Consider the following 68,686-nt stretch of genomic DNA (forward strand, 5'->3'; position numbering starts at 1 on the left):
CACAGATGCCCCCTCCCCCTTCCCTTTTGCACCTCTCTGCACAAGGCTCCACTCTCATGTGGCCAAACCCACCTTTCTGAAGACCCCCCCCCTTTGGTCTGCTGAACTCTGAGCCAGATCGTCGGAGTCTGCATTTCCTTTCCCAGCCAGTGGCCAAAGGGGCCCTTCGTCCAGCCAGGACCTTGGGCTTTGGGAGCCCCCCCCTGGCACCACTGATCTTTCTGGGTCCAGGGAGGAAGGCAGCCCCGTTTAGGGAGGGTGCTAGGGCCAAGGCGGGCCCCTCGATGCCTCTGCTTCAGCTTGAGGCAGCTGCCCGCTGGTCACAAGGACAAAGGAAGGCCGGCACAAGGCAGAATCCAGCCATTTCCCAGAGCAGTCATTTCCCAACTGCAGGCAGGCCAAAGAGGCACCTCCGCTAGGAAAAAGGCCAACGGCCCAAAGATGCTTTATTTCCGCTTCAACAGTCCACTCCAAATGCGCAAGATCCTGCTTCACCTTCGCAGGGCAGGCCTCTTCCGTCGTCAGAAGAGGGGGGCCCCAGAGACCCCTCTCCAGGGGGAGGGGAGAGGGGAGGGGTCTTAAGCACCAGGCTGGCTTCAGGAGCCTCCTTTGGGGGGGGGGGAGCTGCTGTGCACTGGACACAGATCATCACTTTTGCCAAGAGAAATGTCTCCCCCTCCCCAATAGTCTCACAGAGGAGCATCCTCCCCTGCCCCCCCATCCCGCTCTCTCTCTCTCTCTCTGTGCCAGGATTCCTCAGAGGAAGCGGCTGCTTCCTGGCGGAGTGACGTCCAGCGATAACCGGACAGCCGGACGGAGAGGGGAAGCGCTTGGCCCTCTGGCCGGCCCATTGTCTTGCACCGCACCAGTGTCCAGAGGGAGGGGCGCACTCTGTCCCGGACCCCATGCCTATACCCCCCCCCCCCCCAGGGCCACTCAACCTCCCTCCTGGGGGATGGGGGTGTTGCAGTTGCCGTGGTAGAGCTTGACGGGCCCCTGGTCGCAGCGGAAGTATTGCTCGAAGACGCCCTCGTAGCCGTGGAGGCGCCACCAGGTGCAGAGCTGCCGGTTCCATGCGCAGGGCAGGCTGTGGAAGAGGGCCGGGTGCTCCATGCCGGCCAGCGTGAAGAAGTCCTGTCGCCCAGGTGGCCCCGGAAGTGGTAGCGCTGGGCCAGCGCACGCAGGGCGGGCCTCCTCCAGCAGGCCGTTGTACAGCCCCGAGTTGCGCATGGCTGACAAGTCCAGCAGCAGCACCCCCGCTGTTGAAGCCTGGAAGACCCTCCGGGGGCGGGTCCCCCACTCGCGTCCCTGGGTTCTCCTTCCGGAACTGCCAGAAGAGGTGCCTGCGCATGGGGTGGGGGGGAAGAAAAAGAGAGAGGGTATGCAATGGAGGAAGGGGAGGGGGCAACACTGCACACAGAACAGACCACATCAAAGACACTCTGCGTGGAGTGCAGGTGCTTACCTACAAAGCCCTGAACAGTTTGGGACCCGTCTACCTGCATGACCACATCTCCGTATATGAACCCACACGTTCCCTTCGATCATCTGGAGAGGTCCTGCTCTCGATCCCACCTGCGTCGCAAGCGCAATTGGGGGGACGAGGGACAGGGCCTTCTCCGTGGTGGCCCCCAACTCTGGAACTCTCTCCCCAAGGACATCAGACAAGCCCCAACATTGGCAGTCTTTAGGAAGAGCTTGAAGACATGGTGGTTGTTCCAGCGTTCCTTCCCAGAATAGGAAACTCCCAGCATCATGTCCCAATTGCACTATACTAGAGATTAAGATTGTCTGCACACCGCACCTATCTCCAAAAACCTATCCATCTCACCTGTCATGTTCAGCATTTTGAAATTTTAATCATTACATTTGGCCCGGCCTTAGTTTTAAATGTGTCATGGTGTTACTGTCTAATGTTTATTGCTACTGTTTTATGAATTTATTGTTGTATTGTTATGCTCTTGTTTTATTGACACCAGAGGGGCACTCCAAGGGCCAGAGACCGCTCAAAGGACATCTGATCAGCTACCAAACTCACAAATTTTGTATTTTGTCTGTTTGTTTGCTTCCTTCTGTTAGAAATGTAATATAACTGACTGTTTGCCCTGACCTTGGCCTCTTGTAAGCCGCACCGAGTCCTTTGGGAGATGTTAGCGGGATATAAATAAAGGATTATTATTATTATTATTATTATTATTATTATTATTATTATGGAGAAATTACACTGCTTAGCCGATATTGCACCACCTGACATCCGCCGGAAGGAGCAGCCATAGTGAAAGGACCAAGGCAGAGACATCTCCAGCTCATCCCCTGTTTGGGTATCAGCCAGCACGTCAACAACTTAAATCAAGAAATAGTTTTCTAAGATCTACAGAGACACTCGCTGGAACATCCCAGCAAGAGAGAGTCCAAAAGTGGCAGGCTCAAACCCACCGGGAAGTAGCAGCCAATAGTGAAAGGACCAAGGCAGAGACATCTCCAGCTCACCCCCTGTTTGGGTATCAGCCAGCACGTCAATGACTTAAATCAAGACATAGTTTTCTAAGATCTACAGAGACACTCGCTGGAACACCCCAGCAAGCGAGAGTCCAAAAGTGGCAGGCCCAAAACCCAGCACCTCAATCCATGGGTGATACCAGATGAGAGACTCCCCCCTCCCTGGGCACACAGAAGATGGGCGACTTGGAAGGCGCTGAACAGACTGTGCTCTGGCACCACAAGATGCCGAGCCAATCTTAAGAAATGGGGCTACAGGGTGGAATCCTCGACATGCGAGTGCGGAGAAGAACAAACCACCGACCACCTGCTGCAATGCACCCTGAGCCCTGCCACATGCACCATGGAGGACCTTCTTGCGGCAACACCAGAGGCACTCCAAGTGGCCAGATACTGGTCAAAGGACATTTAACCAAATACCAAATTTGCAAAATCTGTGTGGTCTTTCTTTCTTTCTTTTTTTTTCTTTTTCTTTTTAATCTCTGTGTTTGTTTTGCTCTGTTAGAATTGTAATACAATGGTTGCTGATGACACGATAAATAAATAAATAAATAAATTATTATTATTATTATTTAGGGGTAATGGTCTGCAAAGGAAAAGGCTGGATAATGAGCAATGCAGGCGGGGGTTCATGGCGGAGGGTTTCCAGGATTTGAAGCAGGTCAACGAGGGGCTGAAAACCAATCGCACTCGAGATGAACACCTGACTGCAGAAATGTCAGAAGAGTTTTGCAATTTGGAACAGAGGAAGACTGGGTGGTCAAATAGAGGCCCCCAATTCTGCTTGAACAAGGGAAGCAAGTCTGGACATCCCTTTCTGCAATTATTATTATTATTTTGTATCAAAAGCATGGCATAAATTAGTATAAAACCAATAAAAATGGAAGGAGTGCAGGTGGCTAAATATCTTTGGACCAAAAACGGGCAACAGCAACAGCATTGTCTGTAGCCTCCAACAATTCCTCCTCTGTCCATGAGGCAGGGCACAATGGACAAGCGCACAGATGCGGAGTGGCCTGCTTTGCTCCGCAGTCACACAAGGTGTGGAATTCTTTTAGGTTGTGCCATTTGGCCAGTTCGTCTTTTGATCTGGGACAACACTGTGTTGCTACTAAGAGGTTGCAACGTACTTTATCTAAGTTGCTGTAAGGTTCAAGGCTGTTTGTGCTACAGCTGTTTCAGTTAATTGAAGAGTTAATTGAGGGTATTATTTTCATGTGTATAAAGATAGCTACTGTGTGTTTAGTTCTTTGCCATTGTGCCTTTATGCTATTGTGCATCTATACCTGTGTGCCATTCTGCCTTGTGTAAGCCGGGGACGATGCTGCAGATGTCCTGCGACGACACAGCCATGAGAAGAGGACAAGGATTCCTGCTTATCTCAGCTGAGTAGTGATATCTCTCAGAAGATATTGTTTCATGTTACTTTTGTGGAAACAGTAATCCTGCTATTTTGTTTTGTATGCTGCCAATACTACAATATTTTCTTTTCTACTTTAAGCTGAAGTCTCGTGTGTTTTTCTTTTATGAGCCATTTCATCACACACACAGTTAACTGGGCTAGAGTCAATCTGCATGCTACTCATGCTAACGCATGACACACTGCACACAGAACAGACCACATTCAAAGACACCACGATGCTGCTCTCTGCGTGGAGCGCTCTTTAGGAGGGAATGGCCTGCAAAGGAAAAGGCTGGATAATGAGCAAGGCAGGCAGGGCTTCATGGCGGAGGGTTTTCTAAACAGCAGGATAGACAGGATTTGAAGCACATCAGATAGAGGCCAAAAACGTATTGTACTTGGGATGACCACCTGACTGCAAAAACGTCAAAAGAGTTTTTGCAATTTGGGACAGAGGAAGACTGGGTGGTCAAGTGGGCTCAAAATAGAGGCCCCCAATTCAGCTTATTATTTATTTATTTATTTATTTATTTGCTTTATTTCTATACCGCATTTTTCAGCCTAATTCGGCGACTCAATGCGGTTTACACAGTACAAATTATCATAACAATAACAAGTGGTTAAAACACATCATATGCAACAGACAAAACAACCATCAATTATCCTATCAACGCCTCAATAAAATCAGAATCCGTTCTCATAATCCTTATACCATTTCCTATGTTTGATTATACCGTCTTCCTGTGTTCAGTTGCACTGTTTAGCCGAACGCTTGTTCATAGAGCCACGTCTTGACCTTCCTCCGGAACGCCAGCAACGAAGGGGCCTGCCTGATGTCTACAGGTAGGGCATTCCATAGCCGAGGGGCCACCACCGAGAAGGCCCTGTCCCTCGTCCCCGCCAGACGCGCTTGTGACGCAGGCGGGACCGAAAACAGGGCCTCCCCGGACGATCTTAATGTCCTAGTCGGTTCATAGGTGGAGACGCGTTTGGAGAGGTAAGTGGGGCCAGAACCGTTTAGGGCTTTATAAGCTAAAGGCAGCACCTTGAATTGTGCCCGGTAGCAGATTGGCAGCCAGTGGAGTTGGCTCAACAGAGGAGTGGTGTGCTCCCTGAGTGCCGCTCCCGTTAGCAGCCTGGCTGCCGAACGCTGGACCATCTGAAGCTTCCGGGCAGTCTTCAAGGGCAACCCCACGTAGAGCGCGTTGCAGTAATCTATGCGTGATGTAACCAGAGCGTGGACTACCGTGGCCAAGTCAGACTTCCCAAGGTACGGGCGCAGCTGGCGCACAAGTTTTAATTGTGCAAATGCTCCCCTGGTCACTGCCGAAACCTGGGGTTCCAAGCTTAGCGAAGAGTCCAGGGTCACACCCAAGCTGCGAGCTTGAAAAAGGGACGCAGGTCTGGACATTGCTTTCCGTAATGCTTGGAAAGAGGTGTTTGTAAGGGGCTCTGCTTGACACCAGAGAGGGAGGGGGGGGGGGCTCCCAAGAAGGAAGCGCAAAGGCAGGCCTAGAGAATGATGCGAACATGAGCTCAATGCTGGGACATGCGCTCCTATGTGGTGGTCCTGCAAAAAAGCGTTCCTCGAGGGAACACTGGGCTCAGCCAGATATTTATTTATTTACTGCACTTGTAGACCGCCGTTCTCAGCCCTAGGGCGACTCACGGCAGTGTACAACATATAAAAACAAATTACAATATAGGCAATATCATAAACGACAATAACAACATCACTACCAATAATACCATTACACTAAATGATTCGCGACGTCTCATCATAGAATCACAATCCAATCTCGTTTTCCATATTCCGTTCCAATCATCATTGCCAATTGTTGTAGCACTTAGTCAAACGCCTTCTCAAACAACCATGTCTTTAGTCTCTTGCGGAATGTCATAAGGGAGGGCGCCTGTCTGATGTCAGCAGGGAGGGTGTTCCACAGCCGGGGGGCCACCACCGAGAAGGCCCTCTCCCTCGTCCCCGCCAGGCGTGCCTGTGAGGCAGGCGGGATCAAGAGAAGGGCCACCCCAGATGATCTCAAAGTCCTCGTGGGCTCATAGGCTGAGATGCGGTCAGAAAGGTATTTTGGGTATTATGATGCTGAGAGGCACTGCGGAGGTCACAATCCTGGGCTGTTAACTAGAAAGGCAGCATGAGGGTCACAGCAATAGGTGAACCCCACCATGAGAAAGTGCAGAAAGGCCAACGAGGAAGGGAAAGGAAAGGAAGCCATGGCAGAGCAACACCGCCAGGGATCAACGGTTCTTGCAGAGTGCTGTCTGGCCAATGGCAGAGGCGTAGGGTGTCCTGGCAGCCCTGCAGAGTTCTGAGCTTCTGAGTTCTTCTGAGTTCTTGTAAGTAACCGATGCCTGTTTATTTGTCCTTTGTTGTTATGTGAGTAATACATACACATGTTTATCCCCCTTTGAGACATACTCTAGCCACCTGTATTTTCCCTATAGATCCACTGTCCCATTGTATAAAACACCCGAGGAGGGATTACTATTGTGAAGAACTCGATGTCTCATATATCCACCTGAGGAAGACTCCAGTCGAAACCGGTCGTAGATGTGGATATTCAAAAATTTTCTAAAGCAAGGGATCCTATGCCCTGAAGAGAAGTTGGTTTTACACCAAGAAAGACTCTTTACATTACGCTTACTCTAAAGCAAGGGATCTTATGCCCTGAAGACAAGTTGTCTTTACACCAAAAGACTCTTTATGTTATGTCTGTGTAATCTTTGTAAACAACTGGTTGTTGTTCATTATATACTGGGTTATGCCTATACCATTTGGTGAATATTGTAATATACAAACTGTTAGGCAATATCGGCCATTGTCATTTATGTACCACAACTTTTAGTGGATTTGTGTTTTTTGTTTAGCCCTGCAGAGGAGCCATGATGGACCCCAGCCCAAGAGAGAAGGGAAGGGGCAAAAGGGCCCTTCAAAACGCAGGGAGGGAGGGGGCCCTGCCCTAAGGGAGCGCATTGCAAGCCAAGCAGATGAACCCCAGAAACGTGGAATTGGAAGAGACCCCAAGGGCCATCCAGTCCAACCCTTTCCTTTCTGCCAGGCGGGAAAAGCACAACCAGAGCCTCCTCAACAGATGGCCAATGGCTCTCAAAGAAATCCCCCCTCCCAATTTCACACAAGGGGGAGAGAAAAGGGTGGGCAACGCACACATGCCTTGGACCCCCCCCCCTTTGGTCACTTGCCTTGTGTGTGCGTGGGAGAGGGGTTCCGTCAGAGGGCTCTTCCTGTTTGCAGGCTGATGCAGAGGGGGAAGGTGTGTCTGTGTGCATGAGTCTGTGCAGAGCCCCCTTTCCGCACAGAAAGAAGGCAGGAGTCCACAACGTTTTGCTCCGGAGAGCCCAGGCCGGTGCTCTCACTGGGTCCCAATCTTTCCCCTGCAAGGCTCGGTGCCCCTCTCCCACGGAGTCAGCATTTCTGCCCCACACCTGGGGTGTGTGTGTGTGTGTGTGTGCCACCTACCTGTAGACAGGCTGCATCTCGTGGGCGATGCCGATGACGGCTCCTTCAGGGAAGCGGTCAAACTCTTCAAAGAGCTCCTGGATGCTGGCCCGGTACTCCACGTCCAGGTCCACCAGGATCAGCCGGGAGATCTCTGGGGGGCAAAGGAGGGGCAGAGGTGAAGAGGGAGACCCCCCGGCACGTCTGGCCAGAGGCAGGGAAGGGCCCTGGCCTTGGATGTGCTGAGTGCCATCCATAAACACTCTTGTGCTGCGTCGTTATTTCATGTTGCATGTTTGCACCACAACCTCTAATGGCTTCACTTGGGGGGGGGGGGGGCATATCCGCACCATACTACAAATACAGTCTAACCCCACTTGGACTGCCTTGGCTCAGTGCAATGCATAAGAAAACAATGCAATGTACAGGAAGACAGTTCACCTTGTCACCTGCCTGTTATCAGTTGGAAGCCCCTCCCCCCAGAGAGAGGGGGCCAGGAAGACAGTTCCACCTTGTCTCCTGTACTATGCTAATTATATTATATTATATGTTGCATATACATATAATATTTATAATATTACAATACAATATAACACTAATAACAATACAATACCATTATATATTTTATAATACTTGCAATATTGCTAATAATATTACAATATAATGATATAGAACAATATAGTATTATATAATACTGATATTGTGCTATGCTAATAATATAATATATAGTTTGTGTGTGTGTGTGTGTGTGTACATATATCTGCTCTGAGTCCTCTTCGGGGTGAGAAGGGCGGCATATAAAGGTCGTAAATAAATACATAAATAAATAAATATAATCCTGGGGGCCCAGATTGTAATCCCGATTGCCACCTAGTGGCTGTTTCAGGCATTGGCACAAATCTATGGTGCGTCGTTTACAATGGGTTCTGCAGAAGATGCTTCAGGTCTTCAGCCTTCTCTGCTAAAGAGTATTTGCAGAGCTATGTGTCCCAGGATCCCACAGCATTCAGCCACCATATCAATACCTTGGTGAGATGTGTCTTTAGAGCGCTCTGGAGCAGACCTGGCCAATGGCAGAGGCGGAGGGGGGTCCTGGCAGCCCTGCAAAGGAGCCATGCTGGATCACAGGGCCCATCATTCCCAGGGACAGGGAGCCACCCACCTGTGGGCATGACGCGGTGCATGGCGACCGAGAGGAAGAAGATGGCATCGCTGTAGTAGGTCCCTGCGCCAGCGCTGAAGAGCTCCTGCATGGGGCCGATGACCGGGAGCAACTTCTCCACCAGGGGCTCCACGTCATGGAAGACCACCTGTGGGGGGGGGGGTCAGAGGTCAAGAGAAGAAGCTTCAATGGGGAGGGCCCAAGGCTGGCAATACATGGCTGCGGTTGTCATGAATACATATATGATATATGTGAGAGCCGTTCAGCAGTGGAACTCTCTGCCCCGGAGGGAGTGTGGTGGAGGCTCCTTCTTTGGAAGCTTTTAAGCATAGGCTGGATGGCCATCTGTCAGGGGTGATTTGAATGCAATATTCCTGCTTCTGGCAGAATGGGGTTGGACTGGATAAAGGCCCATGAGGTCTCTTCCAACTCTTTGATTCTATGATTCTATATGCTTTGAATGGAATTGTATGAAAGACAAATGAATGGCAGCTAATAATAATTTTGAAGACACAGTTCTGAAGGTTGCGGTCTGGAAAACAGCTACACTCAGGAACTGTCATTAAAAGTTGCTCAACTGCTGACATTGATAAGAACCGTGACAACGATGAACTGTTGAACTTTTGGGGGGAAACAAGGTGTTTACATTAATCAGAGACAACGGCTCTTCAAGTTAAGGAAACGTTTACAGGGTTCCTTACATTAGAAGGAAGTCAACACAAGCTCCTTTCGTTTACCAACTCCAATTAAGGAGAGTCAACATCTGTCCGGGAACTGAGAGGAAGTCAGGATGCTTCAGGCTGGAAAAACATCTGTCATTCATTTACACCTTTGGAACAACATCAGCCAAAAATATTCCCATACAAGACTGAATATAATAATTCTCAAGTGTGACAGAGAGCGGAGCTGTTAACCGCCACGCTCTGCTCCTTGGGAAGGATACAATATTCCTGCTTCTTGGCAGAATGGGGTTGGACTGGATGATGGCCCAGGAGGGCTCTTCCCATTCTTGGATTCTAGGATTCTAAGGAGAGAGATGGTGTATGCATGTGGGAGTGGATCTGCAATGGAACGCAGCCTGGCTTCATCTCAGTTCCCGGACAGATGTTGACTCTCCTTAATTGGAGTTGGTAAACATAAGGAGCTTGTGTTGACTTCCTTCTTAATGTAAGCAACCTTGTAAACATTTCCTTAAGAGCCATTGCCACTGATTAATGTAAACACATTCCCCCATGCGTACGCCATCTCTCTCTTTAGAATCCTAGAATCCAAGAGTGGGAAGAGCCCTCCTGGGCCATCCTCCAGTCCAACCCCATTCTGCCAAGAAGCAGGAATATTGTATCCTTCCCAAAGAGCAGAGTGTGGCGGGATGTTTCAGGCTCCTCACCTGCTGGGGTCTGCTCCTTGGGAAGGTGAGAGGAGGTGTAGGCCTGCGGGACTGGCAGCCACAGGTGCAGGCGAATCGTCAGGAGAGAATGCTTCCACTGGGACATGGCCAGGAAGCTCGGAAAACCTACAACCACTCCGCCTGCTTTCTTCCCCGGGGGGGTGTCGTCCACCTGCTGGGAGGGCTTGGGGGAGGGGTCTGTTCCCTGGAGGGCGGTGGCCAAGCGGAGAGGGGGTTGCTCCCTTCCTCCCTCCCTCCCTCCCTCCCTCCCTTCCTTCCTCCTGGGCTGGGTGGCCCTTGGGGCTCCCTTCCCCCTCCGTCTTTGGGGGTGTGGGGTCTCACCTGGTGTGGGAAGGGGGCTCCGTGGAGGGCTTCCCGGGCGAGGCGTGCGGCGACCTCCCTGCTGGGGGCGTCGGTGAGGAGGTGGAGCACGAGGGCGGTGCCAGGGGGCGGGGCCCCCTTCCGGGCCAAGGACCGCAGCGCCGCCCCCGCCCGCCCCACCAGCCCCCCCGCGCGACCCTCCGCCCGCGCCAGAACACAGCCCACGTGCACCGAGGGAGAGGAGGGGGAGGGAGAAGGGGAGGGGCCCCGCCAGGGAGAAGAAGAGCCCCCCCCCGCGTAGTAGAGCCCCAGCGCCACCGCCAGAGACGCCGCCGCCGCCAGCACGCACGGACGGGGCAGCCCGCACGGCGCCATCCCGGAAGCAGGGCGCTGAGGAAGGGAGGCACGCCCCCCGACGACACCCAGCCAATAGGGGGCCCCGCTGCTCGCCACGCCCACAGGAGAAGGCGGGGCTTAGGGAACACCACGGAGAAGGAGGCCGCCATTGGATAAACGGGCTGAGGCAGGCCACGCCCCCAGCCTACACGCAGCCAATAAAGGGCACAGCTTCTTGCCACGCCCACAGGAGAAGGCGGGGCTTAGAGAAGACGAAGGAGAAGGAGCCCGCCATTGGAGGACGGGCGGAGGGAGGCCACGCCCCCAGCCTACACGCAGCCAATAGGGGGCCCCGCTGCTGGACGCGCCCACAGGAGAAGGCACGGCTTAGCGAAGCCCATGAAGAAGGAGGCCGCCATTGGAGGACGGGTGGAGAGGCCACGCCCCCGTCCGACACGCAGCCAATGAGGAACAGGAGGAGGGCTCCGCTGCTGGCCACGCCCACAGTAGAAGGCGTGGCTTAGAGAAGACCAAAGCGAAGGAGGCCGCCATTGGATAAACGGGCTGAGGGAGGCCACGCCCCCGGTCTACACACAGCCAATGCGGTCCAGAAGGGCCCCGCTAATGGCCACACCCACAGGAGGCGGGGCTTAGAGAAGACCAAGAAGAAGGAGGCCGCCATTGGAGAACGGGCAGAGGGAGGCCACGCCCCCAGTGTACACGCAGCCAATGCGGACCAGAAGGGCCCCGCTGCTGGCCACGCCCCCGGCAGACACACAACCAATGAGGAGCAGCAGCGAGGGAAGGCCGGGCTTAGAGAAGCGCCCGGAAGAGGAGCCTGCCTGCCTGCCTGCCTGGCTGAGGGGGCCCCCTAGCGGGGCGGCAGGGGAAGGGCGGTGACGTATCCCGCGTGACGTAGAGCAGAAAGCAACTCCAATGGGCGCTGAACTATCCACTAACATTAGAATCATAGAATCAAAGAGTGGGAAGAGACCTCCTGGGCCATCATCCAGTCCAACCCCATTCCGCCAAATCACCCCTGACAGATGGCCATCCAGCCTCTGCTTCAAAGCTTCCAAAGAAGGAGCCTCCACCACACTCCCTCCGGGGCAGAGAGTTCCACTGCTGAACGGCTCTCACAGTCAGGAAGTTCTTCCTCATGTTCAGGTGGAACCTCTTCTCTTGTAGTTTGAAGCCATTGTTCCATTGCGTCCTAGTCTCCAGGGAAGCAGAAAACAAGCTTGCTCCCTCCTCCTCCTCCCTGTGGCTTCCTCTCACATATTTATACATGGCTATAATCATATCTCCTCTCAGCCTTCTCTTCTTCAGGCTAAACATGCCCAGCTCCTTAAGCCACTCCTCATAGGGCTTGTTCTCCAGACCCTTGATCTGCTCCCTCCTCCCTGTGGCTTCCTCTCACATATTTATCCATGGCCCTCATCATATCCCCTCTCAGCCTTCTCTTCTTCAGGCTAAACATGCCCAGCTCCTTAAGCCGCTCCTCATAGGGCTTGTTCTCCAGACCCGTGATCTGCTCCCTCCTCCCTGTGGCTTCCTCTCACATATTTATCCATGGCCCTCATCATATCCCCTCTCATCCTTCTCTTCTTCAGGCTAAACATGCCCAGCTCCTTAAGCCACTCTTCATAGGGCTTGTTCTCCAGACCCTTGATCAGTTGTGTCGCCCTCCTCTGGATACATTCCAGCTTAGAGTCAATATCTCTCTTGAATTGTGGTGCCCAGAATTGGACACAATATTCCAGATGTGGTCTAACCAAAGCAGAATAGAGCATGGGGAGCATGACTTCCCTAGATCTAGACACTATGCTCCTCTTGATGCAGGCCAAAATCCCATTGGCTTTTTTTGCCGCCACATCACATTCCTGGCTCATGTTCTCCTTCCTCCCCACGAGGACTCCAAGATCTTTTTCACACGTACTGCTCTCGAGCCAGGCCTCATCGTCCCCCATTCTGTATCTTTGCATTTCATTTTTTCTGCCAAAGTGCAGAAATAATAAAAACTAAACACAACCAATAAAATATAAAACCAGAAATAAAATAATAAATATAATATATAAATTTATAATAAATACAAATATATAAATCCACAAATAAATAAATAAAATATAAATCTTGTTAAAAAAGCTGTCCGGTCTCATGGTTTAACCCAGAGGTCCTCAAACTTTCTAAACAGAGGGCCAGGTCACAGTCCTTCAAACTGTTGGAGGGCCAGATTATAATTTGAAGAAAAAAAATGAATGAATTCCTATGCACTTTGCATGCCTTCTTTGTAGTGCAAAAAACCCCACTTTAAAACAATACAATAATTAAAATGAAGAACAATTTTAACAAATACAAACTTATTAGTATTTCAATGGGAAGTGTGGGCCTCCTTTTGGCTGATGGGGTAGGATTGTTGTTGTTGTTGTTGTTGTTGTGTGCTTTCAAGGCGTTTCAGACTTAGGTTGACCCTGAGTGAGGGCCGGGTAAATGACCTTGGAGGGCCACATCCAGCCCCCGGGCCTTAGTTTGAGGACCCCTGGTTTAGTCGTTTCGATGTCCTATGTCCATTACTCTGCATTTGCAAAAAAAAAAAGGCCAGGTCTTGACTTTTCCCCGGAATGTTAAAAGGGAGGGGGCCAATCTGATATCTATAGGGAGGGCGTTCCACAGCTGAGGGGCCACCACCGAGAAGGTCCTGTCTCTCATCTCCGCCAAACGTACTTGTAACGAAGGCGGCAATGAGGGTAGGGCTACCCCAGATGATCTTAAGGTCCTAGATTATTCATAAGGGGAGATGCATTTAAATAGGTAAGTTGGGCCAGAAACTTTCTGGCACCCCTCCCCTCCCCAGGGAGACGGAGAGAGAGAGAGCACTCCTTGGCGAAACAGTTCCTGGGAAGGGAAGGGGCCTGGGAAGGCTTAGGAAAGAGACCCAGAGGGTGACGCAGTAGTGAAAGAGGCCAATGCAATGCAGGGCCACATCCAGAGGCTCTGAATGCCCGGATAGGTGGAGGGAAGTCACACTGTCATGCCTTCACAATAGTCCTATGCATGACTGAACATGAGCCAGTGGTGTGATGCAGCAGCTCAAAAGGCCAGTGCGATCCTGGGCTGCCTGCTGTGCAAGGAGTGGAATGCCCAGGTGGAGAGGAGTCACAGCCCTTCTTTCCCAGAATCCTATCCCTGCACCCCACCCTGGGCCAAGCCTCTCCAGGAAAGGGGTCTTCTTCCCTGGAGGCTTTTCAACAGAGGCTGGATGGGCCTCTCTTGGGGGTGTTTGGCTTGTGGACCAGCAGAGGAGGGCGGGTTGGAGGGCCCCCTGGAGGATTCCCCCTTCCCTGCCTCTCAGTCCATCCTGCAGGAAGTTCTTTTATTTATTTTGTTGGTTGCCCAAGTGGTGTGTTTATGACACCTCTCACTCTGAGCCGTGCATCACACTCAAAATTAATAGCATTCAAAAAGTTTGTATTCTGGCAAGTGAATTAGGTGGTTTCCTCTGAATGCATGCTCCTACCCCCCCCCCCCCGGATCCCCTCCAAGGATTCCCCCAAACACCACAGAACACAACACACAGCAACTCCCCCTCCCCCAAATTCTCTGAAGTGGGCAAAGAGAGGGCAAGAGAGGATGTCTAATGAAAGCAGCCTTTATGTATAAAAAGGGGAGGGGGATGGGGAAGGGGGCTCCATACACAGAGGGGGGGAGGGGCACAGGGAGGAAGAGGAGGGCCCCCTCACTCCGGCCCCGAGGGCCCTTCACGGCTTGTGGGGGGCCTCCGGAGGCTGGAAGCGCTTCAGCTTCTCGGGGTTATTGGAAGCCATTTGTGAAAAGTCCCGGAAGATGTCCTGGTAGGTCTCATCCCCTGCGGAGGAGGAAGAGGAAGGGCATCAGGAGAGGGGGAGGGGCCTAGGGGTCAAGGACACCCCCCACCCACCCTTCTGCAGTCTGTGCGGCCACAACAGGGTTCTGTTCGTGGGGCCTCGGAAATATGGAAGCTGCATTCCCTCAAAGCAGCTCAGGCCTACAACACCCCCCCCCCCCCCGCCTGACCCCAATCCATAAGCCAGGCCGAAAGCAAGTGGGCCAAAGGCCAGGGAGGCCAGCAGCAGCCCCCTCCGTGTCCTGGCCCCTCTTCTTCCACGACCCCCCTACATCGACGACTGGCTTCTCCCATTTGGAAGGCATGCATTGCTCAGTCTCAACACTAAGAAGGGAAGAGGGAACTCAGGCCTGTCTTTCTGGGGAAGGGCACCCCTGTCCCCTCCTCTGACCCCCCCCCCCACTCCAAAAAGGCAACTGAAAGAGAACGCGAGGCAGACTCTACCTGAGGCGAGGCCCTCGCAGGCAGGCAGCCAGGCAGGAAAGCTCAGAGTTAGAAGAAAGGCAAGGCAAGCAGAACGGAAAAGAGAAAAGCAGCAGCAGCCCCTGGCACAACCCCCCCCCCCACAGAAAGGAAAGAGCCCCCAAAGTCCCTGGAAGGGGCCCAGCTAGGCAGGGAGAAGTGGAGGCCGGGGAGGGGGGTCTCCTGAGCAGCAAAACTGAGGTATTTGAGGAGGGATGGAGGTCTGCCTCCCCCTAATGGCAACTCAAGAGTGGCATGGGGTGCAAGTCAACAGCCCTTCTTCCCCATGCCCCCTCCCCCCCCCCCCCCCAGGAAAGACCCTAACCCTAACCCTGAGCCACCACATCCCTCAGTGAGGGTCCACCCGGTGCTTTTCTTGTGCAGAGGGCATTTGTGCCATGGAGAAGCCAGGACCCTTGGCCAGGGAGAAGAAGGAAGGGGGGCTTCAGAGACCGGCCTCTGAAACTGGGAGCAGCAAAGGGACCAGTCCCCTGGAAACAGTCCCTGGGGGGACCGGGGGGGGGGGGCACTCCCTTGTCTTTGGATGCAATTTTTTGGCAGCTCAAAATGGAAGGAGAAAACCCTGACCAAAATCATGGCAACAATAACCACAATAAGAAAACTAAAGTGCCCTTGGATTCCACACTACATTCAAGGGTATCACCCTCTAGAAACATTCAAAGTACTCTCTGAGGTTCCCCCACCCTCTTTCCTTACACACAGAAAAAGGGGGGCTGCTCTGAGGAGGAAGAGGAAGAAGAGGGGGGAGGGGGGAGTGTGCCAGGCCCTCCTCCAGCAACACAAGGCCCCCAGGGGCCTCCCTAAAGGAGTGCGTCCCAAAGAGCGCCCCACCTCTGGAGACCAAAAGCTGCAAGTGTCTCCCTCAGGACAAAGAAGGTCTGCAAGAGACGCCAGCCAGAGCTTGCCATGGCCAGACCCAGAGCCCCAGGGGGGCAGAGAGAGACCCCTGGGCCCCAGAAGGTGGGCCTTCCACCCCTGCACTCCTCCAAAAGCCCCCTCGCTCCGCTGCCAGCACATTGGGCGCAGCACCCTGAAGGCCTGGGGGAGGGGGGCGCCACGGCTTTGAAGGCCCTCCCTTTTCCTGGTCAAGCCTAAGGGAGTGGGGCCCAGACTGGGAAGCCAGCGGTCAGCTCTCGCGGGCCCTCCAACCTCCAGGACCCCCGAGGCAGCAGTGTGCCAAAGGGATACGATACCTGGGAGGGGCGGACCCCTTGCTCCAGAGGAAGCCAACTTCCAGGGGTGGGGGTGTCAAAAGTAAGGGGAGGCCCACCCCTCCCGTCACCACCTGACCCCCACCCACGCCTCCTGCCCCGGCCTAAGGAGCTAAGCCTGGTCGAGCTGCAGGCTAATGAACTCCTGCATGCAAGTCCGGTACTGCATCTCGGTGTGGGTGTTGGGGGCCTGACCTGGCTGGCCGTACAGCCCTTCCGACTCCCGCATCTCTTCGTTCATCCGGGCCAGGCGTAGTCTGCGGAGAGAAGCGTCACGTCAGTGGGAGGAAGCCAGGGAGGGGGGCAAAGGCAGCCCCAAAAGAGGCCGTAATACCCCAAACCCCTTCTTGCCCTCTCCACAAGGACCCCGTGGGACCCCTCCCTTCAGGAGACACACAGCTCAATTCATGAGAGGAAGGAAGGGTGCTGTGCGCAGAGCACGGTCCCATCCCGAAGCCAAGGGGCCTGCCAAGGAAAGCCCAGGAGAGGGGGCTTTGAGGAGGGGCTGCACACACGGCCCAGAAGAGCTGGTGCTTCTCTTGACCTCGGGCGCAGGCCATGCAGGGTGTGTGAGGGTCCCGAGAGCCACCCCAATCCAAGGCTGTCACCCAGAGGACGACACTCACAGGGTGACGATGTCTGCGTTGGCGGCTTCTATGGCCACACTCAGGGGGTCTTTCCCGTCTTCGTCCGTGGCGTGTTGATTGGCGCCCCGCTTCAGGAACAAGCAGACCTGCCTGTTCAAAGGAAGGGCCACACATGGCAAGGGGCCCAGAGCAAAATTGATGCGGGGGGAGAGAGGGGGTCACCCACAAGGGATCCAACCCAGCAATGGACACGCAAGGGAAGGCCAGGCACCCGAGGAGGCCGAGGGCTGCAAGCCCCTTCAGGGAAAGCCTGCCAAGTTCCCATCACAAGCTGGTTGAGAGGGAGGGCCCAGGGGGGCTCCGGAGAACCCAAGGCCACTTGCTCACTCACCCCGTGTGCCCAAGGACCGTGGCGTGGTGCAGGGGGCCCCTGCCGTGGGCATCCCTGAGGTTGACGTTGGCCCCGTTCTGGAGCAGGAACTCACACGTGACCAAGGAGCCCTGCCAAGGGGAAGGAGGACGGTGAAGGGCTTCAGAGCAGAGCCACAGGGAGAGCACCCCCCCCCCCCCGGTCCCCCTTGGCCTACGCTGGCCACAGAAGGTCAGGCAGGTGAGCACTCACCCCGCGGACGGCCTGGATCAGAGGTGTGGCCTGGTTCTCCTCCGCGTTGACCCAGTTGACGCCTGCGCCATGGGCCAGGGCCTCTGCCATGCGGGGCAGGCTCTTCTCGTAGGCGGCCTGGTAGAGCTCCTGCCCCGCCAGGAAACGCTCCGCGTCCAGCGAGGAGGAGGAGGAGGAGGAAGAGGAGGCACCGGCCGCAGGGCTGTGGGCAGCAGGGGCGGGGGCTGCAGGGCGCTCCCCCCCTGGAAGCAAAAAGCAAGAGAGTTCCTTGCAGCCTCTTCCCCTCAGCAGATGAGCCAAAGCCCCCCCACCCCACATACACAAGGGCCAGGCTATAGTCCCCCATTCACAAATTCTTCAGAGTTGCAGGGACCGTGCAAGTCTCTTGCTCCAACCCCACCACCCACCCTGGAGCCCACACCCCTCTCACACACCTCCTAGAGCAGAGGTTCTCATCCTGTGGGTCCCTCGCCACGTGTTTTGGCCTACAACTCCCAGAAGCCCCAGCCAGTTTACCAGCTATTAGGATGTCTGGGAGTTGAAGGCCAAAACATGGGGAGGGACCCACAGGCTGAGAACCACTGCCTTAGAGCCAAGAGGTTCTCCTGTAATGCTGAGGTGGAACTTCTCGCCATTGGAATGCTCCGGTTTGCGGAAGACAACCATGCTCTGAGATCAGAGTGAAGAGAGGGGCCAGAAAGGCAGATCCACCTTGCCTCCAGTGTCAGTGGTTGGGAGCCCCCCCCCCACTCCAGCACCAACTGCTGCTCTGAGATCGGAATGAAGAGAGGGGCCATGAAGACAGATCCATCTTGTCTCCTGCACTATGTTTATGATATAATAATAATATAATAGATATACATATAATACCAATAATATTATAATGTAATACAATATAATACTAATAATGGTATTATTATTATGTTTTATATTACATGTAATATTACTAATAATATTACAGTATAATGGTATAGTACAGTGTTTCTCAACCTTCCTAATGCCGCGACCTCTTAACACAGTTCCTCATGTTGTGGTGACCCCCAACCATACCATTATTTTGCTTCTTCATAACTGTAATTTTGCTCCTGTTTTGAATGGTAATGCAATTATCTGATAAGCAGGATGTATTTTCGCTGGACAAAATTTGGCACAAATACCTGATTTGTGCCCAAATTTGAATAGTGGTGGGATTGGGAGGAGGGGAGGTTGATTGATTTTGTCACTTGGGAGTTGGAATTGTTGGGATTTATAGTTCACCTACAATCTGAACTCCATCAATGATGGAATTGAACCAAACTTGGCACACAACACTCCCAAGACCAGGAGAAAGTACTGGAAGGGTTTGTTGGGCATTGACCTTGAGTTTGGAGTTGTAGTTCACCTCCATCCAGACAGCACTGTGGACTCAAATAATGATGGATCTGGACCACACTTGGCACGAATACTCAATATGCCCAAATGTAATGTAAATATCTGATATGCAGGATGTATTTTCATTCACTGGACCAAATTTGACACCAATACCCAATATGCCCAAATTTGAATACTGGTCGGGTTGGGGATTGATTTTGTCTTTGGGAAGTTGTAGTTGCTGGGATTTACAGTTCACCTACAATCAAAGAGCATTCTGAATTCCACCAACGATGGAACTGAATCAAACTTGGCACACAGAACTCCCATGACCAATAGAAAATACCAGAAGAGTTTGATAGGCATTGACCTTGGGTTTTGTAGTTTGCCTACATCCAAACAGCACTGTGGACTCAAACAATGATGGATCTGGACCAAACTTGGCACAAGCATTCAATATGCCCAAATATGAACACAGATGGAGTTTGGGGGAAATAGACCTTGACATTTGGGAGTTGTAGTTGCTGGGATTTATAATTCACCTAAAATTACAGAGCATTCTGAACACCACTAATGATAGAATTGGGTCAGACTTTCCACACAGAACCCCCATGACCAACAGAAAATACTGTGTTTCCTGATGGTCTTTGGAAACCCCTCTTACACCCCCTGGCAACCCCCTCAGGGGTCCCGACCCCCAGGTTGAGAACCACTGGTATAGTACAATTGATGTATAATGTTAATATTGTGCTATGGTAATAATATAATATATTGTATTTACTTTTTACTTGGAAGCCACTCTGAGTCCCCTTTGGAGTGGGCAGGGCGGCATATAATTGTCATAAATAAATAAACAAACCCTCCTCAGCCCTGAAATGGTCCCTGAGACAAGAAGTCTGGTCAGGGCAGGAATCAGCCGCAGGCCCCTTCTTCCTACCTGGCTCCTGCAAGGCTCCTGCAGGCAAGGTTGCGGCCGGGTGCCCTCTGTTGTCGTCCACACTGGGATGGAACCCACTTTCACTGCTTTGCACTGTTTCAAGAAAGAGGAGCCCTTAGGAGACCGGGAGGGCTGAGGTGGACTTTTCACCCAACCAACACAGAGACACAAGCGCAGGCAGGCAGGCAATGGACACAAAGCCAAGCTCCCTGGATCTGCCTCACTCAGGCACCGCCCCTCGTCCCCCGCATCCTTGCCAAAAGGGCCAGCCGCAAGCGATCTGAGCCAAGCAGAGTCCAAACTGCTCCTTCTCTGACGGGCGGACAGATGGATCAACGGTTAAAGCATTGGAGCCGGTGGTTGGAGGACACAGAAATGGCCGGAACAGCAGCGGGCGAGTGGGCAGGCGGGCAGCGGGGAGAAGCGCCCCGAGAGCGGTACTTACTGCTGCGCATCTTTGAGGAGGCATCAAAGTAGGAGAAGAGCGAGTCTAGCTCATCGGGGCAGAAGAGAGACTCCCGCCTGGCCTGGTCACTACTTAAGCCAACCACTGGGGCATGCAATTAGCAAAGCGCAGCGCAAGGGGTGGGAGGAAGGAAGGAAGGAAGGCCGTGAAGAGGAGGAGGAGGAGGAAAATGGGAAGGAAACCAGCTGGTTAGTAGGCGGCAGAGCATCCAGAGTGACCCATGCACCCACCCCAATGGCCCCCACTGAGTCTCCCCAGTTGCCCACCCTGGAACGCCAGCCCTCCTCCCTCTCCCTTCCCAGCCTCCTGTCTGTCCAGAGCCTTGGCCGCTGCCTCTTCCCATTCCCTGGAAAGACCCCCAGGCTCCTCCTCAGGCGCCCTTCCTCCAAGCAGGCATCTCAAGAGAGAGAGAGAGAGGCAGAAAGACAAGAAGAGAGAAAGAGAGAGAAGGAGAAGGCAGTGGGTGGGGCTCCTTTCTCCCCCAAAGCCCAAGGTGTGTGGGGAGGAGGGAGGGGGGTACCTTTCAGGTGTGCCTCCCCTTCCTCCTCCTCCTGCTGCTGCTGCTCCTTCCCAGGGCCAGGCGGGGGCTCCTCAGGGGCGCTCTGCGGTTGGGGCTCCTCTAGCCTGGGCCGCGGGGGAGGCCTCCCTCCTGGTCCAGCAGGGGCAGCCGGGCGCCTGGCCACGAACCTCTTAGCCACGTATTTGGCCCGGATGTACTCCTCCTTCTCCTGCCTGGGCACATAGGGAAAGAAAGGCCCCCTGAGACACTGGGGCCTCTGCTGAGAAGCCCCTGCCCCATGCAACAAGTGGGAGAGGGAGGGTGGGGGCTCAGGCTCTTCTGCCCAGAGAGGGTGGGTTGTAAACAAAGTTTTATTATTATCTGCATGAAAATGAGTGATTTGACATTGTGCATTGCCATGGATGCACAGCGACTCCTTTCCCGGCCCTTAAACGACCTCTGTGCTGCCCAGGCAAATGCTGAAGCAAATGTCTTGGTAAAGTACCAGAGGCAGAAACTAAGATTCCAAACTAATGAGCTAATACAGTTATCTCTGTGGTCCAAGATGCCATAGGACCTGCCATAGGTTTTAGTGCGTCATGTGTTACTGTTTTGTTTATTGCTTTGTTTACGAGTTATTTATTGTCTGTATTGCTGTGTTGTTTTTATTGATGTATTGGGCTCGGCCTCTTGTAAGCCGCACCGGGTCCTCCGGGAGATGGTAGCGGGGTATAAATTAAGGTTTATTATTATTATCTTCTCTAGGAACGTTCAAAAAGAACCTTAAAACCCAGCTCTTTCGCTGCGCCTTTGGCGAGTAGGTGCACAATATGACATCAATGCACCCCTCAACGCTCTTCCCACTGGAGTACACAACCTCCAAATGGGAAGTTTAGCTTCACAACGAGGTATGTTTTACTAGTTCCCTGCAGATAACTTGCTCCTATTTTTATCTCATGAGAGTCTTAGAATTGTTTTATCCTGTAAATGTGGCTCACCCACTGTTATTGTGATTGTGCCTATTGGAATGTTATTTTATGACTGTGCTTATATATTTTTTCTTGATGTAATTTGATGATGTTGTTTATTGTTTATGCTCTGGTTTTATTTTGTTGTAATATGTTGTCCAGGCTTGGACCCATGTAAGCCGCTCCGAGTCCCCATCGGGGAGATGGTGGCGGGGTATAAATAAAGATTATTTATTTACTTATTATTATCATCTCCGGCTTCCACCTTCAAAACGTATTAGGGATCCGGCCGGCACTCTGCCCTCTTGCCGAGGCCCCGGGCTGCCTAGGTTTCCACAGAGAAGGCTCACATGGGAAGCGGCACCAAGGAAAGGCGCGGCATTCTCAGGAGAGGAGTGTGCATGGATGGGGTGAGTGGGTGGATTGGAAGTCGCGTGGCTCCGCGATGGACCACCTGGCACAGAAAAGGGAGCCATTACCTGTCGCTTCCTGGCAGAGGCTTCTTGGCAGCGGATTCCTTGAGGTTTGCTTCGTAAATCCTGTTTATGACATCGTTCCCCAATTCGCACATCAGCTGCAAGGGAGAGAATCGTGGAACCCTGGAGTTGGAAGGGGCCCCCAAGGGCTATGCAGCCCACCCCCTTTCTATTACAAATGAAGCACACCACCCAAGCCCTCCTGACACAAAGTGACAAAGGGCCCAGGGACCAGAGCCAGGACTCCCCCTCCTTCACAGCCACCGGTGTCCCCTTCCATGCCAGAGAGGGGGTGTCAGTGCAGCCTTGGGCCCCACAGGGAAGCTGCCCGTCCACCCGCCCCCTGCCCCAGCCCTTCCCAACCCCCTTGTCCCACCTTGAGGAGCTCCGGCTCCCATGAATCCAGCGTCAGGGACCTGACTTTGGAGAAATGGACGCCAAGGCTCCTGGCGAGAGATGGGGAGGAGAGGGACCCGTGAGTGAGGTGGGAGGTGGGGAAGGGGGCAAAGCCTTGAGCAAGAAGCAGCCAGCCTCCTCCCACTCCCGGGGGAGGACCCACCCACCTGTGGATGCCGGAGCACTCGATGCAGAGGGTGATGCCCAGGTTGATGCTGGCCCACCGCGGGTCCGCCAGGCCGCAGTCGCAGCAGAGCGCATTGCCCGCAATGCTCTGGACCCTCTGGAGGGAGCTCTCCCCTTTCAGCAGCTTCTCCTTGGACTCTGCGCCAGGCTCAGGGCTCCCTGCCAAAGGGGCCAGCTTCCTCTCCCCCTTGCGAAAGAAGAACGAGGGCACGGGGCACCATCAATGGCGGCCCGCAGGTGCGTGTGGAAGGTGGACAAGCCCTGCCTTCAGCACACCTGCTGGGCCCAGGCCTCTTTGGCCACTTCCTCTTGTCAAGGCCTTTGCTTTGCCCAGCATGTCCCAGCAAGGGCTCCCTGCCTGCCACTCACCCGCCCCTTCAGGAAAGGCCATTCCACACCAAAGGAGGCCAAACTGGCAAGAGAGACCTCAGGCCTTTGGGGGCTGACCAGCCCATTGGCTGCTCTTACCCCGCTCCCCACCACCACCTGAAGAGGACCAGGCTGGAGACCCTGCCTGAGTTGAGAGAAGCCCCCTCCCTGCCTTCCCCACAAAGACACCCCCCCCCCCCGCACTCACCTCGGTCTCTTCCCCTTTCTCCCGGTAAGCGGTGGCGATACTGGTCTGCACGGCCTTGATCCAGGCTTGGCGCAGCTTCTCCGAGTCTGCCTGGAGGATGCAGCTCCTGCCAAGGGAGAGTGCCTGATGGGGCCCAGTTCAGGGGTACAGACCCACCCTGAGATTGGATTGCTGTTTTCCCACACAAACTAAGACAAAAGGGTCTGTGGAGCTCTTTCGAACACCGGCATTCTCATATTTCATTCAGCCTGTCTCCAAAGCAGGACCTGGGCCAAGCTCCTGGCTGTGGGCCAACTCTCCATTTCACATTTGGAAGCCAGGCTTGAGGGGGGGGGGGGGGGGGGGAGGCCAGCTGCTGTGCCACCGGGAAAGGAAGCCTCACCACAAGGCAGCACCCCACAAGCAGACCCCCAGCGCCCCTCCCCCAAACCCCCCCCCCCTTGGCCCGAGATGCAGCACCTGGGACCAGGAGGTGGGCCCACAACCACCAGAAGAAAGACCCCCCCTCCTGCCCGCTCTGTCCTCACTTGGTGGGAGAGACCACCTCGAAGCAGAAGCGGCGTTCAATGTCCTCGCAGTGCTTGACGGTGCAGAGCCGCAGGTCTTCCACCACAACAGTGGGATTGTCCTGAGGGGAGAAGGCGAGGATGGATGGATGGATGGAAGAGGTGGGTGCGGGGCTGCAAGCGTGGGACCCCCACTCCCACAATCCTTGGCTTTACCTCTCGACCACCCCCTAAATGAAGAGGAGGTGGGAGGGAGGGATGCTGCCAGAAGAGTCTTTCATCACTGACCTTAAACTTCTTCTGGTAGACCAGCTGGTTGTTTTGGATGGAGAACCAGCGCCTGCACAAGGAGCAAAAAAGGGCACACAAGGAATGGACAAGGCGGTCAGTCAGCAAACAGGCTGCAAGGACCCCTCCGAGATGTTTTGGAGGGATCCCTTGGGGGGCTCCCCCAGCCCGGCTCCTGTTGAGCCTCTTCCCAGCACGAGGAGGAATCCCACAGGGTTCCTCAAAGAAGTTCTCTACCATACTTGGGGTGGGGGGTGGTGTGGACCATAACCCCCTCCATCACTGGCACAATTCCTGACCCAGGGAAGAGAGGCTGGCTCCCTTGCCTCCAAATGCAATGGAGGGCTCCTCTAAAGAAGGCAGGGAGGGAGAGCAACCCTCTGGATCTCTGGCAGCAGAGAGGGCACCAGGCAGCCAAGTATTGGGGCCAGTCTGGAGTGGGAAGCGCCCAGGCAGCCCCATGGGCAATGCACTCCTTTGCAGAAGAGATGCCTTGGCCTGGCTCCCAACAAGGAGGGAGAACTCAGCCATGAAGGTCCAGCCACCCCCCACCCCCCATGCACAAACACACCCACGTGCCTCCAAAATGCCATGTAGAAAACTCACAAGCCCCTCGGAAAAGGGGTTTTCGGTCCATGGATGCTCTGGGGCTCAATGCTTGCTGGAGAACCCCCTCCCCCAGGGCCTGGAGGCAGGAGAAGCCCCCCCCCCCCCCCCCAGTCCACCTACCGGCAAACCTCATGGGGCTCTCAAAAGCCCACTCCTCCCCACCCCCCACCACCATCAGCAGCACTCTTTGGGGAGAGGGCAGTAAGAGGCGAGTCCTCTGGAGCACCACACCTCCCTTGGGATAGTACAATATAATAATATGTAATACTGATACTGTACTGTGCTAATAATATAATATATTGTATGTTTATATATCTTGTAAGCCGCTCTGAGTCCCCTTTGGGGTGAGAAGGGCAGTATTTAAATGTTGTAAATAAACAAATAAATAAATGGGGGCCCCTCCCTCTCTGCTTCCCTGCAGAGCTGATGTCCGAACCGAGAGAGCAGCAGGCATTTGTCTAGAGAGCACATGGGGACAAATGGTGTCCTGTTTCCCCCATCTCAAGGTGTTCTGCTTGAGATCCATCTCCTTTTTAAAACCTGAGACCTAATACTCTTTGTGAGCCTTACCAGAACATCCTAGGCATTTTCTCTCCTGTTTCCTACCATAGGCTTAGGGCCCTACAGTTCAGGGGTTCTCAACCTGTGGGTCGCGACCCCTTTGGGGGTTGAATGGCCGTTTACGGGGGGTCGCTGCTTCACCTCCTTTGGGTACAAAAAGAGGCTCCTCTTCTTGCTCTTCCTCTAGTGGCGTGGGGTGAAGAGGCGTCACGGGCAAAGGCGCCTCTTTCTTATCTTTCCTTCTTTCTTTCTTCCTCTCTTTTCCTCTTTCCCTTGTGACCCTCTCTCCTTCCTTTTCTCTTTCCCCCTCTTTCTCCTCCCTTCTCTCCTCTCTTTATTTTCTCAGCCTCAGAGGAAGGCAATGGTGACAACACAATCGGGCTGAGAAAACCCTGATGGTTTTGGCCTAAGATTTCCACAAGCCAGGTTTGCTTTGAAGTCACATCAGAGCAGCCTCCCCCTAATGAAGAGAGCTTCTCACCCACATCCCTCTTCAAGCCTTTGCAAACTCATCTCTCCTCTAAAGCATATACCAGCAGTCCCCAAGTTACACACAAGAGAGATTCTGGAGCTTTGTTCTTAAGCTGAATTTGTATGTAAGCCAGAATGGGTACGTTTCTTAAGTGTAACTCCAGCCATCTATAATTACATAGATCACAACCAGACACAGTGAAGACATCTACCCTTGCGCTATGCTACTCTGCTGCTGAGTACGCATGCCCCATGTAGAAGACATCTCACCACGCTAAAACAGTGGATGTGGCTCTGAATGAGACATGCCGCATTATCACGGATGTCTGCGCCCTACACCACTGGAGAAATTACACTGCTTAGCCGGTATTGCACCAACTGACATCTGCCGGGAGGTAGCAGCCAATAGTGAAAGGACCAAGGCAGTGACATCTCCAGCTCATCCCGTTTGGGTATCAGCCAGCATGTCAACGACTTAAATCAAGAAATAGTTTTCTAAGATCTACAGAGACACTCGCTGGAACACCCCAGTAAGCGAGAGTCCAAAAGTGGCAGGCTCAAACCCAGAACCTCAATCAGTGAAAGACTCCCCCCTGGGCACACAGAACACTGGGAAACTTGGAAGGCGCTGAACAGACTGCGCTCTGGCACCACGAGATGCAGAGCCAACCTCAAGAAATGGGGCCACAAAGTGGAATCCTCGACATGCGAGTGTGGAGAAGAGCCAACCACTGACCACCTGCTGCAATGCACCCCGAGCCCTGCCACATGATGCACAAGGGAGGACCTTCTTGCAGCAACACCAGAGGCACTCCAAGGGGCCAGATACTGGTCAAAGGACATTTAATCCACTACCAAGCTTGCAAACTCTGTGTCTTTTGTATGTTTGTTTGTTTGTTCTGTCAAAAAATGCAATACAACTGTTTGGTTGCCTGACACGATAAATTAATTATGCTCAATTTGTAACAATGAAAATACATCCTGCATATCAGATATTTACATTGTGATTCATAACAGGAGCCAAATCACAGTTATGAGGTAGCAACAAAAATGTTATGGTTGGGGGCCACCACAACAGGAAGGAACTGTATTAAGGGGTCACGGCATTAGGAAGGATGGGTACCACTGCTATAGCGAGATAGGCTGCATTCAACTCTGCTCCTGAGAGCAAAGATTCCTACAGGCTGCTGCTTTGGAGAAAGACTATCAACGAGGACCACACACAACACGCATCATTTCACGGCAGAAAGGCACACGCCTCGCGCTGTTAGTGGCGGGCCCACTCTCAAGCCAGAGGCTGCGGCTGCTGCTGCTTTGTGAAAAGGCTCCCTCTGCGCTGGGTGCGAGGCAAGAGGGCGCCCGCCGGCCATCAAAGCTAACTGGGGCCCAGCCATGAGAGGAGAAGCGGCTCTTCACTGGGCCTGAAGCAGGAAGGAGGGCAAGAGGAGGAGGAGGCAGGGGAAGGCAGGGCGGCCAGGCAAGGTGCCAGAGGCAGCGCTCGGGAGCCCCAGCATGTGTGGGTCCCCTGGCAAGGGGTCACTGAGCCCAGTTCCAATGGGAGGGGGTGGGAGGAGGAAGGGGGCTTTCCAGAAGGCTCACCCTGCGCCCTTCCAGATAATAGTGGCTTCCCCAGTGAGCCCCAGACAGAAGCACCAAGTGCCCAAGTGGGAGTGAGGCACCCAAGGCCACCCACAGCGTATATTCGCAGGGGGAGTGGAAGCACGGGGGGTGGGGGGTGGTCAAGAGGCACCTTCCTGCCCGCCTGCCCAAAGAAGAGTGTGCAAAAGGAAGGAAAGAGGGAGGGAGCCGAAGCAGAGCGGTACCTGATGCCATCGGGCTTTTTCCTGCCATGGAGAAAACGGGGAAGGGTTAGAACGGAAGAGGAAGTGAGGAGAGGGAGGAAGTAAACCATAAGGAGGAGTCACCCAGGCGAAGAGAGCAAGCGTGGGCAGGCAGCCGAGGAGGGCCAAGCTCAATGGGTGCAGGGGCCAAAGGGGGTCCTCTCACCCACTGCGGTTCCATCAGAATGGCCACAGAAGGACAAAGAAGCAGGACGTGCGCCACGGAGGGGTTGCAACAGCAATATCCAACCTGCAAGAGCCCCCCAGTGTTCCCCTCCCTGGAAACCCCCTGAGTCTCAGGATCAGTGCTCCTCTAAAGGCTACAGGTGTGGAGATGGTGGACCTTGCAATCAGGGGTTCAGGAACACAGAGGCAGGGCCACCCCCACCCAGGTGGTGAACAGGTTGGCTCCCTATTCTGAGCAGCTGAGATGCCCTGCCTTAAGGGTCAGTGACCAGGGAGGAAGACAAAAACATGCTCATTGGTGCTTGGTTCCCACCGCTCTCCTGTCCTCTGGGGTTCCTCTGAAAGTGACCTTACCCCGCCCCCAAGCTGGTGTAGCCTCCGCTGCCACCCAACGCTTAAGGCAGGACGGCCACGGCCTCTGATGGAGGCTTCTCTGTGCAGCACCTCTCCCCCCACATCCATTCTTGTTAGCCATCAAAGCAGCAGCAGCATCAGGGACAGAAGAAGCACACCCCAAGGCTCTTCCCGAGGAGGCAAATGGGTGGCACCTGCACGGTCTGGCCTGGCGACAGGGGGGCTGCCTCTGGGCCCGATCCCAAAGTGGGGGGAGCAGCCCCCTTCTATCCCCCTGAGCCCAGGGTGTGTGTCTCAGGGACCATCCCTACCTGTTCCAAGTCTTGAAGGCATTGCTGGCACGCTTGAAGAGATATCCCTCCATGACGATGCCCCTGGCCACGTCCACGTTGTACTCCAGCTTGGCTTCATCGCTGGAGAAGTCCTGGTGGAGGCAGAGGGAGGGAGGGAGGGAGGCCTCGTTCAGGACAGCCAGGGGCAAAGGGAGCTGCGCTGAATGGCACACACAGCCCACCTCTCCCCGGTCCGTGAGGCCAGCCAGAGCGCCACAGACTCTCTAGGGCAGCCACGGACGAGGGGTCAGCCTTGCCACAGAGCTGCCCCTATGGCTCGTTGGCTTCTGAACTGCAAATAGGTGGTTGGGAAGGATCCCTGTTTCTCCCTGGCGCACTGCAATAAGAATGCCATGAGGGATTGGGAAATGTACAGAAGGGACAGCTTTCAGGCTGCTCTTTGGTGGACAGGCAGCCACTCTGCCAGGGCGGAAGACTCTGAGGCCACAGAGGGGCCAAACTCCCCATTCTGTCTGGACCAGGCAACACTATGTGTCTCTGGCTGCAAGGCTGCCCGAGATTTCCTTCCAGGGCTCTTTCCCCTTCCAAATTTCAACACGGTGAGTGCAGGAACCCATTCTGTTGCCACTTTGTACCAGGGACAGGAGAGCTGGCTACAAGGCGGACGCCTGGCTGGCCATCAGAGGAGAGGCTCCTGCAACTGCACTTGGCAGGCGGCCCATGGCTCTGCAGCTTCACATGGCAGTAACCCAGGAGGAATGGCTCCTGCAGGCATTCAACAGGGGCCTGCTTGTCCTCTCCTTCCCAAGGGCCACAGTGGAGGAAGGGCCTCCCCTCTGAGCAACGGGAGACCTTGCCAGGGAGATGCCCCTGCTGACCAGGGCAGAGGGCATCCTCAGCCCTGTCTGGCCCTGATTCCAAAGCAAGGGCCACATGAAAAGTGGGCATTGGGCATCTGGTCTCCCAGTCAGTACCTTCTGCTGAATGGTGGAGTGCTTCTGCTCCATCTCCTTCTTCTCCTTTGCAGCATCGATGGCAAGGCGCTCCAGCTGAGGAGGGGGAGACAAGACCTGTTCAGAGGAGGAGAGGGGGGAAGGGGCTGCCCACACCCCCTAAAATGCCACCCCCTCCCTCACAGCCCTGGCCCAAGCAAGGCCTGCAGGGACACAGGGGCCGGCCTCTCTCCTGGCACTCTGCCTCCCAGGATCGGCCCAGAGGCAAGCAGCAATGAGGCTGCATCTCAGAGGAGCCGGCAGGGAAAGGATGACTCATTGCGGCCGAGATGCCCAGCCACCTCTCATCACCCAAGCTGTGCTCCTGGGAAAGGGAAAGGTGCTGTTTGTGCCATGAGAGCCACCTGGGAGAAGCCCTTTCCCCTTCCGCATGGGAACACTCCCAACCTGCAGCCCTCTGACGGGGACTGGCTCGGCCCCAGGTGCACAGGCTTCCCCGTGAGCCGTATTTCCTTGGGACCACCTAGCAATGGCTCCCAAGTGATAAGCAAGGGGCAGGGGCCACTTCTCAACTGAAAGGTGACTGCCTGGGCACACTCAAACAGGGACAAAGCCCAGGATACCCAATGGTTTAATCAGGATGTGAGCAGCGAGGGCAGGGAGACCCCCCATCTGTCCCCTCCCTGGGTCCTCCTCTGCCAGCCCACCCCCCGGTACATGGGCCTCCTCACCTGAGCCCCCAGACCCTTCATGTAGGGCCCGAGTTCACTGAAGAGGTCGTAGCCTTGATGGAAGAAGGCCAGGTGGGCATACATGAAGGAGAGCATCTGGGGAGAGAGAGACCCACAGGGGGGAGTGAAGGAAGGGAGGGGCCACCAGGAGCAGCCCCCCCCCAGTTGGCTACACACAACCATCCCTGCCAATTTGACAGAAGAAGCCCTCCTCCAGCAGTGCAAATCCGTGAAGACCCCTCACAGAGATGTCTGCAGCAATAACCAGCTGCACTCCAAGAATCACTTCTAGTTTTGGAAGCAAGAAGCCTGGCCTGGGGGTGATGGGGAGGGGTGGTCCCCAGAATGTTTGTGGCTGCCAAGCTCTCAAGAAAGGAAGCCAGGGCTGCAAGGCATTTAAAGGCCGTGAAGGTTGGCCTGAGAAAATTCCAATGACTTCCCCTTTGCACCAGATTTGACATCCAGGACGCACAAGAAAGCACACACTGCCCCTGCCCCCATTCTCTCCTCACAACAATCTTGCAATGTAGGCTGCTGCCTGGCCCCCAAAGCCTCAAAGACACGTGTTAAGACCACAAGGAACCCTCTGAGGTGGAAAGTCAACAAGGTGAGAAGGGAGCTGCTGCTGCAGTAGTGCAACAACGCCAAGCACAAGGCTCAGGCCAAGCGACGGCAGTACCGCAGGGCTGAGGAAGGGAGAGGGGAGGCCCACCAAGGTCCCCTGGGCCCACAGCCTGGCAACTTCACTTCATTTCTTAATTAGTCGCTCTCCACCAAGGTGCTCCGAGTGACTTACAATTTAAGATAGCATTTACACAATATAAAAACATTCAACATAATAACATTCAACAGTGACTATTTGGCAAATTAGATCTGATTACTTAAAAGCACAACTCATGCACAACTTTTTATTTAGTGTAACTTTATAATTGTTGTACTATTAATATATTGTTCTGTAATTGCCTTTTGTAAATTGCCTTTTTTATGTATGTTGTACACCGCCATGAGTCGCCCTAAAGGGCTGAGAATGGCGGTTAACAAATGCACCAAATAAATAAATAAATAAATAAATAACTCATTCTGAAATGGCCAAAGAGGAGATGGCTCAAAGGCCATGGGATTTCTGCTGGCAGGCTGCACACAGGCATCGCGCCCTGTGCCTCCATTGCCCCAGACCCCACAGCCCCCACCCCCACCTCCAAAACAAACCTGTAGTCAGGAACCAAAGTGGCTTCTCCCCAGAGAGAGACTCACCGACTTCAGGATCTCGGACCTCCTCTTGGACTGAAGGACATTAATCTGAGGGACAGAGATGGCTTGCTTCAGGTCCTGAGGCCTGGAGGGGGGCGTGGGGAGCCCCAAAGCAGCACCCCCAATCCACCCCAATCCACCCCCCTCCTGGGGACTCACCTGGAGGACGTAGTCGAGGGCCACGTGGCGGAAGCACTTGCGTGTGGCGGTCAGGATGTGCGTGGCCTCCTCCACCTCGTGCTGCTTGTTCCGAGGGGCCTGGGCGTTCTTGGCCAGGGCGGTCTCCTTCTCCTCGCTGACCTTCTCAAACTGCTTCTTGGCCTCTTTGAATTTCCTGATGTCTCTAGAGCGCCAAGGAAGCCAGTCACCCCTCTGGGGCCACCCCCCCCCCCCCCGCTCTCCGCCCGCTGCGGAGCCGCACCGTCCAAGCACTTAAGCTGGGAAGCCTCCTTCTAATGGAGTTCTGCCTGCAACGCTCTACCACAGGCCCAAGTGCCTTCCTTTAGGGGGAGTCGTGTTGGGGAGGAAGAACACGCATGTGCTCCAAAAGAAATGCAGGACGGCGTTTATTTCTGGTGCGGGTTAAGAGAATGGCTATGAAGGGGCTGTTGCCTCTCAACTCAGTGGGCAGAACACGGGCCAAAGGCAACCCCTGGGCTCCAAGACCCACGTCTTGCAGCCAAACCACCTGCTCCCTTCCAGGAAAGGAGACCCAGAACACAGCAGATCTCACAACCCCCCCCCCCCCCCCAAAAGGCAAGGGGATCAGGAATCTTGACCCCAAGGGCCTGTCCCAGCCCTCCTCCTCAGCCTTTTACTCAGTACAGCAGAGGGAGGGTGGCAGGCCCCACAACTTACTCTTTCACGAACATCTGCAGCTGGGCTCTAATGGACCTCTGGGTCTGGTCCAACAGAATCTGAAATGGGGAAAGAGCCTGGTTCAAACAGAGAACCCTCTCCCCCAATCCCCTCAGCTTCAGAGCCCCTCTGGCCCTCCTCAGGGCCCCAGGCAAGTCTCCCTCGCTCAGGAGGCCACAAAAGAGCGCCTCGGAGAGGGGCCACCACCCTTCTGCCCCACCCCAGCCCCCTTGCAGGATGCAAAACAAGATTCCTGGCGCTCTTCCAAAACTTCAACCCTCGTTTAGCAAGAAGGCAGCACTACTTGTGGGAACAAGAGAGAGAGCCTTCTCCGCTGTGGCCCCCCGGCTTTGAAACTCGTTACCTGGTGAGATCAGGCAAGCCCCTATCCTAGAAGCCTTTAAGAAAGATCTAAAAACTTGGTTCTTCCAATGTGTTTTTGGAGAGTGACCACTCCACTCCCCTGTTTGCCTCCATCTCCAGCTGTCCTCATGATACACTTTCCCCTCTCCTAATAAAGGTCAAACCCCACTGCTCCTCCTTCTTGGTCCCCCCCCCCCTTCATAATTACACTTTTTCTATTCCTATCTCACCCAGGGTTTTAACATTTATATCTCGTGCATCTGCCCCGCCCTTTGTATTTGAATTTTATTATGTTATTTTGCACTGTTTATTCGATCTTGTTATTTTATGGATTTTGTTGTGATGTAATTTTTCTGTTGCTTTGTGTTTAATTATGCTGTATTTGGGGGGGGGGGGGGGGGTTCAGCTGCATGTTAGCCGCCCCGAGTCCCCTTCAGGGAGATGAAGGCGGGTTATAAACAAAGTTTATTATTTATTATTAGTATTATTACTGTTGTGGTGCAGAGGCAGATGTGCATTTGGCTTGGGAGGTCAACCCCACAAGCCTCAACCATGATGGCCAAGAACTATGGGAGCCATAATTCATGCCCCACAAGGGGCTTCGGGCTCCCCACTGCTGCCTGAACAGAAGGAGGGAGACCTCATGGGCAATACTCCCACAGCAGCCTTACAGCACAGCACTCTTCTTGAAGGTTGGATGACCATCTGGCAGGGGAGCTTTGATTGGGCTTTTCCTGCATGGCAGAATGGGGTTGGAGTGAATGGCCCTTGTACTCTCTTCTCACTCTGTTACTCGATAATGCTATGAAAGCTTGATTCCACAACCCCGCCATCATGAGCCCCCCTCCGCACATTATCTGCTTCTCTCTTTTATCTCGCCGGGGTTTTTAATTAGTTTTAATCAGTTTGTCTTTTAATCATTACATATAGCCCGCCCATTGTTACTGTGCCTGTGCCTATTGTAATTTTTACATTCTTATGTATCCATATGTTTTATGTAAGTATGATGTTATTATTTATTGTTTGCGTTTTTGGTTGTGTCTTGGTTTTTCTTTATTGTAATTGTTGTTTTGGGCTTGGCCTCATGTAAGCCGCTCCGAGTCCCCGTTGGAGAGATGGTGGCAGGGTATAAATAAAGATGATGATGATTATAATTATTAACAATAATAAATAATAATAAACTTTATTGATACCCCGCCATCATCTCCCCAAAGGGACCCAGGGCAGCTCACAGAAGCACTGCATGTACTGAACATAAAACAAACAAAACATAAACATATAGACTAGAACAGCATCATAAACTTACAACAGCAACCATACATAATATGACACATAAAAAATATAATTCATAAAATGTATCAATGATTTTTCTCATTCCCACTTAAGGGCCTGCCACCATTGCTACACCAAGACGACCCCCCCCCTCCTCAGGGGGCCTCCTTGATTGGGGGGCGGGGGAAGAGGCGACACAGGAAGGAAGCCTGAAATTTGGGGGGGGGGGGGTGTCGTTAAGAAGCTTGCAACCTTCTTGAGGAGGAAGCTAGAAAGCAAGAAGCTCACGAAAGAAGGAGCTCTGCAGTTTCCAGATGGGCAGCCAAGGCAACAGGAACGCCGTGCCAAGCCACGTCCCACATTCCAGGAAGCCGGAGAAAAGCAGATCTCTCTCTCACACATACAAAGATATCTATATTCCCCAGGAAACTACAAAGCTGTTTTGTGTGGGCGTTCCACTTCATTGGGTCCAGGTGTGTCCCAGAAACAGAGGGAACCCTCATTGTCTCCCATTTGGGATCCACAACATGCTGGCCAGGTGAAGCCAATCCCCAAACTCACCGTGTGATAATTGATCATCTCTTGAAGGGTGTCTGAGAACTTGGTGAGGCTGCCCTGGAAGGAAGAGAGGGAGGGAGGGAGGAAAGGAGGGAGAGACATTGAGAGGGCGGATGAGCAGAAGGACCAGCTAAAGGCTGATAACCCACCGGGAGGGGTGCAGCATGCCCTGCATTGCCCTCTTCTTTGGACCCCCCTCCCAGAGACCACCAAGCAGCACAGAACCATTTGCAAGAAGAACCAAAGGCTGGAGAAACAGCTCTGTGGGCCTGGGGGGTGTCTTCACTTCACAGAAGCACAAACTGGCCAAGGACGCTCTATTGACACCCCACAAAGAAGCCTCCAAGAGAGCAGACGCCCACTCCCCTTTCTCCTTTTGGAGGAGGAGGAGAGGAGGGGCAATTTCTGCCAAGGAGGGAAAAAGAGCCAAAGTGCCCCTCTAAGAACAGCTATTGGCTGGAGAAATTTTGGAAGGGAGATTCCAACAGGGGACGGTCAAGGCTTTGGGAGGGGGGTGACATGGACCCAGGAGTGGCTTCAAGAGACCCAGCAGGCAGGCAGGCCCTGCATTGCACCTGTTTCTGAGGAGAGTGTTAAGCTCGGACCAATCTGGGCCAGGAGGGGCCTGCATTCACATCCAGGGACCCCGTTTTTGGTAAGCCAGCCCCGCCTCCCAAGCCCCCGCCTCCCCTTCTTGGCCCCACCTCCACCAGGGCATCGTTCTTGGAGTACTGGGCCAGGTCCACAATGCCGTGGGTGAACTGCTTGTTGGCCGCGCAGAAGGCTTTCCCCGTGTCAATCATGGCGATGCAGAGCTTCACTAACTGGGAGAGGGAGAGAGGGAAAGAGAGAGAGAGAGAAAAGGCAAGGGCCACAGGTCAGTCACGGACCCCTTGAGTCTCCAGCCGGGCCCTCCCTCCTGCTGACCCTTGGACTGGCCACCCCTGAAACCCACAAGGCCATGGCTTCACTGGGCTGTGGCTGCATGCTGTCCAGACTGGATGTGGGGAGGGACAGGGCAGGACACCCAAGGCCGATGGTGTCACCCCACCCCTGACAACCCCCACCCCTTGAAAAAGCAGCCGTTGCATTTGCTCACCTTGTCCAATTTCAGTTCTAGTTCCGTCACATCTCCTTCCACATCCTCAAGCGCAGCCCTGCAACGTGAAACATGGTCAAATACCACAACACGGACGCTTCTGCATTCCACCCTCACAGCAAGCATTTCCCCTCCTTGAACAGTGGCGGAACCCCTGAACCACAGAGTGGGAGGGGGTCTCAAGGACTATCTAGAACAGGGGTCTTCAAACTAAGGACCCGAGGCCAGATACGGCCCTCCAAGGTCATTTACCCGGCCCTTGCTCAGGGTCAACCTAAGTCTGAATGACTTAAAAGCACACAACAACAACAACAACAACAATCCTGTCTCGTCAGCCAAAAGCAGGCCCACACTTCCCATTGAAAGACTATTAAGTTTATATTTGTTAAAATTGTTCTTAATTATTGTATTGTTTTTAAGTGTTTTTTGCACTACAAATAAGATATGTGCTGTGTGCATAGGAATTCATTCATGTTTTTTTCAGATTCTAATCCGGCCCTCCAACAGTTTGAGGGACTGTGACCTGGCCCTCTGCTTAAACAGTTTGAGGACCACTGATCTAGACCTACCCTGCCAGGGAGGATCCTACCACCCAAACACAACATACAATCAAAGCACTCCTGACAGATGGCCATTCAGGCTTTTAAAAAAACCTTCAAAGGAGGAGACTCAATCACCCTCTGAAGCAGGATATTCCGCCGTTGAACAGTCCTTCCTAATTTTTAGATGGAATCTCTTTTCCTGCAGGTCGGACCCACTGCTCTGTGTCCTAATCTCTTAAGCAGCAGAAAAGAATCATAGAATCCTAGAATCCTAGAGTTGGAAGAGACCTCCTGGGCCATCATTCAGTCTAACCCCATTCTGCCCAGAAACAGGAATATTGCATTCAAAGCACCCCTGACAGATGGCCATCCAGCCTCTGCTTAAAAGCTTCCAAAGAAGGAGCCTCCACCACACTCCCCTGGGGCAGAGAGTTCCACTGCTGAACGGCTCTCACAGTCAGGAAGTTCTTCCTCATGTTCAGATGGAATCTCCTCTCCTGTAGTGTGAAGCCATTGTTCCATTGCATCCTAGTCTCCAGGGAAGCAGAAAACACGCTTGCTCCCTCCTCCCTGTGGCTTCCTCTCACATATTTATACATGGCTATCATCATATCTCCTCTCAGCCGTCTCTTCTGCAGGCTAAACATGACCAGCTCCTTAAGCCTCTCCTCATAGGGCTTGTTCTCCAGACCCTTGATCATTTTAGTCGCCCTCCTCTGGATGCATTCCAGCTTGTCAATCTGGTCTTCAATCTGGTATCCCTTCCTTTAAATATTTAAACATAACTTTATCTAATGCCCATCTGACCAAGGTTTAAAGACCCCCAAAGGAGGAAACTCCTCATCCCCTGAGGTGGTCCATAGGCCACGATGAAACAGCTCTTATTGTAGCAACATTTAGGTGGAATCTCTTTCCTTGTCATATGAATTCCCTGGTTTGTGTTCACTCCTGTCAACTACACAGCATCCCATCAGGGATTTCAACATGATTATGAAGCAATGATTTTGGACTCACAAAATGAGAGAATTGTGTAGAATCGAGATATGAAAGCAGCACACCATCATCTGATTTTGGCCATGGCTCTAGGCAGCCGTGACATTCACCTCCACATCAGCCACTTTCAGCATCAGACACTCAGCCCATCCATTCACTCAGCACAGCAAAAGGCAAGGCAAGGCTATGATGACAGTCACAAGGAATCCAGGACCGTGCTCAGAATTTATGACCACAGTTTCACTTTGCTGCGCCCAAGGAAACACAATCTCTGTAGGAATGTGCCAAGTACTTCAGGTGATTCTATGGCAGGGATGGGAAAACTTCGGCTCTCCAGGTGCTTTGGACTCCAACTCCCCTTATGAACCATCTAGGATGTTAGAATCATCTGGGGAGGCCCTGCTCTCGACTTCATCTCCGTCACAAATACGTTTGGCGGAGACGAGAGACAGGGCCTTCTCAGTGGTGGCCCCTTGGCTATGGAATGCCCTTCTTAGGAACATTAGATCAGCTCTCTCCGTTTTGACTTTCCGAAAGAAAATCAAAACCTGGCTGTTCGAGCAGGCGTTTGAAAAGGCAATGTAACCGACATAGGAATATGGAACAATCGGCCTATGAGATCGGATTACGTTTTTATCTTGGAGATGAAATGATTTGGTTTTACTAATGTATTAAGGTCTTAATTGATGTGTAAATGCTTTTAAATGTTTTTATGATGTTGTTGGCATTGAATTGTTGCCTTGTGAACTGTCTCAAGTCTCCTGCGGACTGAGAGGGGCGGTATAAAAATGTAGCAGATAAATAAATAAACTCCCACAATGGTGGGGGTTGGAGTCCAAAACACTGAAGGGAGGGCCAAAGTTGGCCCATGCCTGTTCTATGTATGCTTGCCCTGAGAATTAGTGGACAGTTGAACTGGACAACCTAAGAGATGCTTCGAGAAGATGGCCTTAATGGAGAGAATAGGCAAAATGAGGCCAGGCCAAAAACTTGAACCAAGAGCAAAAGTAGGTTCTTGTGGGTTTTTTCGGGCTATATGGCCATGTTCTAGAGGCATTTCTCCTGACGTTTCGCCTGCATCTATGGCAAGCATCCTCAGAGGTAGTGAGGTCTGTTGGAAGTAGGAAAACTGGGTTTATATATCTGTGGAATGGCTGGGGTGGGGCAAGGAGCTCTTCCCTGCTGCAGTTAGGTGTGAATGTTTAGCTGGTCACCTTCATTAGCATTTGAAGGCCTGCCTGAGCCTGGGAAAATCTGTTGCTGGGAGGTGTTAATCTGTGCCTGGTTTTTTCCTCTCTGTTGTTTAGCTGTTATAATTTTAGAGTTTTTTAATACTGGTAGCCAGATTTTGTTCATTTTCATGGTCTCTTCCTTTCTGTTGAAATTGTCCACCTGCTTGTGGATTTCAATGGCTTCTCTGTGTAGTCTGACATGGTGGTTGTTGGTGTGGTCCAGCATTTCTGTGTTCTCCAATGATATGCTGTGTCCAGGCTGGTTCATCAGGTGCTCTGCTATGGCTGACTTCTCTGGTTGAAGGAGTCTGCCGTGCCTTTCATGTTCCTTGATGCGTGTCTGGGCAACGCTGCATTTGGTGGTCCCTCTGGAGACTTGTCCACAGCTGCATGGTATACAATGGTAGACTCCTGCAGAGGTGAGAGGATCCCTCTTGTCCTTTGCTGAACGTAGCATTTGTTGGATTTTCTTGGTGGGTTTGTAGATAGTTTGTATGTTGTGTTTCTTCATCAGCTTCCCTCTGCGGTCAGTGGTTCCCTTGATGTCTGGCAGGAACACTTTTCCTCTGGGTGGATCTTCATCTTGACTCTCGTGGCTTCTTCTCGGTGGTCTTGCAGCTCTTCTGATGTCTGAGGTGGAGTCTCCATTGGCCTGGAGCAAAAGGTCTCTTGCATTGAGTTAGGGTTGGGGTCTGCAGCCCAGACCTCAGGGGCACAGCCAGGCAGTCAGGGGACCTAGTTCCCCCACCTTCCTCATTTCCTTCTTTCAAATATTGGGGGGGGGTCCCTCTGCTGCAGCATCTCCTCCCTCCACTGTGTGCAGTGGGACCTGGTCTCCTTGCAGAAAGCAGCACAAGGAACTGCAGGGCTCACGCCAAAGACGCCGATGGTGACCCTCCTCGGTGTCCCTTCCCTCTCAAGGCGCATGAAGTGACTCATCTAGGAAACCCAAGCTCACCACAAAGCAGGAAGGGCGCTTGCCTCCGCTCGGGTGGCCAAAAGGCAACATCCTCCCAAGTCCCAGAGGCAGAAGCAGCTGTGTCACATTTAAGCCATTGGTTCGGGTGCCCCACCCTTGGCACCCGGCCCCTCCAAAAGGCCAGGCGGGCAGCTTCCGAGGATCCTGGGCACCAATGGGGACGGAGGGGGCCTCCCCAAGAAACATCAAAACAAAGCAAAAAGGGAGGAGGGCTGGACTGGCTTGTTGCCAGGAGGGAGGGGCCTCGGGACCCTAATTACACTCTGTCACATGATGTTTACTCCTGGGTTATAAATGTCATTACCTAATTGATTCTATCATAAAAGCTGGGAAAAGTTGATTAAACTGCAAAAACTTTGTCCTTGAGGAAGGGACATCCCGCAGCACGTTATACTATATTACTGTATTATGATTATATAACTATATTATAATTGTATTATTCTATCCTATTCTATTATGATAATATCTTACACGATGTAAAACAACTTTTTGTTGAAGGCTTTCATAGCTGGAATTATTGGGTTGTTGTGCGTTTTCCGAGCTGTTTGGCCATGTTCCAGAAGCATTCTCTCCTGACATTTCGCCTGCATCTATAGCAAGCATCCTCAGTTGTGAACCTCTGAGGATGCCTGCCATAGATGCAGGCAAAACATCAGGAGAGAATGCTTCTGGAACATGGCCAAACAGCTTGGAAAATGCACAACAACCCAGTAACACAATTTTGTTCCTGGGTTATAAATGACATTTCCTAATTGGTTCTATCATCAAAACATGGGGAATTGTTATGATTATATTTATTTATGCCCCACTTTATCTGCCCTGAAAGGGGACTCAAAACGGCTTAACATAAAAACTTTAGCACAGCATTTAAAATATACAAATATTAAAACAGAATTAAATACAAACATTATTAAAAGATTCACAGGGAAAGGCTTATTAAATTGCAAAAACTTTGTTCCTGCAGAAGGGACATCCTGCAGCATGTTACACTACATTATAATATATTATATTTATATTATTGGATTACAGTTGTATCATATCATCATAATATATTACACTGTATTAAACAATGTTTGTCCCTAGTTTGTAAGTATCATTTCCTAATTGGTTCTATCATAAAAACATGGAGAAAGACGATTAAACTGTAGAAGCTTTTATTCTTGAAGGAGGGAGGGAGGGACATTCTGCAGAAGCCCCTTTTGCTCTAGTTTGGCAATGAAGTTCCTGGAAGATCTGGCAGCATTGACCAGGCATGGGTCTAATTATGTTGTATTATTTTGGGCTTCGCCTCATGTTAGCCACCCCAAGTCCCCTTTGTGGAGATGGCAGCGGGTTATAAATAAAGATTATTATTATTATTTGAAACACAGCAAGATGAGTCCACAGCAGACACTCTGCTGGATGTTGTATTGGATCACACGCCGGACCCTTCCCAAGTGTCTAGGACTGTGTGATGTATCAGCGCCGATTGTGTTTAAGTGCAGGCCAGGGTCTTGAGGGACTGCACCCAGTGTGTCGATCATCACTGGGACTACCTTTACTGGGTTGTGCCAGAGTCTTTGCAGTTCGATCTTTAAACCCTCATATCTTATCAGCTTTTCTTGAATTGGCCCTGCCCAGTGAAATTCCTTGTGTTTTGATGTTATATTGCTGTGTTATCTATTATATTGGTTTTTGCATTTTATGTTTTTGTGTAAGCCTGATTCCACAACCCGCACTATAATGAGTCCTCCTCCGCAAATAATCTGTCTCTCTCTTATCTCGCCTGAGTTTTAATTAGTTTTAATCAGTCTCTCTTTAATCATTACATGTAGCCCGCCCATTGTCATTGTGATTGTGCCTATTGTTATTTTATATTGCTATGTTTTCATATGTTTTATGTAATTATGTTGTTTATTGTTTGCATTTTCGGTTTTATTTTATTGTAATGTGCTGTTTGGGCTTGGCCTCATGTAACGCTCCAAGTCCCCATTGGGGAGATGGCAGGGTATAAATAAAATTTATATTATTATTATCATTCTATTGATGGGTGTGGTCTTACGTAAGCCTCCCCGAGTCCCCATTGGGGAGATGGTGGCAGGGTATAAATAAAATTTATATTATTATTATTATCATTCTATTGATGGGTGTGGTCTTATGTAAGCCGCCCCGAGTCCCCATTGGGGAGATGGTGGCAGGGTATAAATAAAATTTATATTATTATTATTATTATCATTCTATTGATGGGTCTGGTCTTACGTAAGCCGCCCCGAGTCCCCATTGGGGAGATGGTGGCAGGGTATAAATAAAATTTATATTATTATTATTATCATTCTATTGATGGGTGTGGTCTTATGTTAGCCGCCCCGAGTCCCCATTGGGGAGATGGAGCAGAGTATAAATAAAGTTTTATTATAGTATTATATTATATTATAAATATATTATATTATATAATGATCCCATAGCACTTTGTCCTCCAAAGGACACTTTATATTGTTTAGGTCTGCTTGTATGTTTCCACAAACTGCCCATCACTTTTCACCCATGTCCAGCATTATTTTTAATTTTAATTATATTTGACCTACCCATAGATTTTAAAGTGTGTTGTCCTATTGATAATGCTTATGTTATTGTTTTATTATTTTTAAATTGCTGTTTTGTTGTTATTATTGCTTGTATTGTTGTATTTTGGGCTCAGCCTCATGTAAGCCGCACTGATTCCCCTGGGGAGATGGTAGCAGGGTATAAATAAAGTATTATTATTATTATGTTATATTTTCCAGTTGTTTCTTGTTAATCCTGCTGTCGCCTGGATTTGCAATATTGACAATCCATAGTAAAGGAAAAGGTTTTCCCCTGACATTAAGTCCAGTCATGTCTGACTCTGGGGTGTGGTGCTCATCTCCATTTCTAAGCCGATGAGCCGGCGTTGTCCATAGACACCTCCAAGGTCATGTGGCCACTGGCATGACTGCATGGAGCGCAGTTACCTTCCCGCTGGAGCGGTACCTATTGATTGTGCCTGTTGTTTACTTTGCTTTATTCTGTTTTTAATTGTTTGATTTGCTTAGAGAGTATTGTTATGTTGTGTTGTTGAGGCCTCGGCCTGTGTAAGCCGCATCGAATCCTTCGGGAGATGCTAGCGGGGTACAAATAAAGTTTAATAATAATAATAATAATAATCTACTCACATTTGCATGTTTTCGAACTGCTAGGTTGGCAGAAGCTAGGGCTGACAGCGGAAGCTCACGCCGCTCCCTGGAATCAAACCTTTCGATCAACAAGCTCAGCAGCTCAGTGCTTTAACCCACTGCGCCATTGGGGGCTCCTTGACAATCCATACATCATCATCATCATCATCACTATTATTATGGGTCCACTTCAGCCTTCCCTCCAGATGTTTTGGACTCCAACTCCCAGCACTCCTCGCAGCCTCAGGCCCTTTCCTTTTCCCTTTCCTGGTTGAGGGGGGAAAGGAAAGAGCCTGAAACCGTGAGGAATGCTGGGAGTTGGAGTCCAAAACACTTGGAGGAAGGGAGGAAGGCCCAAGTTGGTCCAGGCCTGGTGTAGACTCCTCTAATAACCCAGTTCAAAGCAGGTATTCTGTATTCTGAGAGGAGCCTCCCACAGAATGGTAACACAGGATCCGGGCCACGTCCTTGCAGTCGGCCAGTCCTCTCACACCAGAAGCGACTTGGAGTTTAAGTCTCTCCTGAGAGGAAAACACAACCCTTGTATTGGCTGGCAGCCTGGAGAGAAGTTCTGCTGCTGCAGGGGGCTGCTCTCACCTGAACCGCGGGGAGTCCTTGAGGCCCTCCTCGAAGTCCACGGCGACCCGCATCCCGGCCGCCTTCCTGCCTTCCTCTCTTTCCGCTTTTCCGGGGGGAGCGAGCGGGCGGGAGAAGCCGAGGGGCGGGGCTTGCCTGCCCACTTCCTCTTCCCGGCAGCCCCCGCGCTTGGCCCCGCCCACTCACTGAGTTGGCCAATGGGGGCGAGCGCGCGGCGGAGGGGAGGGCTCCCCGCGCGCGGGCCCCGCCCCCTCTTGAAGGGCAGGCCCGCGCGCCAATGGCTGGCGAGGGAGCCCGAGGCGGCCGCCCAATAGCGGCGCGCCACAGCTCTTCCGCTCCCCGCCCCTCCCAGCAGGGCGCCGTTGCCTAGCAACCTGCGGCCTAGCTTCTCAAGAAGGCCCCCTTCAGCCTTTTCCTGAGAGGAAAAAAAACCCCTGTACTGGCTGGCAGCCTGGGAGGGGCCCAGTGCGGCAGGGGAGCCTCTCACCTGTTGGAAGGCGACCCCCTTTCAGCCTAAGAATACTTAGGGGACTGTTCATGACCCCAGGTGTACCAAAGGGGTGTAAAAACTAATAGCCATGTATAAATATGTGAGAGGAAGCCACAGGGAGGAGGAGGGAGCAAGCTTGTTTTCTGCTTCCCTGGAGACTAGGACGCAAGGGAACAATGGCTTCAAACAACAAGAGAGGAGATTCCATCTGAACATGAGGAAGAACTTCCTGACTGTGAGAGCCGTTCAGCAGTGGAACTCTCTGCCCCGGAGGGAGTGTGGTAGACGCTCCTTTTTTGGAAGCTTTTAATCAGAGGCTGGATGGCCATCTGTCAGGGGTGATTTGAATGCAATATTCCTGCTTCTTGGCAGAAGGGGGTTGGACTGGATGATGGCCCAGGAGGTCTCTTCCAACTCTTTGATTCTAGGATTCTAAAAAGCAAAACATTGTCGCCATTGGCAAGGCATTGGCTGACCAGACGGGTGGTGTGTTTCTGTGGGGAGAACCCACTGCAAACAATGCATCTAGATACCAACTACCTAGATCAGTCACAGTCTGGTTTCAGGCCTGGTCATGGCACCGAGACAGCCTTGGTCGCCTTGGTGGATGACCTCCGCAGAGAACTGGACAGGGGGAGTGTGACCCTGCTGGTTCTCTTGGACATCTCAGCGGCTTTCGATACCATCGATCATGGTATCCTTCTGGGTCGTCTCTCCGGGATGGGCCTTGGGGGCACGGTTCTGTCGTGGCTCCAGTCCTTCCTGGAGGGACGGACCCAGATGGTGAAGCTGGGAGACGCCTGCTCGGACCCCTGGCCTTTGACCTGTGGGGTCCCGCAAGGCTCTATTTTGTCGCCCATGCTTTTTAACATCTACATGAAACCACTGGGAGAGGTCATCCGGAGTTTTGGAGTTGGGTGCCATCTCTACGCGGATGACACACAACTCTACTACTCTTTTCCACCTAACTCCAAGGAGGCTTCTCAGGTGCTAGACGAGTGCCTGGCCGCTGTGTCGATCTGGATGAGGAAGAACAAGCTGAAGATCAATCCCGATAAGACAGAGGTCCTCCTGGTCGATCGCAAACCAGATCGGGGTATAGGGTGGTCACCTGTGTTGGACGGGGTTACACTCCCCCTGAAACCACAGGTCCGCAGTTTGGGCGTCCTCTTGGATTCTTCGCTTACACTTGAGGCTCAGGTGTCAGCAGTATCCGGGAGGGCCTTTGCGCAACTGAGACTTGTGCGCCAACTGCGACCATACCTCGTGAAGGCTGATCTGGCTGGGGTGGTCCATGCCTTGGTCACCTCTAGAATGGATTACTGCAATGCGCTCTACGTGGGGCTGCCCTTGAAGACGGCTCGGAAACTTCAATTGGTCCAGCGGGCAGCAGCTAGGATACTAACCGGAGCTCATTATCAAGAGAGGTCTACCCCTCTGTTTAAGGAGCTCCATTGGCTGCCATTTGTTTTCCGAGCCCAATTCAAGGTGCAGGTGCTCACCTACAAAGCCCTAAACGGTTTGGGACCACCCTACCTGCGTGACCGCATCACCATCTATGAACCCACGCGCTCGTTACGGTCATCTGGAGAGGCCCTGCTCGTGATCCCACCCATGTCGCAAGCGCGCTTGGTGGGGACACGTGACAGGGCCTTTTCTGTGGCGGCCCCCCGACTTTGGAACGCCCTCCCAAAAGATCTCAGACAGGCCCCCACTCTAGCCATTTTCAGAAGGAACTTAAAAACTTGGCTGTTCCGTTGTGCCTTCCCAGACTAGGAATCCCCACCCCAAGTCCTAGTAGCACCTTAGCATAACAAATTGTCGCTGCACATCGCACTTTTAACCTTACGTGCCTCCTGCCATTTCAGCACTTTTAACCCTTGTACCCCAGTGCGCCGGCCGAACCAGTTTTTAATAATGTCTTGATGTTCTGCCATTGTCGTTATTTTTGCTTTTGTTGATTTGCTTAGTTATTGTGGAGTTATGTTATTTTGTTCATTGTCTGATTTGCTTTGTTATTGTGATGTTACGTTCTTATTGTATTGTGTTTTGAGGCTTCGGCCTGTGTAAGCCGCATCGAGTCCTCTGGGAGATGCTAGCGGGGTACAAATAAAGTTAATAATAATGTTGCGGCCTACCAGGAGGTGTACCTGCCTGGCCTTCAGGAGCCCTGTCCCGTGAAGCAAGGGAGGCCTCTTCTGGATTCTCTCACAAGGAGGAGGAGGAGGCCCACTTCCAGATGTTGCGCCTCTTTGCAGACAAGGCTTCCCAGTTCGGTTTGCCCCAGATGTGTCTAGGTTTGCCTGAAGCCCATCTTTACGCCTCTTTTGCTGTTTTCCGTTCCTGAGCAGAGAGGAAAGCAACCTCTCTGGGCCTTCAAATGACAGGGCGCTCGGTCCAACAAAGGGGAAGGCAGAGGATCGTAACGCCAATGCCGGTGGCCTCTGGTTCTTCTCAAGGTGCCGACAATCATCCACCTTGTTCGTTCCAAGAGATTTGCTGGATTCTCTGAAGGCAACGCTGAGGGGATTGTTCCAGAAGTCGAGATGGACGTTTATGGAAGGACAAGAAGAGTTGGGAGGCATTGGCTATATGCACGAGCACCTTGCTCTCCCTACAAGGTCGGCACCCACGACGTAGGAGCCCAGCCTCCAGTTGCTTCCTCCGGGGAAAGAGGGACACCGTGGCCCCATGGGCTCCAATATCAGTGACAGAGGACCCACCTCTACTTGAGGAAGAACCTCCTGGCAATGATACCTGCTGTTCGGCAATGGAATAGATTACCTGTTGTAACATGGGATACCAAGGTGCTTGTTTATAAAGCTATTGTCCTCCCAACCCTACTATATTCCTGCAAAATGTGGACTGTCTACAGACGTCACATGCAACTTCTGGAATGATTCCATCAGCACTGCGCCTCCGGAAAATCCTGCAAATCTCTTGGGAAGACAAGCGGACAAACGTCAGCGTGCTGGAAGAAGCAAAGACCATCAGCATTGAAGCGATGCTCCTCCGCCATCAACTCCACTGGACCAGCCACGTTGTCCGGATGCCCGACCACCGTCTCCCAAAGCAGTTGCTCTACTCCGAACTCAAGAACAGAAAACGGAATGTTGTTGGGCAAGAAAAGAGATTGAAAGATGGGCTCAAAGCCAACCTTAAAATCTCTGGCATAGACACTGAGAACTGGGAAGCCCTGGCCCTTGAGCGCTCCAGTTGGCAGTCAGCTGTGACCAGCAGTGCTGCAGAATTTGAAGAGGCATGAATGGAGGGTGAAAGGGAGAAACGTCACCAATGCCCTCACTGCGGGAGACGATGCAGGTCAAGAATAGGGCTCCACAATCACCTACGGACCCACCCTGGAGGATTATCCTACTTGGACAACGAGGGATCGTCTAAGTATGCATGTAAGTTAGATTACTTGGGGGTCTCCTCCCCCGAAGGCCTTGGAACACAGGCTGGTTGGCCATCTGCCCTGGGTGCTTGAATTGAGCCTTCCCGTCCGGCAAAAAGAAGGGGGTTGGACTGGATAGCCTTGGAGGGCCCTTCTAACTATATGATTCTAAGATTACATCCCACCAAAACCAAGTTGCAATTCCCAATTGCCTTGGGGCATAAAAGGACTGGCAGATAGACCCAGGAACGCCCAGAAAGGGCAGGGGCAACCCTTTGCCCCCTATTTCAGTTCTTAAAAGGGGCCTTCTGCAGAAAGGCATCCTGGGAGTTCTGTCTGCTGCTGCTTCTCCTCTCAAGCACAGGGACCGCTCACCTGCCCCCCAGAGCCAGGCACCCTGCCCAAACCCTGGTCTCTCTCTCTCTCTACAGCAGTGTTTCTCAACCTGGGGGTCGGGACCCCTGGAGGGGTCACGAGGGGGTGTCAGAGGGGTCACTAAAGACCACCAGAAAACACAGTATTTTCTGTTGGTCATGGAGGTTCTGTGTGGGAAGTTTGGCCCGATTCAATCGTTGGTAGGGTTCAGAATGCTCTTTGATTGTAGGTGAACTATAAATCCCAGCAATTACAACTCCCAAATGTCAAGGTCTATTTCCCCCAAACTCCACCAGTATTTGCATTTGGGAATATTAAGAATTTGTGCCAAGTTTGGCCCAGATCCATCATTGTTTGAGTCCACAGTGCTCTCTGGATGTAAGTGAACTACAACTTCAAAACTCAAGGTCAATGTCTACCAAACCTTTCCAATTTTTTTTTTTTTGGTATGTCATGGGAGTTCTGTGTGCCAAGTTTGATTCAATTCCATTGTTGGTGGAGTTCAGAATGCGCTTTGATTGTAGGTGAACTATAAATCTCAGCAACTACAACTCCCACAGGACAAAATCAATACCCTCCCCCAATCCCACCAGTATTCAAATTTGGATGTATTGGGTATTTGTGCCAAATTTGGTCCCGTGAATGAAAACACATCCTGCATATCTGATATTTACATTACGGTTCATAACAGCAGCAAAATGACAGTTATGAAGTAGCAATGAAACTAATTTTATGGTTGGGGGTCACCATAACATAAGGAAATGTATTAAGGGGTCGTGGCATTAGGAAGGTTGAGAACCACTGCTCTACTGGGAGGGAACAACCCAGCCAGGTCTGCAGCCACCAGCCTCAATGGCTAGTTGCTTGATGCTTTATTGATTGCAAGTAGTCCAAGTGCTGTATCGGCTGCAAACTAACCTTCACTTCCCAACCTCCACCCCATCGCCAGAGGTCAAGAGGCAAGTGGGAGGGGAGTGTCTCCCAGGGAGGGGGGTCAAGCCCTCTCCACCCAGACGGCAAGTTCCCAGACCCCAGCTTCTCCCAATAAATGCCAAAGATTTTCCAGGTCTTTTCAGGGGAAAATGCCACAACGGGATGGGAGGAGAGCAAACAGGAGTCCTGCCTGGGGCAATTCAACGCTGCCTCGTCCCTTCGAGACCCTTTCTACGGCTTCCCTCCTCCTCCTCGAATAAAGCTCGATCACTACCCTGCACATATTGTGCTGTCCTTCAAGAGAGGCAGAGACCAGCATGTCAAGAAAGCCCCCGTTTGACACAAGGATAAAATACCTCAAGGTGTTATTCGGATGCACAACAAGAAGTCACCTTAAAATAGGTCTACACAGTCATACAGAGTTTTGCAAACATACGGAATTTTGACCAAACCAGTGCAGTCAGAAGGAAGACCAAGCCAGCCCCTCCCTTCCTGGCCCGCGGCTTCCCCCCACACAGCCGCTCCTCTCCTCTCCGAGTGAGGCCAACTCCCAGGCTGACAGAGCAGTGCCCAGCAGTCCCAAGGAGGGGCCGGGGGCCTCCCTGATCCCCCCTCCCAGAACCCCGGCAGAGTGGCACGGTGAATGAATGCCTCGGGTGGCAGAGAGGCAGACCACAGGGACGGAAAAGAGCCACGGAAGAACAAAAACCACATGAAGAAAGCTACATGGCGTATTGGGGTGAGCTCGTGGTTCCCCAGCTCTAACATCCCAAGCGCCACCATAAAGGGCCAGAGGAAGCCCCAGCCCCTTGCCAGGTTCAACACAGCCGCTTTTTCTCAGGGAGCCACACTTGAGGCGGTGGGTGCAGGTGGGGAGCGGGTGGCAGAGAGAGGAGGGCAAGGGGAATCTCCCCCTCCTCACGGGAGGGTCTGGCACACCAGCGGCCACAGGGAAGAAGAGGAAGCAGGTGGCGCTGGGGGCCTCAGACCTAGAAGAGGAGCCGTGCGAATGAGCCGGGGGGCCCACAGATTTTACACGAAGCTGCCTTCTGAGACCACCGTCTCCGGCCCCTAACAGAAAAGTCTCGATGGCTAATCAACTGCTTTCTTGGCAATACAACAGTGCAAGCGGGCCACTCCGCAGGGTGACCACGACGGAGAAGTGTGACTGGAGGAGCCCAAGGGCCTGCTGGCTTTACAGTCCCGAGCAGACCTCTTCCAGGCCGTGTGCCATGCTCTCGAGCGGGTCAGGAGGAGCAGGAGCAGCAGCGGGGACTGCGGGAAAGAGAGAAGAGCGACATGGGTTTCTCACCGGGGACGGGCTGCAGCCCACAAGGCCCCTGCAGCCCCAGGAAGGCACATGACACCACATCACAACACACCAAGGCAGCCGTACGAAAAGAAAACGCACCTTCAGGAACACTGCTGTGACAAGGGATAGCACGTGCAACAGGGCTGTCCCCTACACATGGTGGGATGCATCAGCACTCCAGGTGCCCAGCAGCAAATTTGCTCCCTTGACCTGCGGCACCACAAGGCTTCCCACTCAGGCCCTTCAGCCTTGCCACTCACCCCCCACCCCGCAAGTTCCTCCTGATTCCCCTGAATATCACTGCGCAGGAGACAGGCCCCCCTCTGCCAGGAGGAACCACACACAGATATCTCGCTGAGAAGAAACACTCAAAGGAGAATAAAAACAGCCTCAGAGCGGACGGCATCTTGCACCAGGTCAAGCAAAGCCACAAAGGCAGGAGGATTTCCCAATTCTCCAGAATTCTTCACTGGCCTGGAATCTTTCCCATCCTTTTCTTACCCTGGAAGGACCCCCAAATACGTTTCCGGTCTCAAAAAATCCCGGCATAAACATTATTAGGTCTCCCCTTCCCAAAGTGCTAGAAGATCCCAAAAGGGGCAGGGCAAATCTTGCGGGCCAGCAGAAGAGAGACAGAGTGGGGGGGGGGGGGGGGAGAGAGAGAGAATTAGCTCCAGAGGCAGACTCAAGCAGGGTAGGGCAGAAGGTGAAATGAAGACAGAGCAGCAGGATGCAATTCGGTAAACTCAAAAGTGGCAATGGACAGGTGGCAATAACGCAGCAAAATAAGAGGTGCAGCCATACTTAATCCGACCCGCTCTCCCCACTTGTCCCAGAATAACAGCCATTCCTGACCCAGTGGAGGGAGCTTCTTGGAGCTCTGGCAAAGGGGAAGCAGGGCAGGAGGCCAACAGGGAGGATTCCCTCACAGGAACAGGGTCACCCCTCCCTCAAAGGCTCCCTGAACAGCCCTTGGGAAAGGACAGGACTCCTAGAGAACAGAAGGCACCCTTCTCTGGCACTAAGCCAATCCCTCCAATGGGTTCCCTCCCTTCTGACACGTGCCAACAGGCAGCTTCCAGGGGCACAGGTCTCCAGGGAGCCACAGGAGCAGGTGGTGGCCAGGTGCCTGTGTGTGTGTGCATGTCAACCCCCCCCCCCCCCCGGCATGCTCAACAGACTCCCTACATCTGCCGGCTTTTGAGAGCTGTTCAGCAGTGGAACTCTCTGCCCCAGAGTGTGGTGGAGGCTCCTTCTTTGGAAGCTTTTAAACAAAGGCTGGATGGCCACCTGTCAGGGGTGCTTTGAATGCAATTTTCCTGCTTCTTGGCAGAATGGGGTTGGACTGGATGATGGCCCACGAGGTCTCTTCCAACTCTAGGATTCTAGGATTCTATGACTGTGAGAGCTGTTCAGCAGTGGAACTCTCTGCCTTGGAGTGTGGTGGAGTCTCCTTCTTTGGAAGCTTTGAAACAGAGGCTGGATGGCCATCTGTCAGGGGTGATTGGAATGCAATATTCCTGCTTCTTGGCAAAATGGGGTTGGACTGGATGGCCCATGAGGTCTCCTCCAACTCTAGGATTCTATGAGTGGGTTGGGATGGGCCCATGCAGCAGAAGGCCGCCACTCAGCCCCTTCCAGTGGAATGCTCCAATACACACATTCTTTGCTAACTTCCTTCAGGACCTAAATGTGCCTTCCTGTCCTGGTTCCCAACTGCATCTATTTCTGGCAAATAAAGAGTTTGTTTTCAAAGGATTACAAAACTGGAAGTCAGGCTGCTCTGAAAAGGGGACGCTGGCGCAAGGATTCAGGCCCCCCAAATTCCATTGACATGCACCATTCTCAAAATCTCAGAGCAAACTGCTCGGTTTATTCACCAAAAATCACCCCGACGCACATGGAAGGACGGGGCAGGACAAGGGTGGGCCTTGGAGGAGAGGGGTCTCTCTCCCCAAAAGAGGCCCGGAGGGAGGGAGGGAGGGGGAGGGAAGCCCAGCAGGAAGGATGAGGAGGGGGAAGGGGCTCAACGGTAGCTGAAGCAGAAGGAGACATTCCGCCCGCGGGAGGCTGCATCTGGAAATACAAACGCAGGGGTGAACAGCAAGGGCCAGCGCCTGCCCCAAGGAACAGCACTACTCTTGCAAACCCTGGCGGGGGGGGGGGGGGGGGGTCCCACAGAATACCCAGAGGAAGGGGGAGAAACACACACACATAGATTTCCTTGGGAAAGTGTTTCCCTTTCTGTTTCCTTTCCAAGGGACAGCTGGTTACTCTATGAGTGGGTAGCACCACGCCCTACAGGAGGGGGGGCCTTTTTGGCACCGCTGCGCCCAGGAGGCGCCCCCGCCCCCCTTGCAGCCACAAAGACTCTCCTCCAAAAGGGAGCCACGGCCCACGACTGGGAATCAGCGCTCACCAAGCTCTGGGCTCATCCCCCCCAAGTCTGTGGTGTCCCGCATCTCTTCGTCCTCATCCTCATCTTCGTCCTCGTCCTCGTCTTCCTCCTCGTTGCCGCCTCCTCCTCCTCCTTGCAGCTCCTTCGCAATCAGCTGCCGGGCCAGTTTGATGTTCTGGGCTTCGTTGTAATGCATCTTCCTCTTCATTTCAAACTGCCTCTTTTTCTCTGCACAAAACACAGGGCAGAGATTATTATTATTATTATTATTATTATTAAACTTTATTTGTACCCCGCTACCATCTCCCCAAGGGACTCGGTGCCAAGCCCACAATACAACAATAAAACAATAGCAATAAACATTAACAATAACACAACAATGTTTAAAAACCTATGGTAGGGCCAAATGTACTAATTAAAAATTTTAAAAATAATGCTGGGCGTGACCAGGTGACATATAAACAGGATAGAAATTTTGGAGAGGGATAGAGCGTGCAGACAATCCTAGAGATCGCATCACCCTCGCCCCCCACTCCTCAGACGTACCTGCACCCCACAAAAGACCTGCCAAAGCCGCCCTGGGACCTGAGGCAGGGGCTGAGGGAGGCACACAAGAGGACTCTGAGTGGCAAGGACGGGGGCACATCGCTACCTGCGCACAGAGGGCTCGACTGAGAACCAAGACTTTCCTCAAGGAAGACTTTGCTTTGGGACCAGACAACATTTTGCTTTCACATGGCAGGGGAGAATAGTCAGGCAGGTGGGAGTTATGAGCCTTCCCAGCACACACCATTTGTGTGTGCGCCTTGCAGTGGTGCGCAACCTACTCCCCGCCCCCCTCCAGGGTTTTGGACTTTGGCTCACAGAATTCCTGACCACTGGACAGGCTGGCCAGGGATTCTGAGAACTGGAGGCCTGAACAGCTGGATGGCCTGACAAACAAGGCCCTGCACAGGGAGCAAATGGAAGAGAAGATTGACACAAGGACAGAAATGGATCTCCCCACCTAGGACGCACCTGACCCAAAGGCCAACGGGCGAGTTCCACACAGCTTCTGAAGGGGCCCAGGGGCACATTCTGGCAAGCCCCCACAGGCAGAGCTCCCTGACAGGGGGCAGGCAACTGTGCACAAAGAGCAGGGACCAGGCTCATGCTACACACACTCTGGGCAAGCAGCACACTGACCCCTCCTCTGTGTGGAAGCGCAAGAGTGGGTGCTCTCCCTAGAAACATCCCAGGATCCGGGGGGGGGGAGGGTCTAAAGGGGGAACACACTCATCCCAAAACCTAGCAGTGAGTTCTGTGACCTCTGCAAAGAGAAACAGGCACTTTTCCTCAGGCTACAGAAGTGGAATCACAGCATTTTACTCCCGTGCGCTTCACTACGCTGCAATGTCCAACGGCCTTTTTTCTTTTGAAAGGAAGAGCCACTGACCTCGTTCCTCCGGGGAGAGCTCTGTATCGTCTTCGTCTTCATCGCTGCTCTCTTCCTGTTGGGCCAAGGCCCTCGGCCCCTTGCCTTCCGCCGCTGCCGCCAACCTGCAGAGAGGGAAGCCGGGCAGAGCTGAGCCTCTCTGGGTCCAACGGGCAAGAGCCAGGCCCCAAGCCCAGAGGAGGCGCAAGGCTTCCCTGGCCCGCACTCTTGCCAGGCAGGGTTTTGGAGCGTGACGGCTCAATTAGTGCACAGACTCAGCGTGGAATCAATGGAAACCTTGTCAGGTGGACCCAGAAAGAGTTGGGAGCCTGTGCTCAAAGCGTCACAATCAAGGGCTGCCCTTCAGGCTGGAAGGAGGAGGGCAGCCCTGGTGAGAAGGCCCCTCCCTTCAGTGTTATGGTCAGTGCCTTCATGACAAGGCTTGGGAGGCGGGGAGGAAAGCCTTTTGTGCCTAGGCTGCCAAACGGGGAGGGGCGGCTCTCACGCTGGAAGATGGGAAGAGAATTCCAAAGGACTGCGCCTGCTTTCCAAGAAGACTGTGGAATAGCCTTGCGCAGGGCATCGGACAGCCCTCAAGTGAGCCCTCAGGCTTCAAAAAGGGCTTGAAAGCCAAGGGAGAGTTCTGGCTGGCTGGGTCGAGCGTGGCCTGAGCTGACCACCATTTACAAAAACTGTAGATTGCAAATCACAATTTCTATATTCTAAGAATTTCTACATTGAATGTAACATGAGAACATTCACACGATTAATTAAAGACTGTTTATAATTGGAAGGTAACTTTTCAATACTTTGTTAACACAATAAAACTAGAGCTTCCAAAATCACAATTAAATAATGTCAGGCACAGTGACACAAAATAACACTTCCTATATTATCGAAAGATCTTCTTCCATAAACAACATCAGAGACAGTGACCCATGGTTTATCAATATTTTGTCAACACAATGAATTTAGAGCTTCCAATTGTGTAGTTACCAACACAATTGCTCAATTCAGAACTCCTTACTCAGAGCCAAGGCTGTTTACAGGAATGTAAGTAGACTTACATGGGTTTGAGAATCCCTTCAAACAGTGGGGTTTGGGGCATTCTAGTATACCTTTTTGTTTACATATTGTCCTTTTCCTATCTAGTGAATCCAAAGACTATAAATGCTGATAGGAAATCAAAACAGAACTGATAAACTACCTATTAGAATGTAAGTGGTCATGCATATACAATGACAACCTTTTCAAAACTATGTCAATTTGGGGATTGTAGTATATCTATTATTTGTAAGTTGCTGTGTTTCTTATTTAGTGAATTATAACATCTTAACACCCGATGAAGACATTGCGAAACAAGGGAAACAACCCGGGAGACCTTGTTGTGTGTCACTGTCTCTGATGTTGTTTATGGAAGAAGATCTTTCGATAATATAGGAAGTGTTATTTTGTGCCTGACATTATTTAATTGTGATTTTGGAAGCTCTAGTTTTATTGTGTTAACAAAGTATTGAAAAATTATCTTCTATTTATAAACAGTCTTTAATTAATCGTGTGAATGTTCTCATGCTACATTCAATGTAGAAATTCTTAGAATATAGAAATTGTGATTTGCAATCTACAGTTTTTGTAATTGTTGTTATAGATATCTGTGCATGTTACAACTGAGCTGACCACCCCCTACTATTAAAACACTCTCACACTCAAGGAACCCTTGACAGAACTTTGATTTCCTGCGGCAAAGGCCTTTTTGCTCTTAAAAGTCATAGGCACTGAGCTCACTTTCAAAATTCAAAGCGGGGGGGGGGGGGGGGGGGTCCCACCCTCTCACCGCACCTGCAACTACTCACTTTCGGGCCAGGAGGTCGGCAGTGGGGGTCTCCTGCTCCTCGTCGCTGTGTCCCTCCCCCTCCTCATCGACCACCAAACTGCAAAGAAGGCAAAAAGGGGGGGGGGTCTCAGGGAGGGGCTTCCGGGGGGGGGATTGATCCAAGAAGCACCTCCAGCAAGAGCAGCCCCCCAACACACACAAAGGGCTCTGCCAGCCCCCAATCCCCTCCGCCATCTCCCGCGCATGACCCCAGAGGTCGGGGGGGGGGGGGGCGCCACCTGTGGTAGGGGGTGCTGGGCTCGTCAATCTTCATGAGGCCGTAGTCCTTCCCAGCCGGGTGGTAGGTGGCCAAGATGTTCATCTCGTCCCACTTGGCAGACTTCTTCCTAAGGGGAAGGAAAAGGGATTGATTAATCCATTGTGTCAGAGGCTCGGGGAGAATGCAGGTATAATGTATAAAGACCACAACCAAAGTTTAAAGCTTGGCCTGATACTAAATCTCCTTTGACCAGTAGCTGGCCACTTGGAGTGCCTCTGGTGTTGCTGGGAGAAGGCCCTCCCCGGTGCATGTGGCAGGGCTCAGGCTGAAGTGGCCGGGGGTTTGCTCTTCTCCACACTCGCATGTTGTGGACTCCACTTAGTAGCCCTATTTCTTAAGGTTGGCCCTTACGACATATAGGAGGGACCTTTTTTTATCGTGTCAGAAGCCACCTGAGAAACTGCAAGTCGCTTCTGGTGTGAGAGAATTGGCTCTCTGCAGAGACATTGCTCAGGGGACACCCGGATGTGTTACCATCCTGTCTCATGGATTCAAACCACTGACCTTCAGATCAGCAGTCATGCCACCATGGCAGGAGGGACTTGAAACCATGGCTATTGAAACAGGCTTTTGGCGAGGATTAGCCAATCTCTGTTCAATGGATATACCGCGACTCGGATACCAGGCCACCTTGGAGCTCATAGTAATCACTGTCTTTTTAATTGAATGTTTTAATTGAATATTTTATAATTTTATTACTAAATTGTTGAATTGTGTTGTGGTTTATCTTGTTGGATGTGGTATTCGTTGTTTGTTTTGTTTTTATGCATTTTGATATATTATTCATTTTGTGAGCTGCCCCGAATCCCCTGGGGAGATTATGTGGCAGGGTATTACTTATTTTATTTAATTAAAACATTTATAACCCCAGTCTTCTCAACCTCTATAGAGGGACTCAGGCCGGCTTACAGCATAAATTAGTACACAAATACAATTAAAAACATAATCACATCAAAAAGTTAAACACAACAGAATAAATACAGAAACCAAGTCGCCAAAATAAAATCACGTTATTATTATTATTATTTGATATACAACAAGATGTTGTTGTTGTTCATTCGTTCAGTCGCTTCCGACTCTTCATGACCTCATAGACCAGCCCATGGCAGAGCTTCCTGTTGGCTGTCACCACCCTCCTTCAAGGTCAAGCCAGTCACCAAGGTATTTTTTTTTTGTCGTGTCAGGAGTGTCCCAGTGTGAGAGACTTGGCCATCTGCAAGGACATTGCTCAGGGGACGCCTGGATGATTTTGATGTTTTATCATCCTTGTGGGATGCCGCATTATCACGGGGTGTCTGCGACCCACACCACTGGAGAAATTACACTGCTTAGCCGGTATTGCACCACCTGACATCCGCCGGGAAGTAGCAGCCAATAGTGAAAGGACCAAGGCAGAGACATCTCCAGCTCATCCCCTGTTTGGGTATCAGCCAGCACGTCAACGACTTAAATCAAGACATAGTTTTCTTAGAACTACAGAGACACTCGCTGGAACACCCCAGCAAGCGAGAGTCCAAAAGTGGCAGGCCCAAACCCAGCACCTCAATTCATGGGTGATACCAGATGAGAGACTCCCCCCTGGGCACTCAGAAGACTGGGCGACTTGGAAGGCGCTGAACAGATTGCGCTCTGGCACCACGAGATGCAGAGCCAATCTTAAGAAATGGGGCTACAGGGTGGAATCCTCGGCATGCGAGTGCGGAGAAGAACAAACCACTGACCACCTGCTGCAATGCACCCTGAGCCCTGCCACATGCACGATGGAGGACCTTCTTGCGGCAACCCCAGAGGCACTCCAAGTGGCCAGATACTGGTCAAAGGACATTTAACCAAATACCAAATTTGCAAAATCTGTGTGGTTTTTTTTTTCTTTTTCTTTTTAATCTCTGTGTTTGTTTTGCTCTGTTAGAATTGTAAAACAATGGTTGCTGATGACACGATAAATAAATAAATCCTTGTGGGAGGCTTCTCTCATGTCCCCTTCGCATGAGGAGCTGGAGCTGATAGAGGGAGCTCATCCACCTCTCCCCGGATTCGAACCTGCGACCTGTCGGTCTTCAGTCCTGCCAGCACAGAGGTGTATCAGCGAATAATGTGTGCAGATCTGAGTAGGGTGGCCTTTTGCAGCTGGCTAGTGGTGATTTTATCATTGCTAATTGTGTTTAATTGCAGGCCAAGGTCTTGGGGCACTGCACCCAGTGTGCCGATCCCCACTCGGACCCCCTTGACTGGCTTGTGCCAGAGTCTTTATTATCATAATTATTATTGTGATTATAATTATAAGGCACAGGTCTGGAGCAGAGTATAAACAAATATTATTATGGGTTGTTGTAGGTTTTTCTGGGCTATATGGCCATGTTGTAGAGGCATTTTCTCCTGACGTTTCGCCTGCATCTATGGCAAGCATCCTCAGAGGTAGTGAGGTCTGTAGGAACTAGGGAAAAGGGTTTATATCTCTGTGGAATAATGACCAGGGTGGGACAAAGGACTCTTGTCTGCTGGGGCTACAGGTGAATGTTTCAACTGACCCCCTTGATTAGCATTTGATGGCTTGGAAGTGCCCGGGGGGAATCTTTTGTTGAGAGTGATTTGATATTATTATGTTTACTCTGATGATGATGAAGAAGAAGCAGAGGCCACGCCCATTCTCCCCCCCCTCCCCCCCCCCCCATGCGGGTATGGCAATGTATTGTCGAAGGCTTTCATGGCTGGAATCACTCGGTTCTTGTGGGTTTTTTTCGGGCTATATGGCCATGTTCTAGAGGCATTTCTCCTGACATTTCGCCTGCATCTATGGCAAGCATCCTCAGAGGTAGTGAGGTCTGTTGGAACTAGGAAAAGGGGTTTATGTATCTGTAGAAGGACCAGGATGGGACAAGGGACTCTTGTCTGCTGGAGCTAGATGTGAATGTGTTGTTGTAGGTTTTTTTGGGGGCTATATGGTCTAGAGGCATTTTCTCCTGACGTTTCGCCTGCATCTATGGCAAGCATCCTTAGAGGTAGTGAGGTCTGTTGGAATTGGGGAAAAGGGTTTATATATCTGTGGAATAATGATCAGGGTGGGACAAAGGACTCTTGTCTGCTGGAGCTAGGGGTGAAGGTTTCAACTGACCACCTTGATTAGCATTTGATGGCCTGGGTTGTTGTAGGTTATGGCCATGTTGTAGAGGCATTTTCTCCTGACGTTTCGCCTGCATCTATGGCAAGCATCCTCAGAGGTAGTGAGGTCTGTTGGAACGAGGAAAAAGGGTTTATATACCTGTGGAATAAGGACCAGGGTGGGACAAAGGACTCTTGTCTGCTGGAGCTAGGTGGAAATGTTTCAGCTGACCCCCTTGATTAGCATTGGATGGCTTGGAAGTGCCTGGGGGGAATCTTTTGTTGAGAGTGGTTTGATATTATTATCAAATGATGATGAAGCAGAGGTGTGCTGGGGGCCCCGGGGGGGGAAGCCACGCCCAGCCCCCCCTCTCTCCGCCCCCCCCCCCCCTCCAAGCCGGGCCCCTCTCACCCTTCAGCGCTGGGGCGTGCCTCCATCTGGCGGGCGCGCTTCTCGGCTTCCTCGGCCTCCCTCCCGCGGTGCACGCTGGCCCGGGACGGGGAGGCCAGGCCCAGGCCGGATCCGGAGCCCACGCCCGAGGCCACTCCGGCGCCGAGGCCCATTCCGGAGATGCTGGAGGGGTTCTTGAGGATGCCCTTCACGGGCCGGCCGCCCCCCGAGGACGACAGCGACGAGGACGGGGAGCCCTTCGTCTCCATCGCCGGGCGCCCCTTCCCCCTCCCCGCCCGCCCTCCTTCCTTCCCTTCCCTCCTCCGCTCTGCTCTACTCTTCGCTTGGCTTCGCCTCCCTTCCGCCTCACAGGCCGCAACCGCCGCCTCACTGGGAGCCCACTGCGCACGCGCAAGGAGGGAAGGCGCGGGGCGGTGACGTCACAAGGGAGGGGCGGGGCGTGTGGTGTGGAGATGATGAAAAGGCCCAGGCAAAGAAGGAAGGAAGCCCCGCCCCCTCGCGCATGCGCCTCGTCTCCCCTTCCCCGGAAGGGCCCCGCCCCGCTCCCAAAATGGCCGCCCTCTCCTCACAAACAAGCCACGCAGCCCAGTTCTCCTCCTTGCCTCTGAACTGGGTTGTTGGCCAGGAGAGCTTTTGCGCAATTAAAACTTGTGCGCCGGCTGTGCCCATACCTTGGGAATTCTGATCTGCCCACGGTGGTCCATGCGCTTGTTACATCCTGGATAGATTACTGCAACGCGCTCTACGTGGGGTTGCCTTTGAAGACTGCTCGGAAACTCCAACTAGTCCAGCAGGCTGCAGCCAGATTGCTCACCGGAGCGGCATAAAGGGAGCACACCACCCCTCTGTTGCGTCAGCTCCACTGGCTGCCGATCCAATTCCGAGCACAATTCAAAGTGCTGGTTTTGACCTACAAAACCCTATACGGTTCCGGCCCAGCGTACCTGTCCAAACGCATCTCCTTCTACGTCCCACCTCAGAGTTTAACGTCCCACCTCGGGGAGGCCCTGCTCTCGACCCTGCCTCTATCACAAGTGAGGTTGGCGGGGAAGAGGAGCAGGGCCTTCTTGGTGGTGGCCCCTCACCTGTGGAACTCACTCCCCGGGGAAGTTAGGTCATCAACATCCCTCCTTTCCTTTAGAAGGAAATTAAAGGCGGATTTGGGACCAGGCATTTGGGCAATCTGGCAGATAAATAAAGGACAACGACAACTGATAGGAATGGACAATGTGGAATGAAATTATGGACTCTGAGTTGCGAACGTTGAGCATAAGATTAGTTTTTATTGATTGACTGTGATATATATTGATTGTTTTAACTGTTATAACTGTTTTAATTGCTGTCTATATTTTATCTGTATTACTGTGTAGGCATCGAATTGTGCCTTTTTGTAAGCCGCCCTGAGTCCCCCCCCCCCCCTTGGGGGTTGAGAAGGGCAGAGTAGAAGTACACTAAATAAATAAATAAATAAATAAATAAATTATGCGAGTCAACCCTGAGCCAACTTGAGCCTTCCCTCCAGGGGTTTTGGACTCCAATTCCCCACAATTCCTAACAGCCGGTATTATAGGAGGGAGGGAGGGAGGGCCCAGGCCTGGTCTGTCCTGCTGGTCCCTCCTCGCCATTCCCAGGATTGTTTTAGAATAGAGAGAAACAGGGCAGAGTTGGGGGGGAGGGGAGAGAAGCCAAGGGAAGGGGGAGCGGTTTGGTTGGTGAGTGTGCGCACCTTTACTCTGGTCAACTATCAAGCCTATGATGTGGGACAGCCAAGCCTGGCAAAAGGCAGCCTGGCACAGCTCCCCCCCCCCCCACATGCCCTGTCCCACATGTGGATATATTAATTGAGGGGAGGGGGGAATGCCCCCTGCAGTGCTGGGTCTGCCAATGGGCAAAAGCACCCAAGGACTTTGAAGCGCACAATGCAGCAGCCAGGAGGGCACCAGGTGTGTAGCTCAGGGCCATAGGAGGCCAGTCCTGCAAGAACTACAGGGGCTCCTAGGCTGCTTCTGAGCTCCGTTCAATGTCCTCGCGTTGACCAAGATACCATATAAATCTACCAGAGGTGCCGGATCTTTAGAGGAGAGGGTCCCAAGATCAGGCCAAGTTCCATTAGTGGGTCCAGGGCAGGGGCCACCTCTCTTGCAGCCCTGCTCTCCTGCACAAACACACACCACCCGCCTCTGGAGCTCCCAACAGGCAGTTCTGCATGCCACCCAGTGTTTGGAATTGACAGTTCAATGGCTTCAAAACAAAATCCGCACATTGCATTTGGAATTCTTTTTAGGAGGCTGGATGGCCACCTGTCGGGTGCTTTGAATGCAATATTCCTGCTTCTTGGCAGAATGGGGTTGGACTGGATGGCCCATGAGGTCTCTTCCAACTCTAGGATTCTAGGATTCCATGATTTTAATGAAGTGTTGTGTGGTTTCCGGGCTGTACGACCAATGTGTTCCAGCAGCATTTTCTTCTGACCTTTCACCTGCACCTGTGGCTGGCATTATTATTTTAATGTGTTCATGAAATGTTTCTCCCTTTGAATTATTATATTTTCATCCATGGCCTTGGAAGCCCTCATGGACCGGGAGGAGATTCGAAAGTTGGGTGAGGAGAGATGTGAGAAGGTTGAGTGGAGACATGATCACCATGTGCAGATATGTAGAAGGATGTCATAAGGAAAAGGGAACTGGCTTGTTTTCTGTTGCCCTGGAAACTAGCACTCAACGGAGCCATGGCTTAACATTACAGGGGAAGAGAATCCACATGGACATTAAGAAGAATTTCCTGACTGTGAGAAGAGCTGTTCAGCAGTGGAACACAAAGTGCGGTGGAAACTCCTTCCTTGTAGGGTTTTAAACAGAGGCTGTCAGGGGTGCCTTGATTGTGCTGTTCCTGCCTGGCAGAAGAGGGTTGGACTGGGTGGCCCTTGGGGGCCCCTTTCAACTTTAGTAAGAAAATACTCATTCATCTGAGTGCAAGAAACAGGAAAGCTCAGAGGAGGGAGCTTGGCCCCCTCCACCTGCAGGAGTGAGTAACAACTCTGAGTCTCCTGCCTGGAGTGCTACCTCTCTGCTGGCAAGGCAGCTTTTCTGGAAAGCAAAACACATTGGTAGTGGTGCCACTTCTCCTCTTTAGGGGGTGCTGTGGCTCTAGCTCAGAGTCCCAACCACTCACTGCCTGAAAGGGCCCATGGCAGTCAGAGGTATCTGGCCACTCCACCCTCCCTTTGGACGTTTGGGCCCTCCCTGCTGGGCACAGGCAGCAAGACCCTTCCTCTCAGATGGAAGAAGAGCCTTTTCCAGAGTCAGGGGTCGTGCAAGAGGGGGGCTCTGGGAGCAGGGAGAGGGCGCACACCATTGGGCAAACTGGCCATTGGTTGGTTGTTGTTTGAGGGAGGGCTGTGCTGTGGCCCTTTCAAGCCCGCCCACCCCAAGGGGCCACAGGTTTCATGTCAAGGTAGCCAAGGATACGCCTCAGTGCACAACATATTGGGGTGCCCCTCCCACACATACAGCTAAGAGAGGAAACCCAGAAGCAGAAGAAATCCAGCAGAACGATGCAAACTGCTTGCCTGGCGGAGTTTATTATTCTAAGCAGAAAAGCCGAAGGTTTCCCGGAAGAGCACTTGATCCGTAGCTTTGCCCAGGAAGGGCATGGCGTGGCTGCCCAGTGGGTTCCAGCCCTCTGCCCTCCATGGCGCCACAGAGGCAGCATCGGCACAGAAACCCCAGGCAACCGCCTTCGGCTCATCTGGGGCCAGATGTGGTCTTGGAAGCAACAGCTGGAAAAGAGGCCTCACAAAGCAACAGGGGCACAAATTTGTATTCCCCCCTTTCCTTCCTTCCCTCCTTCCTGTCATTGCTTTGCCCTTTCCTTCTTCCTTCCTTCCATCCATCTATCCTTCCTCCCCATCTTTCCTTTCTTCCTTTCCTCCCCTCCTTCCTTGCCATCCTTCAACCCTCATTTCCTTCCTTCCATTCTTCCGTCCTTTCCCCCTCCCAACAGGTACCATGCCGTAAGCATTGCTATTTAGCACAAGGAAGCAAGAAAGCCAGTCTGTCCGTGTGTCCATGTGTCCTTTGGTCCAGCCTTGGTCCCCTTGCGGGGGCTACATGTCAGGGGGGCAGTCCGTCTGGTCGGTGGGCCGCATCCGTGTCGTGTCGATGTCGTAGGACTGGAGGATGTTCTTCAGGTGGTCCACGGTCTCCGGGTGCAGCTCGGGTGTCCGGGACATGATCCAGGCGTAATCCACGTGGAAGAGCCACATGAAAGTGCTGCAGGAGTAGACCAGGGCGTAGTTCTCGTAGTCGGTGGAGATGACCCAGTAAGGGGCTGCCGGCATGACTGCGGGGGAGGGGAGGAAGGAAGGAAGGACAGAGAGTGGGTCTCCCAGGGGAGGGGGAGGATTCACGCCCGCAGAGGGTCCGCTTACCAGGGGCACAGCCAAAGGGGAGCTGCAGCCAGCATGTCAGAACCCAGTCCGTGCAGCCTCCTTTCTGATAGATATTGGTTCTTTGTCCATCAGTCACAAAAATATCATTGCAGAGTTGATCAATGTGAAATTAATATATGTGTGGGAATGAATGGAAGGATGTATGGATGGAGCTAATAATTTTGGAAACATCAGTAAAATATTAAGGTCTGCAATGACTAACTACCTGCTTCCTGGACTGTAATTTAAAGTTGCTAATAAGAACTGAAAAGTAAACTGATAAGAACTGGACAGTGATAAGATAAATGTTTACAATGTTAAGAAGGAAGTCAACATAAGATCCACACCAATCAAGGAGAATCAACATCTGGCCAGAAAATTGAGATGGAACCAGAATGGAGGACGTCTATCATTAATTTACAATTTTGGGACTCTATCAGCAGAATATTGCTATAAAAGACTCAGTCTAATAATGCTCAATGTGTGGCAGACCTGAGAAGTGTGTTCCACCCGCTATGCTCTGCTCAATAAGGGAAGGAGAGAGATGGTGTATTTGGAGAGTGTCAGATATGCTCTGGGAAAGCAGGATTGTGTACACTTTGGGGCTTCTTTCTCAAGGGAAGAGGAAGAAGTGCGCTTTTGGAGTCTTGGATTTTGTGCAGGGAGTCAGGTTCTGCTGTGTGGAAAACTCAGATCTGGTCCTTGGCATTGTGCTTAGGGAAAGAAGTTTTGGCATTTCGACGTTTTGAAGTTTTGGCGTTAGGGAAGTTTTGGAACTCTGCACTGGCAGGCTGCAGGAAATCAGGATCTGACCGAACAGGTGCTTCTCCAAGGAGGGAGAAAAAGATATGGTAATATTTGGATGCATGTAGATGGATGCATGCGTGAGAATGGTGATGGAAAATGTAATTCCCCTTTGCCTGTTTGTTAACCATGTAATTGTCAATCCAATGCGGTTGCATAGAATCTGTATGTCTGTATGCTCAATGTCATTCTTTGTCTAAATGTTTTCTGTAATCTGATCTACCCTCTCACGCTGGAAATTGCAATAAAAAGAACCTATGCTTTAAAGTTTGATGTTCATTTGTTCAGTCGTTTCCGACTCTTCGTGACCTCATGGACTAATCAATGCCAGAGCTCCCTGTTGGCCGTCACCACCCCCAGCTCCTTCAAGGTCAATCCAGTCACTTCAAGGATGCCACCCATCCCTCTTGCCCTTGGTCGGCCCCTCTTCCTTTTCCCTTTAAAGTTATTGAAAAGTTATTCATGACAAATTAATGTCAAAAGTGGGATATTCTTTTCCAATGTGGGAAAGTTATTCATAACACATTCTTGTCTGTTGATAGGGCACACGGCTGGGAGTGTGGGGGCCTTGCTCACTGACCAGCATGGAGAAGCCAAGGAGGAGTCTCCTTAGACTGACTGGGTGGCCGTCTGTCAAGAGGACTCAGGTTGTGTGTTCAGTGGCAGAAAGCTGCTGGGCTGGATGGCCTTGGGACTCAAAGGCATCCCATGGAAGGAGGGGAGGGGAGGACTCCTGGCTATCCATGCGTCCAGGGCAAAGGTCCTCCGTCCCTCCTTCCACAGTTCGTTAATTGGGGCCATCCTCTGGGGAGTTGGCAGGAGTCCAGGGAAGGGGGCAGAAGAGCCTCTCTCCAGCGGCTGGAAGGAGATGCCCTCCCTGGGGGCCACTTCCCCCTCCTGGCCTCCTTCCTTCCTTCCTTCCTTCCTTCCTTCCTTCCTTCCTTCTTGCCATCTGGATCTACCAGCCAGACGAGAGCCGCAGCTGAGTTTGCTGACTGAGACCTGTTCGGGCAGAGAGGAACTACAAAGCAGCCAAAAATGGCTCCCAGGAGTCTCCACAAACAAGGCAATGCCAATTAATATGGCCAAGCACAGAGGCTGGAAGGAAATCTGCACTATCCACACCAAGGGGATTTGAAGTCAGGGTGAGCCAATGCTTGATTTGGAAAGGCATTGCGGGTTGGAGCGGACCCCCAAGGGCCATCCAGCTTAGCCCCGTTCCACCACACAGGAGGGCACCCTCCAAGCCCTCCTGGCAGATGCCCTCTGTGAGGCCTCCCAGAGTCTGATAGGAACAGGAAGCGCAACACAAACATTGGCACAGGCAGAGGGGACTTACACCAGTTGAACTTGACGTGCAGCTTGGCTGGTTCCTGGAGGTTTCCGTGGAAGGCCTCTCCCTCGATCTCGTTGACGGTGCCGTCCATGCTGGAAGGGAGTGGGATGTGCCCTGCGGTCAGGAGTGGCCCGATGCCCAGGAGGACGTGCTCCACTGCCTCCCCCCCCCCCCCGCCCTCCTTTGGCCCCCTCCGCCTCCCCCCAATTGCCAGAGAAGAGCAGCCTCTTACTGAATCTCTTTGTTGACCACTCTCACTTTCCCGTTTTCCTTCAGGGAGTAATTGGCCTGGATGCAGTTGCCCTTCTCGAAGTTGGATGGCAGCTTCTCAATTTCGTACCATTTGCCTAAATACTGAGAGAGGGAGAGAAGGCGGTGTCTCTTCTGTGGGTGCCCAGCATGATCCGCATGACCCTCCCTCCTGCCCTGCCCGGCACTTGGACCAGACCCGTGCCTTCCTTGCTGCCCCACTGCCCTCTGTGCCTGCCCCACCACCACCACCACCACCACCGCCAGGACATGGCAGCACTCTCCTACCTTGTGCATGTCAAACACCTCCTGGACCGGGGGGTCCGGGCACTTCCCCATGTGGAAGGTCTGGGCCTGGGTCATGCCCAAGAAGAGATGGAGCAGGAGGAAGGGCAGCAGCCCCAAATGGCCCCAAGTGGAGGAGGGCATGGCGGCAGGAATGGAAGGACGCTCTCCTGGGGAGAAAGAGGGGGCCAATGAGGCACCTGTTGTGTCAGCAAATGGCATTTGCACAGCTCTGTAGTTGCACACTGACCCGCTTGCAAAGGGAGAACTTTGAGGAGGATCTGGCTTCACTTGGTGTCTCAAGGTCACCTCTTGCAAACGTCTATGGTTTTTTTTTTTTTTAATAATTTTTTATTGTTTTATCACATTTATTACATGTTATTACATTTTGTACATCAACCTCTTTAACATGTTGTTTTGTTGTTTTGCTCTGACATTTCCATCCCTTTTCTCTTTTTTTCCCCCCTTTTTCACCACAGTGCTCCCCTCCACCCGTCTCAAGCCACCATTCTTACATTTCATCTGTCCAAAATTTCATTTCTTCTTGTGACGGTAATTTTCCTTCCTTATTTTTTAATCCATTTACCACAAATCTTCCCCATACAGCATCAAAATCGCTTTGTTTCCATATACCTTTTTAAACCTTTAATATACATGTCAATTTATCATTTATTGCTATTTTCCATGCTTCTTTATACCACTCCTCTATTTGTATATTCATTTCTTTTTTCCAATTCCTTGCTATAAGCAGTCTTGCTATAGTTAGTAAGTTTGTTATCGCTTCTTTATCCTCCTTTTTCAATTGCTTATCTTTATATATTGATAGTAAGGCTATACTAGGGCTTTTATCTAATTCTATATTCATTATAGTTTCTATTTCTCTAAATACTTTCTCCCAAAAATTATTTACATATTTACATTGCCACCACATGTGTATATATGTTCCTGGTTCTTGACACCCTCTCCAACAATTTGTTGAGTTATTTTTATTCATATATGCTATTCTTACCGGTGTCAAGTACCACTTCCAAATTAACTTGTAATAGTTTTCTTTAACTCGTATCGATAAATTTTTTAAATGTCTTTGTCTATGGTTTTTCTTTGCTTGTGGCCGCACTTCGGAAAGGAACACACACTTTAAAAGGGAACCTTCCCAACAGCCTGTTGCAAATATTCAGGCCATTCAGGACACTGACCCTCCCATTGCTGCCCAAAGGATGACTTTGGGGTGGAAAGCAGGTGAGGAGGAGGAGGAAGAGCCCAGCCCTCGTTCGTGGAAATGGGGGCTGGCCTCCCCGCCTTCTCTTTTGCTGCCGTCCCTTCTTCCTGTGTAACCGATGGATGGAGTGCCGTGAGGGGCCAAGGACAGACTCCTTCTCTGGCCTGGCTGACCACTGCCCTGCCAGGCCTTCCCTTCTGGACAGGGGCTACTTTAGGAAGAGCTCTTTGATTCCCAGGGAGGAAGCATTATTCTCCCATAACCACCCCCATAGTAATAGAAGATGGAGACTTAATGGGGGTTGGAATGGGGGTCAGACAGAAAAGCAGGGGAATTTCCCCCCTGAAACCCATTCTTCAGCTCTAGGCATCCTGCAGAGAGCAGTGAGCCTCCCACCAGCTTGCCTTGGAGCAGCCCCCAAAGCAGCACCAACAGGCTCTCCCCAGGAGTGAAGGGACTGCTGGGTCCTGCCTACCTGGCCTGGGGTGGTCTTCTCCCTGCCGAGACACTTCTCCCAGTGATCTGCAGCGCGTGTTCCCTGCCTCCTCTCCTGGCACCTGCCCTCCTTTTATGAGCCTCTGCCACTCCCTTCCCCTTTTGGGGGCAGTTGCCCCTTCTGCCTCGTTGCTTGGTGCCAAGCTGGTGCCAAGCACACCAGTGATCTGCCAGGATGCAAATGCCTGCCAAGCGGAAGCCCAGTTCCTCCTTCCTCCTTTGGCCTCCTCTTGAATGAATGTGCCATTTCAAAGGGGCGGTGGAGGTGCTCCTCTGTACCAAGTGGCCACGTCTTCAAAGAAACACCACAACACCTGAAGCGCCGCCACAACAGCTTGCTCATTGCAAGGTCCTCTGTGCCCCCCACCCCCACCCCGCTCCAGTGCTGCCTTCTGTGGCTCTCCCCCCGTTCTGTCTCACTGTCCAAATGGATCCTGTCACTCCAAACTCACAGAACCATCCCTGGTCCTTTCCTGTCTAGGTGTCCCTTTTCTCCTGTGTTTGGGAACGAAACCCCTCCTTAGAAACACTCCCAATGTGTAGGTTCTTGTGGGGTTTTTTCGGGCTATAGAGCCATGTTCTAGAGGCATTTCTCCTGACGTTTCACCTGCATCTATGGCAAGCATCCTCAGAGGTTGTGAGGTCCCAATGTGTTCCTCCTCCAGGACAATCTGCTCTCTGCAGGGATGACACCTGCTTCCAAATACATTGCACAGCAGATACAAGGATTCCGAGCTCCTGGACTTTCTCTTCCAAGGAGGCACCAACCTGCCCTTGATGCAAGTATTGCCATCCACATCCTTCATTCAGCAAGACTACAAATTAACTCTTGTGGTGGTGCCCTCACTATCAATGTTCCATAGCCTTATGTAATACTGAAACCGGACTCCAAGTGTCCACCTCAAAGGTCCCCAGCTCAACTCCCCTGCAAGATGTCCATGGACCTTCCTTGTCCG

At 52.1% G+C, this 68,686-nt stretch overlaps 4 protein-coding genes across 8 annotated transcripts in view; all 4 read right to left on the reverse strand.

Moving 5' to 3' along the window:
* Nucleotides 1–850: 850 nt before the first annotated feature.
* Nucleotides 851–10,650, reverse strand: XXYLT1 (xyloside xylosyltransferase 1). Its single transcript, XM_067466192.1, is given in 7 exon segments — nucleotides 851–1,136; nucleotides 1,139–1,184; nucleotides 1,186–1,257; nucleotides 1,259–1,343; nucleotides 7,401–7,533; nucleotides 8,542–8,689; nucleotides 10,271–10,650. Coding segments are annotated over 7 exon segments (1,038 nt in total). The 5' UTR covers nucleotides 10,625–10,650; the 3' UTR covers nucleotides 851–936.
* Nucleotides 10,651–14,218: 3,568 nt separating this feature from the next.
* On the reverse strand, nucleotides 14,219–43,087 carry ACAP2 (ArfGAP with coiled-coil, ankyrin repeat and PH domains 2). Of its 3 annotated transcripts, none has more exons than XM_060767198.2 (24): nucleotides 42,934–43,087; nucleotides 35,421–35,478; nucleotides 35,026–35,145; nucleotides 34,325–34,378; nucleotides 32,129–32,187; nucleotides 31,430–31,613; nucleotides 31,274–31,318; nucleotides 30,020–30,115; nucleotides 29,310–29,384; nucleotides 28,354–28,466; nucleotides 24,021–24,072; nucleotides 23,754–23,854; nucleotides 23,227–23,332; nucleotides 22,631–22,836; nucleotides 22,444–22,513; nucleotides 22,071–22,165; nucleotides 20,645–20,856; nucleotides 20,104–20,208; nucleotides 19,659–19,751; nucleotides 17,372–17,613; nucleotides 17,141–17,250; nucleotides 16,789–16,899; nucleotides 16,358–16,419; nucleotides 14,219–14,450 (listed from the first exon to the last, which is right to left on the reverse strand). In XM_060767198.2, the coding sequence occupies exons 1-24, from the start codon at nucleotides 42,984–42,986 to the stop codon at nucleotides 14,344–14,346; spliced, it is 2,529 nt and encodes an 842-aa protein (XP_060623181.2). In that variant the 5' UTR covers nucleotides 42,987–43,087; the 3' UTR covers nucleotides 14,219–14,343. The 3 variants fall into 3 exon arrangements, 2 of the variants coding, with proteins under 2 accessions (XP_060623181.2, XP_060623182.2); XR_009630988.2 differs by having other exon boundaries at nucleotides 14,370–14,450; nucleotides 14,913–16,419; XM_060767199.2 differs by lacking the exon at nucleotides 20,104–20,208 and having other exon boundaries at nucleotides 42,934–43,086.
* Nucleotides 43,088–48,473: 5,386 nt separating this feature from the next.
* On the reverse strand, nucleotides 48,474–59,319 carry PPP1R2 (protein phosphatase 1 regulatory inhibitor subunit 2). Of its 2 annotated transcripts, none has more exons than XM_060767196.2 (6): nucleotides 58,914–59,318; nucleotides 55,362–55,469; nucleotides 55,103–55,180; nucleotides 53,271–53,374; nucleotides 51,857–52,063; nucleotides 48,474–49,400 (listed from the first exon to the last, which is right to left on the reverse strand). In XM_060767196.2, exons 1-6 carry the CDS (start codon nucleotides 59,159–59,161, stop codon nucleotides 49,321–49,323), a joined length of 825 nt encoding a protein of 274 aa, XP_060623179.2. In that variant the 5' UTR covers nucleotides 59,162–59,318; the 3' UTR covers nucleotides 48,474–49,320. The 2 variants fall into 2 exon arrangements, with proteins under 2 accessions (XP_060623179.2, XP_060623180.2); XM_060767197.2 differs by lacking the exon at nucleotides 48,474–49,400 and adding an exon at nucleotides 51,280–51,513 and having other exon boundaries at nucleotides 58,914–59,319.
* A 3,471-nt stretch (nucleotides 59,320–62,790) lies between these two features.
* The window catches only part of APOD (apolipoprotein D), a 6,266-nt gene continuing 370 nt past the window's right edge, over nucleotides 62,791–68,686 (reverse strand). The window contains exons 1-5 of one of the 2 annotated variants that reach the window (XM_060766753.2): nucleotides 67,711–67,795; nucleotides 66,020–66,186; nucleotides 65,715–65,836; nucleotides 65,486–65,574; nucleotides 62,791–63,254 (exon numbers count right to left, since the gene is read on the reverse strand). In XM_060766753.2, coding sequence (XP_060622736.2) covers nucleotides 63,019–63,254; nucleotides 65,486–65,574; nucleotides 65,715–65,836; nucleotides 66,020–66,160 — 588 coding nt within the window. In that variant the 5' untranslated portion in view covers nucleotides 66,161–66,186; nucleotides 67,711–67,795 and the 3' untranslated portion in view covers nucleotides 62,791–63,018. Of the gene's footprint in view, nucleotides 63,255–65,485; nucleotides 65,575–65,714; nucleotides 65,837–66,019; nucleotides 66,187–67,710; nucleotides 67,796–68,686 lie in introns of those variants that run through there. The other variant, XM_060766754.2, reaches the window with a different exon arrangement.

Source organism: Anolis sagrei, chromosome 3, assembly GCF_037176765.1.
Source record: "Anolis sagrei isolate rAnoSag1 chromosome 3, rAnoSag1.mat, whole genome shotgun sequence".
Classification (NCBI taxonomy): domain Eukaryota; kingdom Metazoa; phylum Chordata; class Lepidosauria; order Squamata; family Dactyloidae; genus Anolis; species Anolis sagrei.

Excerpts from the sequence above, each read along its gene's own strand:
- ACAP2 (XM_060767198.2), bottom strand. The coding sequence starts at position 42,986 with ATGCGGGTCGCCGTGGACTTCGAGGAGGGCCTCAAGGACTCCCCGCGG. Across the intron at positions 23,333-23,753 it reads GAGGTGGTCTCTCCCACCAA|GAGCTGCATCCTCCAGGCAG; the intron begins GTGAGGACAGAG and ends CTCCCTTGGCAG. Across the intron at positions 22,837-23,226 it reads AGAAAGGGGAAGAGACCGAG|GGGGAGAGGAAGCTGGCCCC; the intron begins GTGAGTGCGGGG and ends TTCTTTCGCAAG.
- PPP1R2 (XM_060767196.2), bottom strand. The coding sequence starts at position 59,161 with ATGGAGACGAAGGGCTCCCCGTCCTCGTCGCTGTCGTCCTCGGGGGGC. Across the intron at positions 53,375-55,102 it reads GCCGACCTCCTGGCCCGAAA|GTTGGCGGCAGCGGCGGAAG; the intron begins GTGAGTAGTTGC and ends CCCTCTCTGCAG. Across the intron at positions 52,064-53,270 it reads GCTCTCCCCGGAGGAACGAG|AGAAAAAGAGGCAGTTTGAA; the intron begins GTCAGTGGCTCT and ends TGTTTTGTGCAG.